The sequence below is a fragment of the Clytia hemisphaerica genome, unplaced genomic scaffold, assembly GCF_902728285.1.
Source record: "Clytia hemisphaerica strain Z4C2 unplaced genomic scaffold, Clytia hemisphaerica genome assembly, whole genome shotgun sequence".
NCBI classification, from domain to species: Eukaryota; Metazoa; Cnidaria; class Hydrozoa; order Leptothecata; family Clytiidae; genus Clytia; species Clytia hemisphaerica.
The window spans coordinates 838544-891468 of NW_027104472.1; the positions used below are offsets into that span (position 1 = coordinate 838544).

Genomic DNA, 52925 nt, shown 5'->3' on the forward strand with positions numbered 1-52925 from the left:
TGAAAAAATTTGTCAGATACGTGGATCCGTAAGCTCGCCAATTTTTAACCATTTGATGTAAACTCAAATACAATTTGGCTTCATATAAATTTTGGCATAAGAGTTGATGGTTTAATAGATAAACACTTTCGATAATAACTTACGATTTTTCAGCAGGTGAAACTGTGGATAGAACTTTTTCGTTGTGTTCAAAATCTGATCAATATTAGCCAAAGGTCTTTCAATAAACTCTTTAAAGTTTTCAATATCTGAATTATGAATCGATTTCATATGCTTACTCATGTCAATTTTTTCATAAATATCTCGAAAATGTTCCACAGGGTCCCGTAACATCGTCAAAAATAAAGTTTTCGAGGACAACATTCCGCGCAGCTTTCCTTGGCTATTACGAGCAGAATTGACTATAAAATTTGGTTTCGATTGATGCATCAAAAGCTTATCAACGAATGACGGATTGAATCTAAGCGGCCAATAATATTCGAATGTAGGTGCTTTTGGCAATGCGAAATATAGATTGTTAAAGTCTCCGTATCTATAAAAAATGTTATTGAGTATTTGATCGTCATCTGTGTGGTGAAGTGCTGACAATGCAATTCTTTGAGCTGGCCTTTCTTCCGAACATTCTGGAAGTCTGAAAGTATTTAACAAAGGAATAATATTTAACCATAAATACAATATAGTATAAAAAGGCTAAATTATCTTTGATAGATTCGTATTTTATAATAGCGCACCGCGCTGGTAGATTTTATTTTTGACATAATCATTACTCTCGATGTGTTTGTATGAGTTCCAATCCCATCAACCTTTGCGCTAATCTCTTCTGCACGTTAATTGCATCGTTTGGCAAAAGATATATAACAGCTTGCACGTATCTTTAATTGAGCCGCGTCGAATTGTGGGATTGCAACTCGTACAAATGCCAAAAAAAGTGAAAAGTAATAATTATGACGTATGTGTTGCGGAGCGCAGTTTCGTTTGTTTACTAATGACGCAGCTTTAGGATTACGTGATATTTTCTATAGATTCTCAACAAGAACATGTTTTGAGAATAAATTATTATAGAATAAACGGCATTAGGAATTAGAGTCTAAAACATGCAATTTCTTAGAAAAGAAGAAAACATTTTAGGTTCAAAAATAGATTGCTAAGAACACTATCGGAAGTCTTTTAACATTTTCGATTTCCTTATTTAATAAAAAACACTTTAGGAAGAACAAGAACATATACCTTCGTCTTGAGTTATCATAATACTTGAAGGACAATGGAAGAGCATTTTCATCAATGGTTGGATCATGTTCAATGATAGACGACAAAATCAGAGCTGGATTCACCACCGTCGTTGAAGAAGTTGTATTATTCCTTTGTTTCTTTAAAGTGTCAATATCAACGTCTTTATAAAGTGTGTTAATTTCTTGTAAATCTGGCTGCTCTTCTGCTATCACTATACCAATGTCATTAACCAACCGTTGTCTGACATTTATTCTCTTAATCGTGGACCGTTTGGATGTTAGATACTGTATTTTATGTTCAAACGCCAGATTAATGATATTCGATGCTTTATGACTCACGTTAGATCCACCGATGGTGTAGTAGTTTAATATTAGAATTACTAGTGTCAAAAAACTGAACAAAAAAATCAGCTGTAAAATGGCAGATTTCATTTTGTGCAAAATAAAATGAAATCACACGCAACTTAACCGACAAAAATCATTGTTAAAATGCTTTCCAACCTCTTGAAAATCGTTACATAGAATCTCTATGTATAATATACTCGATAATATAGTATAATAATATACTCGACCAATAACACACCTCATACTTTTAAGACGCGAACAACGAAACAAAACAAACAAAACTTTGTTTACAATTACACGCATGCTCACCTTCGACCTTTCAGATTTTAGAGAATGCCAACGTTTGGGCATATTACAGCTTTTTATATAAGAACAATAAATACAAGATTATAGGCCTCCACGGCAGTAAAGTGAAGGTGTCGAATTAACTATCGGGTTTTTTAGCAAAATAAATGAGGTTTCAAGCGTCAAATAGATAAGAAAGGAACAGCAAGGCTCTGAATCTCTTAGAAATTAGCCTCGATTGATTACATGGAGGAGCTCAGATGAGACCATAAGTTGGCCAATCAAATCAGCTTCCAATTACTCCAGCTTAAATTTTGGTCTATTTCTAATGGCGTAGTTGTGTGGTGGTCATCACTCTTGACTCCCGTCTGGGAGGTTTGAGTTCGATTCCTACTGTAGTACTACGATTCACTTGAACACACCTTCGCCCGGGTCAACGCTTGCCATTTGAGGGGAATTGGGTACCACTACTCTGATACGAGAGTGTGGGTGATATGCAAGACATTGTGGTGTGTGGTGTCACTCGTCCTGTTTCGCGCCTGCAATGAGCTATATGCTCTCCCGCGTGGTTCGAGTTTCATCTCTATGCATCATGGTATCTGTGTCTCGCGTGCACAGAACCAGCGGTGTCTGGACAGCGCTAAGCATTCCAAATCGAAAGAGGAGGAATTCCTACTTCGCAAGGAGTAGGACCCATTCCCCAGTGGGGAGGGCTCATATCATATTTCTAATTCCCTAATAAATAGTACACGTTTTTTTAAGAAAATATGATTAAATTGGCCAAGAAATTAAGAATAATGCTAAGAATACCACCATCATGGAATTTGGCGACTGAACCTAAGAATGCCATTTTTTACCATTAAATTGCCAATTATTACCCAATAATGCTAAAGAAGTTCAACAAAAATGCCAAATTTTTGCTTGATGTATGTATTACATGATAGATTTTGGCTGGAATCGGATCCAAACCTAAGAATACCATAAGAATATAACAGGATGATCTTTCCCAAATAATTAAGAATGTTCATGATGAATTGAAAAAACTCCATTCTTATAAAAAAGTAGTACAGATAATTGTGTCAACCGATTCTTACCAGCTTATGTAAGTTTCAAACAAAAATCAGGGGGGCAAAATATTAAATAAATCCATTATATTGACGCAAGATTTGTCATGTACTTAGAGAATTGCAAAAGTTGGGCCATTAAATTGACGGATGTAGAGCTGACTTAAATAGTAAAATTGTCAGTGCCATAGCTACTGGGGGAGAAGAGGGGCTTTCCTCTGTCAATAGTTTTTTGATTTATGCTGTTTCTCTGAAATAAAATTGTTCTTTTCAGTACATTTTTCGGTCATCTTAAACCCCCCCCCCCTCCAGCAGACCTTCAATTCACGCAATCACGCAATTTATTTAAAGTAATTCATGCATTTCCCGCAGCTTTTCTTAAATTTTCTCGCATTCATGCAATTGAAAAAGCCCATTCACACATTCATCCAAAGATACTACCACTCAGTTTAAACATTATTTGCCAGGGATGATTAGGGTGCAAAAATTCACAGTCGTTTGAAAGAAAACTTAAATCAATTAAAACAATCCTTACCGTTTCAGCGAACAATTATTCTGCTTTGGTGAATCAATCTTTTATCTGTCTGCACCCAGGGTTACAACACTGAAAATAAAATGGAAGGTTTAACTTGTTAAGTGAGTGTGCACTGATTCATTTCACAAAAATAATTGACAGTACTTTTAGAAAGAAATTGAGAATAATAATCCAAGAACTTTTTTTAAAAAAAAGATGAAAAATGAAAAAGAAAAATATGTTACAATTCAATTTTTTAATAAAAAAGTGTAGCAAACATTCAAAGAGTGCACAATACAGTTGTAGTGGTTCAGAAAATATGTATTTCCTAAAAATTCAAATGTTAAAACCATGTTTTTATAACCCCTCTAGAACATAGTTGTGGTATAGTGGACATCAACTTTGATTCCTGTACAGGCGATCAAGGTTCGATTCCCACACACAACGGTTCACTTGGCAAGTGAACAAACCTTCGCCCGGGTCAACCCATGCCATGTGAGGGGAATTGGGTAGTCAGTTCAAGGTGCTGACGGGATGCTTACTCAAAGCATCTATAGTTGCGAGAATGGGCTCCCAGAGCCTCCTGTAACTCAACCATAATAGATAGATAGATAGATAGCTGCTCTTTGGAATCGAGAAATCATTTTCGCTGTTTTCTCACTCAATGGGCCATCTTCTAATTGCTGTATCTTTTAAAAGGGCTAAATTGTCCAAATTTGAAAAGATGTTAAAAATTTCAAGTATTTAAACAGTATGAAGTATACAATATTTATTCAATTTTGGGCGACTGTAGTTCAGTGGTAGAGCATCCAGCTATGGTCACAAGGTTGCTGGTTCAACCCCCTGGTCATACCAAAGATTACCGAAATTGTACTTGATGCCTCTTTGCTTGATGCTCAGCAATTAAGAGAAGAATCAAGGATAATTAGAGCAATCCAGGGAGAAAGAGTGGCGCCCTTTCCTACCTCCTGGTAGATGGCTATCGAATCAAAAGAGAACTCTTTGGGTTGCCTCTGATCTGCACCCCTTCGCTTTTTACATCCTAGAATTGTAAATATCCCAAAGATTTTGTATTAGCTTTGCTCACGTAAGTTTTACCAAGATATTTTACTTTTAGTAGAGGTGCCAAAATCCCAAGTTTCCAAAAATGCCTCCCCAGTTTGCCCCACCCACCACCCGATCCGCAATCCTGTCAAATTCCACCACTCTGTTTTGATAACAAAGGGTCGATTCTGGTGTTCCTGTGCCAACTGGGTGTGAAACCCCTATAAGATTTATAAAAACTTATGCCAGGCCTAATCTGCAAGCCCGCTCTCAAAAAAGTCTAAAAATCCTATCTTATTTTGAACCAGTCACATGCCGTTGAGTCCCATACGGGCATAGCCATAAGATGACTATGGTCAACTAAGTCAGACGGTATTATAGTCGCGCGGCTGAGGTCGAAAAAAGTGGCTAGAAAATGATTTTCGTGATACACCTCTTAGATTCCACTTTTTTCGATGGAAACTCTCGAATTAGTATATGTAGATTCCAAAATCAAAAAGTTTCCACGATATTATCGTGCAAGTAACGAGTAAATGGCGATTTTTTGCGTTTCCAGGCAAAATTGCAAGGCCTGGAAATTCATGATTTTTGGGGGGTCTTCAAATTAAAAAAAGACCTATATCACATGATAGAGCTCTTCAAACTGAGCAAAAAAGTGTATTACACCAAAGTCCCAACTTCTCTAGATCAAAAGTTATGGGCCTATTTGTGGTCAAAAAGGTGTTTAATTTTGCATAAATTAATGCAGATTGTGGGGAAATTCCCTGTTTTCCATCAGTTTTTTACCACAAATAGGCCCATAACTTTTGATCTAGAGAAGTTGGGACTTTGGTGTAATACATTTTTTTGCTCAGTTTGAAGAGCTCTATCATGTGGTATAGGTCTTTTTTTAATTTGAAGACCCCTCAAAAATCATGAAAAAAAATGAATTTCCAGGCCTTGCAATTTTGCCTGGAAACGCAAAAAATCGCCAATTACTCGTTACTTGCACGATAATATCGTGGAAACTTTTTGATTTTGTAATCTACACATACTAATTCGCGAGTTTCCGTTGTTTTTTTTGGAATCTAAAATATGTATCACGAAATGAAACGTTTTTCGACCTCAGCCGCGCGACTATTAAGCGAACGTTTGATTGGGGAATTGTTTTTACTTTAGTGTATAAACAAGGTCATAAAAATCGAAGTGCTGTCTCGGGAATTGAATGACAAATTTTTGTTGGTTGTTTTTGGCTGGCTGTTTTATTTTGTTTCAAACTTTCAGGTTTTAATTGTCTTGCAAACTTGATTCAGGTAACTCTCATCCTTTTTGTTGCAAATACATCCTGTAGATGACTGAAATTGTTATTTGTGAAAGCTTGATTTCCTAGTGTGACTAACTGAAATGTACCGTCTGGACTATGGGTTTGCCCCTTTGCCTTCTTAGGCAAAATTAATCTTAAACACATAAGAAAGAAGAGAAACAGCATACCTAAGCAGCATCAAAAGGATATTTTTCTATGTTATGCAGACAGGTAAATAAAGAGTGAGTAGATGTAGATGCACTAAAAGCCTGAAGATGTCAAGAGTTCTGGACTTGCCGTCTGTGATGGAGAATTGAGAAAACGTGGTATAAATTTTCAACGCTGCTTTGGTACCATTTTATCAAAATTTTTATTAAAAATGCGCGCAAGTGGTCTTGCGCCACAACAGCTTTGATTTTTTGACATTGGCTCAGGTAAGCCAGATTTTGTCTCGGGCCAAAGTGAAGTGTCGTTCACACGGGATTGTGTTTTTGTTTACAGTGAATTCAAGATGGCGGCAGTGGAAGCAAAAAAAGCTTTCGTTTTCGCCTCATTTCTTTTTTTCGAGATAAATTTGGTTTTTGGAGCAACAAGAGAAAAAAAAGATCTTCAAATCATCATAGAGGTATACTCATTTTCAGATTTGAAAATATTCACTTGTGCTTCGGATCAGTCTCTGCCTAAGACGACTGCAAAAATAAAATACATTTTGTTGAAATTTTGCTGCTTTGTTTTGATATGATTGTGATTGACAGTCTGGGAAATCCTCTCAATTGCACGCTTATGTTCCGAGGGCGTAAGCGGGCAATTGCATGGTTATAATTTACGCCCGCTCCTGCCTGGTTGAAATTGCTTAGGGATTTCAAGGGGTTCAGAATTCTCTAATTCGGGCGAAGGCATGGTTTTATATAACGGGCAATCCATTTTTACGGAATCTTCTTCTACGATAAATTTTGAGTAAAACTGCCCTAGGCTTTTGAAATTCAACAGAGCTTTCGGAAGGAATTGCGTGTCAAAAATATAGGAAAAGCAAAAGCCGTCACCCGTCAATCTTGCTTAACGCTTACCGCCCGTTTCAGAACAATTTCGATAAGCGTGTATAAAAATTCTGCCATTTTGATAAACCGTGCAATTGCGCGCTTACGGCGCGCTTTGTTTTGATAAGCGTGCAATTGAGAGGATTTCCCAGACTGATTGATCAGGCATTTGATGGTTATGCAAGATTCCCTCCACTGTTGCAAGTTACCCAAGTTTACTTTAAACTAGAAATACTAGATTACTAGAACTAGAAAAACCACGACTTCAGTTTCTTTATCAGCCCTTGCATTTAACAGCCGTGCATAATTTTTTAAATATGCACGATACAGTAATTATGCATGCTGTATCATTGTTTTTATGCTGGAGTACATAATTATTCAACACGGCTGCCTCTTTAAAAAAAGGTCTATAATAACATGATTGAATCACAAAAATATGAAACGATACCGTGAAGTTGGGTAACTTGCATCAGTGCACAGTGGAGGGAAACTTGAATAGCCATCAAATGAATGACCAATCAAAGCAGAAAAATTTCAAAACAAATGAATGCAGCTCCGCTCGCAGCTCTACTTTACCATTAACGTAGTCGTCTAAAAAAACGGCTATTCTTTTTTAGAATTAACCTTACAATCTAGTTTTTATATTTATAAAAACTAGATTGCTGACGTGTGGAAAGGAATGTCAGCGTGACTGATCCCTTTGTTTCGATAATAACATCAAAGCGGGAACTAATTTTCTTCTCGTTTCTTTCTTTCCTTTTTCTTTCTCATAAATTCAAGCTTTCCCTCGCACTCTCCAAGCGTGGTTAGCTCAAGCGGTTAGAGCGTCTGTCTCATAAGCATGGGTTTCCGAGTTCGATCCCACTGGGTGTCAAATTTTTCAATTCTTCAAATTTCTTTTTTTAATTCTCTTTCTATTATAATGAAGGTCAATCAAACAAGTAACTAGCATATATTACCTCCGCTCTCTGTGTAAGGTTTAGATAAGCTATTATAGCATCACTTAATAAGAACTTTTTTAAGTTTTTTTTTCTTATCTTTTTTTTACCACAAGTGATTATTCAAGGCTGAGATATAGAAGAACAGGTATAGGCGTTTGCGCCTGTGTTTGGTGACTGACAGTTTCAGTTTCAGTTTCACTACTTTCACTTTCACTTTCAGCCAGCGAGTGAGCGAGCGATTCTTTGTAAGAGAATCATCAAATAACTTCTTTCAGAATCATTCTTGTTTTATACTTTAAAGACAGAATGATAATTGATTTCCGGGTCAAAATGTTTGACACTTGATCCAATCGTTTGCTTATCTTTCTTGCGTTGTCGTCATTTGAATTTCAGTATTCAATGCTTATAAAATACGGTTGTTATAAGGGTATTAAACTCCTGACTAAGAGGGAACAGATCATAGATTCGAATTGAACACGGTGTCAGCCCCCCCCCCCCAGAAATCTGAAGGGCACCTAGGCCAGGTTAGTAGAGGGGGGCTAATGCCTTGCAATTCTTTGGGGTTACCTATTCATTAAGGGTACCTAGCTGTCTTGATGGAGGCTCTGGGGGCTGGTTATATTTTCCAAATCGAATATTTCAAAATATTTCAAATTATTGAATTTTTTTACCCCAGCACCTAGTTTCCCATCCAATTTCTCTTTCGTTTCCCATCACGCCATCTTTTGCTATATTTTTCTAATGTGGTTGTTTTGATTTACAGCCGCCATCTTTATACCATAACAACAAAGCTTATTAGCAGGTGTTCATGCGTGAGCGCTTTACACGCTATCATTAAGATTTTAGGAATAACAAAAGAACAAAAAGTGTCAATTCAAAAATTTTTTTTTGGCTGAATGGGGGTACCTAACTCAAAGCAATTTCTCAAGGGGACCTAAATTGCTAGGGGCACCATGCTCAATGGGGGCACCTGAAAAGTGGGCTGAAACCATGACACGTAATTACTAATAGCAATTAACATTACATAACGCGTCGATATCTCTTCACTTTCATGAAATGTTATTCAAAATTAAAGTGATGAGCACAAAAACAAAATCAAGAATTGGAAAATTTGTCTCCCAGCGGGATCGAACTCGGAAACCCATGCTTATGAGACAGGCGCTCTAACCGCTTGAGCTAACCACGCTTGGAGAGTGTGAGGGAAAGCTTGAATTTATGAGAAAGAAAAAGGAAAGAAAGAAACTTAGTTCTTGATGTTATTATCGAAACAAAAGGATCAGTCACAATATAAAAACTAGATTGTAAGGTTGATTCTAAAAAAGAATAGCCGTTTTTTTAGACGACTACGTTCGTTTTTGTTTTGATTTAACTTTGTATTTTAATGACCAGGCCAGGCCCAATTGATAGTTTGGTTCATGTCCTCCGACCAACTCTACCACTAAGTATTTGGGAAAAAATACTTCATTTTGAGTTGGAAAAATCAAATCCTTCTTTCCTTCTTTTCATGTGAGCGTCAATTTCAGCGTTTTTTTCTTTATAAACAACAACCACTTCGCGCTCAAAAAGGAAAAAAATAAGGCACAGCTTACACCATTGTGAGCGAGCGGCAAAAATATCCCAGTGTAATCTATACTTAAAAACAAAAATTAAGCACCTAAAAGCAGAGAGTTGTGGCTGTATTCCTTATAAGAACACGCAGCGAATGCCTCAATCTGGATGCGTAGAAGTGATTTTGTGATCGTGGTGCGTACCTTTGTGGATCCAGGGTTCAGGCTTTTTCTTTACATTCGCGGTTGGAATCCAGGATTGTGCGATTGCTTGAAGAATGAAGGATTTCAAAAATTGAGGTTTTGGTGGGAAAAATTAAAAAAAGGTTCAAATTTTAGCTACAGTACCGACCGACCATTTTTTTAAAGCTTCTAGGACACAAACCAAACAATCAATTGGGCCTGGCCCCAGCTAGGTCATTCATTTGAGGGCAAGGCATGTACTAGCCTCCCCCTGATGCAAGTTACCCGATCTCACGGTACTGTTTTAAAAAGAACTTAGGATAGGTAAGGCTTAAAAACCCAAAGTAGGACTTTCCTAACCAAACAGGCAAGTACTGAGGGAGCGATATGAAACAGAAGGAAAAAGAAACAATTTTACTGTTAACTACAATTTTTTGAATTGATTGAAAGTTACCGGGCTTTCAAAGTGTGTGAATATGGATGATGACTACCATGGGCTAAATCTTTGTGCTAATTTTGGTTTTCCCCCGTCTTCTCCCCTCCTCGAAAATGAAGAAAAAGAAATCTGTGGCATGGAATTATTATTTGTAATACATATATCTCAACACTTGAGCTATTTTATTGGATTATCACACAATACATTTTAAGTACATCTTCGTGATTTTATCTTTATTTTACTTTAAGGAGAAACCAAGTGAATGTGAAGACTTTGCAAGACCTGGTGATGTCGTTCATGTCCATTATACTGTAAGAGTTAAGAAAACCTTAAGAGCCAGTTTTTTTAAGAATGGGGCAGTTTGGGGCAGTTCCAATAGTTTGAAACTTAGATTTTTTTCATTTTTGGATATGTTGTTAAGTACAATGAACTGAGTAAAATCCCAAAATATTTTGGTCTGAAAATCCATAATGGCGGATTTATGCCAATTTGAAGTTTTTGACATTTTTGGGCATTGCACTTAAAAAGTTTTTTGATATAGAACCATGCTTTCTCAAATCAAAATGAGGAATTGATTTTGGGTGATTCTGAAACTATGGCCAGTAAACTATACAATTTTCCAAAAAAATCAAAATTTTCAAAATGGTAGCTGGGGTTATGACGTCACAAAAACACTACAAATTTGATTTTAGGGGTATTTTAGAGCCATCTGACCTGTCCCAGGGGAGTTTCTTACTGCTCAAAATAATATTTTCTGGTAGTTTAGTCCCTGGTCTATTCATTTGAAGTGATTGCAATAAAAAATTCCGGCCCTACTGGCCCCTAGAGGCCCGAAAAGCCAATAAGGTCTCAAAAAAGTACCAACTTTAGCCCAATTTTCCTAGAAATCCCAACATTGTCTGACCTCCAACTCTTCTGTTTCTGAAAGACAACCACCTGGTCTCTTAGGATCAAAAGAGAAACCTATGTGACCTCCTACCATTAATTTTTTATCTTGATTTAACAATTTTCTTAACATCGCTTGAAAAATGACTAAAATTTGGGATATTTTGGCCCATTGGCAAACTTCAAAGGGGTCTAGGTCACTGAATTTGTTATAATATAAGGGCTTTGATGAATCTTTTATATAAAAACAATGAAACTAGGTGAAAAAAGTTGTCAAATGTGCTTTTTTGGGCCAAAAAGGCTTTTTTTTCAATTTTTTGACTAGAGCTGAGGTCATTCTATTGCAGCCAGTAATTGGCAGTTAGAAAGTAAATTTTATCTGAAAATCATGATTCCTCATCACATTCCAGAAAGGTTTCTAGGAAAATCAAATATGGTACTCTTCGAAAGCTTATAGAGGCTGAATTTTCACTCAAAGGCGGCTTCAAACTCCCCTGACCCCCTTAATTTTGTAAAATTGACTTAAAAGTACATTTTTGGCTGAAATTTTTGCCCAAAATGAGTACCCATTGCTACTTGATTCTTGATTTTGTGAAAGCATCCTATAGATAGTTCAAGAATTTATCAGAAGTTGGAACCTTTTCTTTTCTTTTAAAGATTAGGGCTAGCTCAAAGTCAGTTTTAACTCTACAATCCTAAAAATCTTGACAATGTTGCTCAAAACAACAATTTTTGCTCAAGATTGAACAGAAAATGAGCCCACTCAGATAATAAAATCTTGGTTTTTGGAAAGTTTCATGGGGATAGTACAAACATTCATCAAGATCTTTACCTCCTGATCTACCATTTAAGGATCAAGTCTGTCAAAATGTGTTTCTAAACTCTCAAATCTTCAAAGGTGAACTTTACCAACCCCATAAAACAATTTTGCCATCAACCTTTCTGCCCTTAAATACTTAGAGATAAGTCCAAAAGTACAAAATATTCTTAAACCTTTTCTTCTCTTTGGATAATTTGAACTTTGAGCTCATTAACTGCATTTAAGAGCAAATAGGCTGATAGCAAAATTGTTTTATGGGGTTGGTAAAGTTCAGCTTTGAAGATTTGAGAGTTTAGAAGCACATTTTGACAGACTTGATCCTTAAATGGTAGATCAGGAGGTAAAGATCTTGATGAATGTTTGTACTATCCCCATGAAACTTTCCAAAAACCAAGATTTTATTATCTGAGTGGGCTCATTTTCTGTTCAATCTTGAGCAAAAATTGTTGTTTTGAGCAACATTGTCAAGATTTTTAGGATTGTAGAGTTAAAACTGACTTTGAGCTAGCCCTCTTCTTTAAAAGAAAAGAAAAGGTTCCAACTTCTGATAAATTCTTGAACTATCTATAGGATGCTTTCACAAAATCAAGAATCAAGTAGCAATGGGTACTCATTTTGGGCAAAAATTTCAGCCAAAAATGTACTTTTAAGTCAATTTTACAAAATTAAGGGGGTCAGGGGAGTTTGAAGCCGCCTTTGAGTGAAAATTCAGCCTCTATAAGCTTTCGAAGAGTACCATATTTGATTTTCCTAGAAACCTTTCTGGAATGTGATGAGGAATCATGATTTTCAGATAAAATTTACTTTCTAACTGCCAATTACTGGCTGCAATAGAATGACCTCAGCTCTAGTCAAAAAATTGAAAAAAAAGCCTTTTTGGCCCAAAAAAGCACATTTGACAACTTTTTTCACCTAGTTTCATTGTTTTTATATAAAAGATTCATCAAAGCCCTTATATTATAACAAATTCAGTGACCTAGACCCCTTTGAAGTTTGCCAATGGGCCAAAATATCCCAAATTTTAGTCATTTTTCAAGCGATGTTAAGAAAATTGTTAAATCAAGATAAAAAATTAATGGTAGGAGGTCACATAGGTTTCTCTTTTGATCCTAAGAGACCAGGCGGTTGTCTTTCAGGAACAGAAGAGTTGGAGGTCAGACAATGTTGGGATTTCTAGGAAAATTGGGCTAAAGTTGGTACTTTTTTGAGACCTTATTGGCTTTTCGGGCCTCTAGGGGCCAGTAGGGCCGGAATTTTTTATTGCAATCACTTCAAATGAATAGACCAGGGACTAAACTACCAGAAAATATTATTTTGAGCAGTAAGAAACTCCCCTGGGACAGGTCAGATGGCTCTAAAATACCCCTAAAATCAAATTTGTAGTGTTTTTTTGACGTCATAACCCCAGCTACCATTTTGAAAATTTTGATTTTTTTGGAAAATTGTATAGTTTACTGGCCATAGTTTCAGAATCACCCAAAATCAATTCCTCATTTTGATTTGAGAAAGCATGGTTCTATATCAAAAAACTTTTTAAGTGCAATGCCCAAAAATGTCAAATACTTCAAATTGGCATAAATCCGCCATTATGGATTTTCAGACCAAAATATTTTGGGATTTTACTCAGTTCATTGTACTTAACAACATATCCAAAAATGAAAAAAATCTAAGTTTCAAACTATTGGACCTGCCCCGCTCTTAAAAAAACTGGCTCTTAAAGACGCATAAACATCTGAGATTTTTCTTAAATCACCCCCCCCTCTTCTTAACAGAAAAAAAACCTTGCCTCGAAGGTCCTCCAGTAAACCCAGGTTTCATTTTCGCAATTCATGCAATCACAAATCAGCTAGACTTATTAAGATTCGCGGTATTTATGCAAACCTTTGAGCGTTCTTTAGGTTTTATATTTCTCACAATTTAAAATTGCATTATCTATCTAACAGCATACAACTATTCTTTCAGAGTTTTATTGAGCTTAATTATCATCTTGAGTTTAATATTTCTTCTGTAGGGTATGCTTACAGATGGTCATATTTTTGACACCTCCATGAGAGAAAATCGGTTACCATTTAAATTTCAAATGGGGTCTGGAATGGTTATCAAAGGATGGGAACGTGGTTTGCATGGAATGTGCCCTGGGTAAGTGACGTCATTTTTGATTTTCTACGTGCAGTACCGTAAGTTGGTCTAATATCGACATCCCTCGTCTAAATCCGACACCCTTCTATAGAGACAGGAATAACATTAAAGTCTGAATCAATGATTGAAAAAGGATTATTCCTCCCTGACCACTAAGCAAAGAAAAATAGTTTTGACCTTTCTATCAATTTCAGCTGAAGGGTGTCGAAATTAGCTGAGGGATGTCGAAATTAGACCAAGATACGGTATCGGATTGGAGGAGGTTTCCAAATTAGCGATAGAGAGTCTTTATTTCCCCATAAGGATTATGGCTAAGATAAAAACTCTCTATCATAAATTTTGAAACTCTTTTTTAAATCCGCCACTGCCCAGTCTTTTTTAATTGTAGAAACTATACTGATATGGAGTTAATGGGCTCTTCCAGAAAAAATCGGTTCATGGAGGTGGAGGAGATGTTGTTCACGGGTATTGAAAGAGGTGTGAAAACCGTCATGTCCAAACTCGCAGTGTCCAGGCGGGGGTCAATTTAATGAGACGTTGCCAGGGGATAAAAAATCGAAATTTACAGGGGTAGATCATTAAAAAACAACATATATCCTCCATCCTCCACTCTACCATGAATGGATATTACCTTAAGTGGATTAGTTCTGGCGTGAATTTAATTTGGCGATTGGCCAAAATAGAATTTTGGCGGGGATTAAATTTGGCGATATATCAATTTTGTAAAATTTAGCGGGGATTTAATTTGACGAATTGGAAATTTTGAGAAATTTAAAATATACTTTTCTTAAAATTTGTCAAATTCGCCAAATTTAATATCCGCCAAAATTAATCCACTTAAGGTAATTACGAGAACCTAATCTTATCATCATTTCGTTTCTGTAGAGAGAAAAGGAAGTTGGTTATTCCACCTCATTTGGGATATGGAAAAGATGGCATCATGGGAGTTGTTCCTCGTAAGTTATTTTGCATTTGCATTTGAGCAAAAGATGATTTGATTTGCACTTTTACTTTTGTATTCAGTTTAGGCTCTCTAATTCGATGATTAGACTATTTGATCTGTTCTATTATTCGATAATAGTGAAAGTCAACGTCAACAAGAAACTCTCGTAATTGATACGTTTTCTTATTCGATTAAAATGCTATTCACCTTAAAAAATTGAATTAGAGAACGTTAACATTATCTATTAACCCTTAAAGCGTAAGGAGACTAGCCAAGAGTTTACCAGGTAGAAATGCTGTCAAAATTCTTTGTCTATGCCTACGAGAAAAGTCAATGTAACCAATTCTGACATTTGACATTCATTTCTACTCGGTAAAATCGATATAACATCTTTAGACATTGGCTTAATTCTTGCTGGTTAATCTCTAACCCAGCCTCCTAACGCTTTAATAAAGATTGTTAGGTGTGCTCTTATTAGGTTTACGATACTATTTTGATGATTAAGCTACTATAAACATGAAAGTTAATTATAAATTATCAGGTTTTGGAAAAAATTGGAATTTTGGGTAGTGTACTTTGTAAAAGAAATTAATTTGCAAAATTGATTTGGCGAACCAGTATTATTCAACCTAATTATCCGTCCATGTTTTATTTTGTGTTTGTTTTGGTGAAAATCGTTGTTGATTTTTGAAAGTTCTGGCACGCCATTCATTTTGGCAGTGATAATGTTTTATGTGCTGAATCATTAATTGAATTCGAAATTATGTTTTTGTTTGTTTTTCATCGGTTGACACGCGACCACTTGGCTGATTCACTTCTTTATAAGTACCCACTTTAGAGAGGCTTTAATAAGCTGGCAACAAACTTTGAAATATAAATGTATCTCTGTAATAAAGCAAAAATGATTAAACTTTCTTGAAATATCTGTATAATTTCATTGGGAATTACGATTCATATAAACCATACTCAAATTATTGCCTTATTTTTGAGTACCTACTTTAGAGAGGTCCTAATAAGCTGGCAACAAAATTTGAAATAATGTATCTCTTTAATAAAGTAAAAACGATTAAACTTTCTAAAATTTCTCCTGTAATTTCATTGGGAATTACGATTCATATAAACCATACTCCAATTATTGCCTTATTCTTGAGTACCCACTTTAGAGAGGTCCTAATAAGCTGGCAACAAAATTTGAAATAATGTATCTCTGTAATAAAGCAAAAATGATTAAACATTCTTGAAATATCTGTGTAATATCATTGGGAATTACGATTCATATAAACCATACTCCAATTATTCCATTATTTTTGAGACTTTTAGAGGTATTCTAATTATTAAAATATAAATTTTGAAATACCGTATCTCTGTAATAAAGCAAAAACGATTAAACTTTCTAAAATTTCTCCTGTAATTTCATTGTGAATTACAATTCATATAAACCGTACTCCAATTATTGCCTTATTTTTGAGTACCTACTTTAGAGAGGTCCTAATAAGCTGGCAACAAAATTTGAAATAATTTATCTCTGTAATAAAGCAAAAACGATTAAACTTTCTAAAATATCTCCTGTAATTTCATTGGGAATTACGATTCATATAAACCATACTCCAATTATTGCATTATTTTTGAGACTTTTAAAGGTATTCTAATTATTAAAACATAAATTTTGAGATACTGTATCTTTGTATTAAAAAGATGTGCTAATCCAATTTAAACCCAAAATAAATGTAATGTACATTTTTTTCAAAAGAATATGACTAAAAAAGATCGTTTTCATACTTTTAAGATATAGGGGAAGCACGTAGGCTCAAACAAAACTATATTATGTAAATTAACCATTACTTTAACACACTTATGTTAACCCTTCTTAATTTTAAAAGTCTACGTAAACGCAACGGCCAGAACTAAGGTTAAGTAATTTTTTTTTGACTGGGTACTTCCAGTACAGAAGTGAGTTCGGTCGCCGCATTATTGGATGGCACCGATAGATGTTTTTTTGTTAAATTATCTAATTTCCGCCATTATGGAAGCAAACGTTCAATTTGCGCAAGAGTACAGATTCGAACGTTTTGCTTCCATAATGGTGGAAATTAAATAACTTAAACTTAACAGAAGTAACTTGACAAAACAGAAGAATGAAATTACTATAGAGTTATTTCGTTCTACCATCGTGGTTGACGTTTCCCTGGAATGGGCCTTAAAGTTTTTTTAAACTTATATACATAATATGAATATTTTCTTTAACAATAGCTGAAGCAACATTACTTTTCCAAGTTCAATTGGTTGGCTTAGAACGCGAAACAATTGGCAGTCAAATGGAAAAATTCTTAATGTTTGCGATTTGGCCGGTTAGTTTTCTTATGGTTTTGTACTATTTGTATCGTAAAATCACCACAAGTGAATCTGAACTTGATCGTAAAGCTGATAAACGAATGAACAAAAAGAAACGATAATTTTCTTTAATTCTTAAAGTCTTAATTTTGTTCAAGAATTAGTTTTTAGAAAGCATTAACTCACGTTAAATTTGTAAGATTTTTAACCATCTAATCAATCTAGTAGTGTAACAGGGTGTTGATAATTTTTTTTCTCGTGTTTGTGATCTATTCTAATATGCGTAAGTCATTTTTCTAGCGGAAACACCCTAAAAAAGCCGGGATTTGACCTCTCTCTGTTACTAAAAATGGAAACACAGGGGTTAAAAACGGGCTTTTTTGGGTGCTTCCGTTAAAAAATATGACGTCATCTTGACTTACGCATATCATAAGAATATAACCGCCTAAAAATTAAACTCCCCTTTTTCAATTTTGCACTCCCCGGGCACTCGATTTAAAAACGATATTATTTGTTACCCGAGATGAATTTTTGTCCGTTTAAAGGCAAAAAATGGTTTAATTGGCCAAAATTTTGCCCGAAAAAAACGTCATTTTTCTTATTTTAACACCCTTAAGGCACACTTTTACTCATTTCAACCCTTACAGTGGACTTTTTTGTCTGCACAAAAATAAGAAATATTATGCACAAAATTTAAAGCTTTTTTTAACAATTTTTTTTGTATAAGATTTCATGTTGTAAAATATGTACAATTTAAGAATTTTTAAACGTGATAATATTTACAAATTTTAAATACTTTAATATCCAAATATAAAGCTATAGAATAAAGACATTAAAAAAGTTTTTCTTTATCTGTCAATAATTTTTACCGCAATTACTAACTAAACCAATAAACATTGATACAATGAATCTTAAAAACGCGAATAAATGAGAACAATTTAAGAACAAAATATGAGTCTGGAACAGCCGAAAGAACACAAATTGCAGAACAGACTTTGAACAATTTAAGGCTCAAAGTGCTAAAAAACTAAGAACAAACATGCCTCAAAATATGAGATGGAGATCCTAAAAAAATCTACCTTATTACACGAATATTACTAGTCATTTTATTAACACAAATTGAAAAATTTCGTGTTATAAAACCCCCTTAGATTATTTAAAACAGCCGCTGTTTCCTGGAAAAAGTAGAAAAATTCTTGTTAATTTCAGATCGTGCAAATTTCAAGGCCGTTGAATATTTACTTAGTAATATTCGTGTAATAAGGTATATCATACTTGAAAGTTTTTTACTTTAAATTTCCATGAAGGTGTTTGTTGTGTATACGCCTGAATTCCATTAAGTGGACTAAAGGATTTTTTGGTGGGGAGGGGGGGTAGGATGAATCATGCATATACCATCATAAAATCACCAGACTAATAACATTTTTTTAATGTTCCTCTTATTCAAATGTCTTTTTCGGTCATTGTTCGGAAATATTTGAACGCAGGTTCTTGATCCAAGCCACAATAAATTTAACTGCCAGCTAATGAAATAATAAAGTTCCATAAATTTTTTAATATCGACATCCATTATTTTGATGTTGGAACTTATTTACACATGATGCAAATCTGATTCTCCTTTCTGCCATAACTCCGACTGCCATTTTGCCACGTGTTGCGCTACCATTATGTGTGATGACGTCATCATTGATTCGTCGAACGCATTCGAAATATTTAATCTCAGCGGTGTGAAGACATTCGTCTTCTTGCTTTGATTGGCCTCCCAAGGGATTCGAACTAAAATGATGTTTCTCATTCATAGGCATCGAATGCGCTAGATTGCCAAAAAGACAAATAATCAAAAATACCATTGATGTAGTGTCCAAACAGTTAGCCATTACGATTTTTTAATATAATGATATATCTTTCTCCTGAAATACTTTACTCTTTGGGGCTTGCCAAAAGTAATGAAAATTACTACTTAGCGATCGCCTTTTTATTTAGAAACTTAAAAACCTCTGAGAAGGAGAATAAACAAAAACAAACAAACAAATAAATCGATAGACAGTCTGATACTTACCACTACTTTATAATAGACTCATCTACAGACTGTTGAGGTTCAAGCTGGCATGCAACGTTATTTCAACGTCCATTAAACGCCTATTCCATGTTCATAGGTACACGTTAATAAGATGTTGCGTGTCAGTTGAGAAAATAACACAGTCTCTGTGAAGAAGAACAAACACATTTACAACATACTGTACAGTATTAACAAATAAACAAAGAGAGTTAAAGCGGTGCCTGATCTGCAGACTGTTGAGGTTCAAGCTGGCATGTAACGTTATTTCAACGTCCATTAAACGTCTATTTCACGTTCATAGGTGCACGTTAATAAGACGTTGCGTGCAAGTTGAGGGAATAACACATCCTCGGTGAAGGAGAACAAACAAATTTACAACATACTGTACAGTATTAACAAATAAACAAAGAGAGTTAAAGCGGTGCCTGATCTACAGACTGTTGAGGTTCAAGCTGGCATGTAACGTTATTTCAACGTCCATTAAACGTCTATTCCACGTTCATAGGTACACGTTAGTAAGATGTTGCGTGTCAGTTGAGAAAATAACACAGTCTCTGTGAAGAAGAACAAACACATTTACAACATACTGTACAGTATTAACAAATAAACAAAGAGAGTTTAAGTGGTGCACCCCTTTCTTTGAGTCATCCTTATTTCTGCCATTTAATGATTCATTCCATTGGGTTCAATGGTTCGTCATTAAAGTCATCATGTAGTGTTGTTTAGTACTAGTCACCTTATTCCTGTCAAAACAATACAAAATTGCACACAAGAGAACCGTGTAAGAACAACGAGGCAACCTAAACCAAAACCTTTAGCACTGTAACTACCTAAGAGTTGATTAATTTTCATTCAATGGGCTATTCCTGAAATAGTCTGTACCCCCTATGTTGAGAAGTTGTGGCATCCAGGGGGTCCGGTTTTTAGAATGTAAAATAAGGTAAAAATAAGAGGGTGACCTTTCCCGGGCCTTTCCCAAAAAAGACCTCCTCAACATAGGGAGTAAAAAGATTTTCTGGAATAGCCCATGATCCGCCAAATCGTCATATGAACCAACATACCGTATGATGGCTTTCTCATTCCCGGAAACACTTTCCTATAGTCACTATATAACGGGAAAAGATGAACACTCCAAAAGCTTCATTTGTCAGTTTCAAGGCCGTTGGATGTTGCCTATGCATATTCGTGCCCCCTACTATTCGGGACCTTAGAGTAATAATCATAGACGGGGTTTTCATATAAGGTACAGAGAACATAAGTCCTCCAAATAAAAAATCTTATTAACAATATAAGATCATCTTAAGGCTTTGCAGACTGAATACTGTAAACAAGAATAATTCAAGAACAAATTTATGCTTTAAACCCAAAAAAAGTGGAAAAAATCTGAAGGCTTCAGAAATTTTTGACGCTCTTATAAAATAGCGCGTAGTATTCATGATATTCATGACGTAATGTTTTCTACGGAAAGACCGGATTTTTGCCAGTAGTGGCAAGTTTTATACAACTTGTGTCTAGTTTAAATTTGCCACTACTGGCTAAAAACGGGGTATTTCTGCCCTAACGGATGAGTTCATCCATCTTGTGATATGTGACGTGTTCCAGACAACGTAAATAATCACAACATTTTGAAGTACTTTATCCGGAAATACTTAATATTTTGAGAGATTATCACCTATGCTTACTTCAAGACTGACATTGGCACCATTACTTAGAGATATCTTATATAAAACACTAGATATAGACGATTTAAAAGCTCTGACCATAGTGAATTTTTCATAATTGCCGTGTTTAAAATGTGTTTTCTGAATGATGTAACCAACAAAACTATGGCATGTTATACATTTTCTGTTAGACAAACTATTCCTGTATCTGAAAATTCAAAAATTGCATTGAAAAAATTTGATGAAGAAGAAAATGAAGACTTTTGCGAGGAAGAGTATTTCAACTTTGAAGAGCTTAGTTTCGGCGAAGAAAAAACATTTTGAAAAAATTTTCGCAGTAGATGGTGTATCTTCTACCGAACAATAAAAACTTTTGCGAAAAATTTTTGTAAATGCTTCTTTGTCTCGAAATCTTCAAAATAGTGGTTTCTCCTCAATTTTTCATCTGGATTTTGCTTAAAAAAACAATCATAACTTTTGACACATCTTTTTAGAAAAATTTTCCGCAAAATCTAAAATAGTTCAATTCTTTGCGGACAGTGTAAAGAAATTTTGAAACAAAAAAGTTAATTACCCATTAAAACTAAGCACTTTTTGTAAAAGAGGGTGATGCAACATATTATTAACATCTTTTTAAAGTTCAAAACGTCATTTTTGCAATTAAATTCTTAATTACTCTTAAGGGATTCGATTAAAAAGCAATGGGTGGTTTTTCACTGAGACTGTCTGGCGAAAATCGATTAGCTGAAACAAAGAAAATTGATAGGAAAGCATTACTGACTTCCAAAACAGTTGTCAAAGGGTGCTTTTTCACTACGCTAGATAGATAAGTGGTTCTCATCAACGGTCCTTTTCATTAATTTCTAAGGGTTGTAAAAAATATACAATGAAGATTCGTGCTTAACATCAGATTTTGATCGCTTCATATCAGCATTCCAGATTTAACGTCGAAAATTGGTCATTAAACCTTTTGTTCTCCAAGAGAGGGGTAGACCCTCTCTTGGCTTAATGACCAATTAAGCGAAAAAGACAGCATAAATAAATTGTTTGCCATAAAAGTAGCAGAATGTTCAGTGGGACTCTTTTGTAAAAAATTGGTCATATGGGAAAAGTGTTTTCTTTCCCGATAGAGTTGAAGAGCAAACTTTCATATGTAATGATTTGATACAAAAGACGAGGAATCTTGTCACATAAAATGTTCATTAGAAGGCTGTAATTTTAAATCCCTTGATATGCGAGTTGATGATTTTTAATAAAATTTTCTTCAAATTCAAAGGGTTGTAAACTGTTTTGGGAGTCAGTAATGCTTTCCTATCAATTTTCTTTGTTTCAGCTAATCGATTTTCGCCAGACAGTCTCAGTGAAAAACCACCCAAAGCGTTTACAACCCTTTGAATTTGAAGAAAATTTTATTAAAAATCATCAACTCGCATATCAAGGGATTTAGAATTACAGCCTTCTAATGAACATTTACTGTGACAAGATTCCTCGTCTTTTGTATCAAATCCATACATATGAAAGTTTGCTCTTCAACTCTATCGGGAAAGAAAACACTTTTCCCATATGACCAATCTTTTACAAAAGAATCCCACTGCACATTCTGCTACTTTTATGGCAACCAATTTATTTATGCTGTCTTTTTCGCCTAATTGGTCATTAAGCCAAGAGAGCCCCTCTCTTGGAGGACAAAAGGTTTAATAACCAATTTTCGACGTTAAATCTGGAATGCTGATATGAAGCGATCAAAATCTGATGTTAAGCACGAATCTTCATTGTATATTTTTTACAACCCTTAGAAATTTATGAAAAGGACCGTTGATGAGAACCACTTATCTATCTAGCGTAGTGAAAAAGCACCCAATGTATAAAGGCAATTCTTTGTTAAAAGTGTTAAGGAACCTGAAATGTAACTTTTATGTTCAAATACCAAAATCAATTTTTGGACTACAGATGGTCAGAGCCCTTAATCGTTAAATCGTCTACAGGGATAGCAAAGGCGGGAAAATAGAATATGGGCAGTGTTTACAGCCGTAATGGCGGTATATACGGGGGAAAAACGGCAAACTCTGTAAACTATTTTCGGCAAAAAAACCCGTTTGCGAACATTCTTTGGCTTTCGGCTTTTTTCTTATAGGTATTGATTTATCTTAAGGGCTCCATACACTACACAATATACTGTCAAGCAATATATTGATAATATATTGCCGAATACCGGCAATGTATTGAAAAGGTGTCCGCAATATATTGGTAGCTCAATTTGTAACATTTCAACAATACAGGGGGATTATTTAAAGAAAAAAAATTCCTTTTTATAATAGAGCACCTGTTGCTTATTCCGTACATTACGGTCCGCAAACTATATTGTCCAATAATGTTCGCCAATATATTGTGTAGTCTTTGTAGCCCTATAGACTATAGCATAGTCTACACTAGATACAAATATAGCTTTCTGTTTTTCCAAAGTCACTAAGCAAAATAATGCGCCATAGAGTGAGTTCATTCGATTTTTGATTTGTGACGTTGACATTACATACATGCAAAGTGAATAATAACAAACTTTTAAAAGTGTTCATCCGGAAGTACTTACAAGAGAGCGATTATCTCTTAAAATATATATTTTAGCGTCTAAAAGGCTGGCACCAACCGAAATCTGATAACTAGACTGGACTAGACTGGCGACTAACCAGTGACTGGTAATACGCGAAGGAATGGGGCTCATCCAATTAGTATTTGGTACTTCGTGGACCGGTCTTTAAAATACATCCCTCCCAAAGTTTTTGACCTGAAATTTCCACCATTGATATTGATCATCTAGGGAAATGTCCAAAATTAAGATTAGACACGATCATGTTTTACAGATCGGTCCGCATGCTTATTTTCACCATAACCACTGGTCCAATTCAGCTGAAATTTTGGCTGTAAGCCTGTATTTATCAATGTCCGACATTTGTCAAAATTTCAAGTCAGATACAAAAAATTGACCCTACGCCCCAAAAGTATATATTTTACGCGGAGCTGCACAATTTTTAAGAAAAAATAGTGAAAGATTTTAATGGAGTTGTGTTTTCGTCTATTTTAAAGAATGATTAAATCTTTGTACACTATCGTTCTCGATGCACAAAGGGTTAATGGTGCTTTTAGTACTTTAGTACTTTGATTTTGGTATTTTAGTACTAAAGTTTTACAGTCTGATCAGATCTGATGGTCTCATGATGATCGGGTGGCAATGACCTTAATGAAAAAATACTAAGTCTATAAGATTTTTCTCTAACATGATTCGTTTGAAACATGAAAGGTTTATATAGAAGCGTAAATACAATAGCTTCAGACTTTTGGTGTCACTTTCTGCTCCTGGCTAACGCATTTCCCTTGCCCTTTTGTGCATCGTTTGGTGATAAGCTTCATATTATTTTTACTCAACTTATTTTTACAATATCCAATTCTTTTCAACAAATACCGTGAAGTCTTCTTAACTCGAACCTCTATAACTCGAATGTCTCCTTAAATGAAGTGTTATTCCCTTTAGTTACCAATACAACTATCTTGCCAATACCTTTTAAACTATACTCCATATATCGAAGAAAGCGTTACCCGTCCGTGTGCGTGTTTGAATTATAGAGACTCCATTGAATATCAATGAGGTCTGAATGCATGACCTCAGTAAACTAGCGCAAAGGTAGAATTTCTAAAAGGAATTTTTTCGTAGAGTTATAAGTTTGGTGTGAAATGTCTTTTCCTAATACATAGTTTTTCCTACATAGTAACTAGATTGCGTAATGGAAAGGGGTAATTTTCTTCCTGTATTTTCATTTGTGGTTTTTATAAACTTTTTTTTACTTTCCCTTGTCAACCCTTTGGCGTCTTTCGTGTACGACCTATTTTAGTGATACGGTTGTTTTTTATAAGAACAATTACCTGAGAGAGAGATGATAGGGAAGTCACTGCACTTACCTGACTACAAACTCGTACTCGCGACACACAGAGTTGATAGTGCATAGTAACTATACTCGAACGATTATAGAGGACAGTATGTCCTCGCATTGTCGAACCTGACAAGTATAAGCAGTATAAGAGTTTTGCATATCTAACCACACTCTTGTATCAGAGCGTTTTACCCAAATCCCCTCACATGGCTTTGGTTGACCCGGGTGAAAGTACATTCACATGCCAAGTGAATCACAGCACAGAGTGGGAATCGTCAAGACCAATAACAACTACACTACTGCGCACAATTACCTTAATTGAACAAATTTTTGTGGGAATTTATTTTAGCGGTCTTTCTCCTTTTTGGCAAATTTCTTTCATTTACTTATCGTAGGGATATATTTGAAAATTTATGATAAAAGTGGCGAAAATTGTATTTTGCGGGAACTAATTTCACGAAAAAACCGCGAAAATTAGTTCAATTGGACTATGCTATCCCAGTTGACACACAACGTTGTTTCAACGTTTATCTAACGTTATATGGACGTTGTGAACGTTATTTAAACATTGAAACAACGTTGTGTGCCAGCTGGGATGCTATAGTCTTAAACCCTCTTAAATTAAACTAGTCATAGCTTTCACTAAATGCCCCCACATAAAGATCATGTCATGCACTTATAAAGCTTTAATGCTTTAAATATTAAACATTAAAAAATAATCAGCAATAATTGATTGATTTAATTATTGATTGGTTGATTGATTGATTGATTGATTGATTGATTGATTGATTGATTGATTGATTGATTGATTGATTGATTGATTGATTGATTGATTGATTGATTGATTGATTGATTGATTGATTGATTGATTGATTGATTGATTGATTGATTTATTGATTGATTGAGGCGTTTGCTTGAAAAAAAAATTATATTCATTATAAAAAAATACATACTTGAAGAATTCATGCAGCTTGATAAAATTTAAGGAAAAGCTGGAAAAGCCTCTCAAAAATATATTTAAAAAGTTATGGTATCATTATCTTACTGATTTTCACATCTCCTGTTTGTTTGTTTTTTCTCCTAGTTTCTTTCTTATAACGATATATGTCATGATTATTATTCACTAAATAGACCTTTTCTAATAATGTCGCAGACATCTTAGATTGTAGGCAAAATATATGGACATACGCAGTGAATAAATCCACAAGGTAACCAATCAGAAATAGCTTGTTTTTTTTTTCATTGGCTGCTATATTGGGCTCTTCCAGAAAAAATCCATTCATGGGGGATGGAGGATGAATTGTCCAGGGGTATTGAAAAAATACCAAAAAAATGCAATGTCCAGGGGGTAAATTCCAATATCCAGGGGTAATTTTTTGTGTCCACGGGGTTGATTTGATGTTTGTCCAGGGGTATAACCCGTGTCCAGGGGGTTAAAAATCAAAATGTCCAGGGGTAATTCATGAAAAAAATAATATATCCTCTATAGCCCATTTTAACATTTCTCTATTGCTACTTTGCCTAATAAACAATAGTCAAGAAGATACTGCGTATAAAATTTATCAAAAAGTTCTGCGCCATCTTAAGTTGGGTGAAATAGAAACTCACTTATCCTAGTTAAGGCCCGGGCTCCACTAGCGTACGCTGTGATTGCACTTCTCAAGCAAAATCTTCTATGCTGTTGGTCAAAAGAAAAGTAAAGGAATGCCATTGTGGTTCATTCAGACGTACAGTCGAGAAAAGTTAAAATGCGCCTAAATTTCTTTTCAAGTGCATAGTCCTTTTTCATGATGCAATCTTTTCTCCAAGCTGATCACAGCGCAGACAATGAAGAGACGTGCCTTCAGGAAGCTAGACTTTTTGAGTTTATAGCTAGCGATATACTTTCCCTTTATGGTGTTTCTGTATGAATATCTGTGTACCTAGTCTAACCACCGTTAAATGCCTTCGGGAAGGTCTCTCCTAACTTAGAAAGCCAGAATTTGGAGCTATTTCACCAAACCACTGGAGCATAAGTTATTTAGGCTATCACAACTACATAAAAAAGTTTAACGTGCGCATGTGAAGTTTAACGAGTAAACAAACTTTTTTCAGGTTTTTGAAAAAGATTTACCACACTGAAAAGACGTAAAAACACTCTAAGTGAGGTAAATTATTTTGAAGACCAAAAGAAAAATTCAACCACGTTTGGATTCAACTTTACATATGCGTACATTCATCTTTTTTGTACTTTGCCGGTTGTTTTACTAAGTTAAGTTAAGAAGGACTTTCTCGAGTTACGACCATATGATGGTATTTAAAGCTCAAGAAGCCCTATAAACAATACAGGTAGTTATCAATAAAAAATGACAGACAAAAATAAATTAGAGTTAGAACAAAAATATCAAATGTACATTTGAAAACTTAAGCAAATTTCTTTAAGATTCTGGAAAAGAATTGAAATCTTTGCTGAAGTGAACTTCTGACTAAATTACAGTAGTTAGTATTCAGTTTCAAAGACAAGAAACAAAATTTGACATACAAAACACTTTTTCCAGTCAATGAATCAGCTCATCATCATCATAACCAGTCTGCCATTTTGTTTGTTTTGATTTGCACAAGTAATATTGTAATTCGTGTTATATCATACGCTGTTTTGATTTGCATTTATAACACTCGCTTCAGCTTTTCAAAGCTAAATCAAAACTAAAATTGTAATATGTAATAATGATAATACCATATAACGTAATATGAAAATATGAATACTACCGTCCCGGAAAAAAACCGAGCATTTACGGAAGAGACTAACTACGGATTTGTAAACGCGACAAAACAATTCGCAAAATTTTGAGATTCCAGTCCAATATCTATGCGTGAAACTATGAGAGCCTCCTCGTCGCTACGCTCCTGCGGGGGCAAATACTTTCAATATATTGAAACTCTCCGTGATTCGAGCAAATGAAATTCTCCTTTCGAATTAGCGAGAGTCGAGTGTATCACTTTATTCAACGGACGATAGCATGTATAGCACTTGCACGTCATTCTATTTTCATTGTCAAGTATGTTACGACTTCCCCTTTACGTAATACTCATTTTAAAACCTCGTAAAATACTATTTTGATAGAAATTAAAATTTCCTTTCCCGAATCTTTAGACGTAATATCCGGTATGACATTAGTTTTAAATGTATACAGTTGACTCTCGCTAATTCGAATAACTCGAATGGGGAATCAAATTAGTTCGAATTACAGAGAAAGCATTTTAGAAAGGTTTCTCCTCTCTGACAGGAACTGAGAATTAGTTCGAATTATAGAAAAACTCAAATTATGGAAATTCGAATCAACGAGAGATCACTGTAGTATAATGAGTACGAGTTTAGCAATGGATGTCAATAGCCTAGTAAAGCTTTGACCTCTATTCTAGGCGTTCTCTGTTTTTTTTTCCTCTGAACATCGCAAACGTTTGTAACTATAGTTGCAGTTAGGAAAGTACAAGACTTAAACCTCCTTATCAAAAGCGTAATTTGTGTGAAGGTAACAGCAGTCCCATAGCAGAAAAAATAGTAGCTCTGTCGATACACAATTCCCTATTAGTAAAGCTGGTGGGAGAACATATCAATAGAATTGATAAGCGGGTGAGGAGGGGGTGGCTTTCAAATTTTCGCGATTATCAACAAAACGACGTTTGCTCCTGGGTGGACGTCGCTGCAGCAAACGCTCGCCTTACGCTCGCTACGTTCACTTAGCATAGCTATTTCAAAACTAAAATCACGACTTTTTTCTCGATTATAATTTTTATCATTATTATAGATTTATTTCTCCGATTTGTGAAGTACGAACAAATAACTGTTCCTATAGTCTAGGTTGGTACAATAATTTATTGCTTCATGAATACCATCGGATAAGGAAATAGTCCAAACCTGCGATAACTATTTATGGTCTAAAACCTCAAATATCATCTTTGATGAAGAAAGAAAAAACTTTTTTTGTATCTTTTTTAAACGATTTGATAACGGTTTATGAGCATCTTCTCTTTTTACTAAACGAGCAAGTTTTTCCTCCTTTTGGGCGGTACTTTTTTCAAGTACTTAATCGAGTGCTGTTGAAAATACACTGAAGTCTAAGGTCAACTACACATTGATAATGACAAAAAATAGAAAGGATTGAATTTCAGATGTATTTAGTATTGTCCTCGGACGGAATATATGTTAGCGTTTGACATCTGTTTGGGAAAACGTACGTTCCAATATTTCCTTAGTCTAAGATGAATCACTATCTAAGAAAAAAACCCAAAGCCGCGGTAGAGTTTGCCAGTCTTCGAAACTATAGCGCCGATTTTTTTTACCGCTTACCGCCATAACGGCTGTAAGCACCGCACCTTTATTATCTTTGTTACGGACGATAACATCGCCTAATATATTTCTTTCCCCGAGAAATTTCTCCTCTAAGCATAACAGTGCTTATAAAATGTGGATTTTATTATTAAAACCTCCACTCTACGAAAATAAGTTCTTCTGAAATTGAAAGCTTGGGAAATGTAAGAATTCTGTAACCTTTCTTCGGCCGGCGAAATGCCAATCAACAATCTGTAAGACCCATGTCACAAAGACATGTGCAAAAAAACTATAGATTCTTATCAACATTATGTATCGGTAAAAATTTGCCGGTAAAAATTTATCGTAAGCAAAAAATTTCGTCACTTGCCAATGACATCGTCACTATTTTAACGAAGAATTTTTTACCAAAGTGATGTCAGCTTTTTAGAGGGATTAATGCTGGAAAACACTAACAATTTGAGTAAATTTTTGCATTGAGGTAAATTTTTGTATTCCTTTGCGTGGTAAAGATTTAAGTCCACTCGGAATAATCTACCATGGGCCGTAACTGCTGTAGGTCACTAACTTATGGGTGTGTACCCCTGTAAATGTATATTATACAAAGAATTAACAGATTGTAAGAGGTCACTCGTCGACACATCATCTGAAAGTGTTAAGTAGTTAGTACACGTTTGTTATAAGAACAAACTATATTAAAATGTAAGACTTCGATGGCCGGAATATTAAGAACAAGTTAAGAACATTTTAAGGCTTTGCATACTCGAAAACGGCCAAATTTCTTAAGAAAATGGACAAAATTACTAACAAAATGATGAAAATAAGAACATGTTAAGAATATTTTTAGACTCAAAAAGTTAAGAACATTCAAAGACAATTTTGGATGTTCTTGTAAAGAAATACGTGTACACTATATAAAAGAAAAAGTTTTCGATGAAATAACATATCGTTTGTACCAACTAAAAGTTTAGGAGGGCGGTCCTATCGTGGTTTTAAACATTTCAAACAATTTTATCGTCAACTTACCCATCTCTTAACACTTCAAGTTGATTGTATATCACTCTCAACTCAAGTATTTTTCAAATTTGTTGGAATCTTTAATCTGAAATGTCTGTTTGAAATTAACCAATATATACGTGGGCTGCTACTTTCCCTCGCCCCCAGTTCAAGAAAAAAGGTATTTGGATCATTCCGATAGAAATTGTCAAGCACGATTGGAGAATCTATTCCCGATTTAACCGCCTCTATGGGTGCTTTGCTCGACGTAACGTACCCCCAGTGGTACCCACTGGCACTTGGACAGAGAGAAAAGGCACAAAGAAAAAGGGGTTTTTAACAAAAAAGGAAAAGATAATATTCATTAGGAAAACCATTAAGAGACTTATTTAAATTATATTTTAAGAGCAGAAATTTTTACAAGACCAAAAATTCGTTCACAAATTTTACTTTTTAAACAAAATTTACTAAAAAAACTTTCGCAAACTAAAAAAGTTTTAGGGTATACCCGAGAGGGGGGGGTACTTAAGCAAGTGAAGGGTACGGGTATGTGCCGCAATGAAGGGTGCCTTTGAAAAAATCAGAAAATTTTATTTCAGTCTCAAGGGTCGGAATATAGGAAATATTCAACTTTTTACCCCTGGAAAGATCGAAATTTGGTCAAATTAGTCCCAATAAGGGTCGTAAAATTGAATCTCTCCGTGATTCGAGCAAATGAGATTTCCCTTTCGAATTAGCGAGAGTCGAGTGTATCACTTTATTTTAAACAAAATTTACTAAAAAAACTTTCGCAAACTAAAAAAGTTTTAGGGTATACCCGAGAGGGGGGGGGGTACTTAAGCAAGTGAAGGGTACGGGTATGTGCCGCAATGAAGGGTGCCTTTGAAAAAATCAGAAAATTTTATTTCAGTCTCAAGGGTCGGAATATAGGAAATATTCAACTTTTTACCCCCGGAAAGATCGAAATTTGGTCAAATTAGTCCCAATAAGGGTCGTAAAGTTCACAAAATTTTCCTTTTTTCCTCCTTGTTAGTCCCGCTAAGAGTCCGAGAGTCAAAACTTGGGCGCTCCCCCCCCCCGGGAGTATATAGTTGCCTGTAAAACAGCCCCTTAACGAGGATGTTCTTTCTTCACATAAATCAGCCCAAAGGGGTTGGAATCTAGTAACTTATATTTCAACCACCAGAATAGACCAAAAACGAAACTTCAAATACTGACACACTTAACACTCTTGACATGTTGAAGGATAAGGCGTTGTTTAATACATTTTATCGATATCAAAGTTTAAAGAATTTATTTCAACACTTTAGGTGTTATTTGATAATAATTATCTAATACCCTTTTTGGGGGGAATTAAAAACTAATAAATATTAGGATTTGGTTTTATAAAGTTTATAATATCATGGTCTGGGAATGTCCTCCGAAATATATATAAAAATTCCATCTACAGGCCCGGTGGAAGCGGGGAGACAGCCTCCCCACTTTTGAGCAAATGAGATTTTTTTCTCAAATTCCTAACGAGTTTATTTTTAATTTTTTGAGCTTTCAGCCTCCCCACTTTTACGGTTGTTCCGTCGGTCCTGTTTACTGAGAGAGTAACTGCAGACGAGGATAGGTAAAACTGAATTACCGACAGATTTCTATCGAAATTATCAATATCACCGACACTAAAGCTCCCCAAAATATTCTATACTATTACGTCCTCAAAGCCTTACGCCCCAAATTTTTGCAGGGAACTATGGGAGGTCGAAACCGGAGATGCTATCCTTATCCGGACCACATTGTTTGTTAGGAAATGATCCCATGAGATGACCCAGAAAGTAATATTTCCAAAATATTAATATAAATGTCGTAAACTTCGCGATTCTTCGACCTTACGAATGTTTCTATTCGCGAAAGCCAAAGTAGTCCGGGTAATGATATCATACCTTTTTTTTCTCTACAACAGTAGCCTGTAAACTAGGCTTTGCGTTTCTTCAAAACAACAGAGATTCTGGAGTTTTTATACACCCCTGTATCAGTGACCCGGTGTCATCCAACCCCTGTGGATAACCCGGTGAAAAATATTGTCAAAAATCGTCTCATTTTAAGCTCCCCAGCTGGCACACAACGTTGTTTCAACGTTTATTTAACGGTCACAACGTCCATATAACGTTAGATGAACGTTGGAACAACGTTTTGTGCCAGCTGGGTCCAGAGAATCCGGTCAAAATTTATTGAAAATCTGTACATCGGCAAAAACTTGGCAACTTATTATCCTACCCCGGTCAAAAATCGCATTAATTAGGACAGCCTAGTCAAATTTGAAAAAAATACATTGATAAAAACACACCCCCGGTGGATCTTAGAACAGGGTTGTATTTATCAGGGCCAATAGTCTAAAAACCAATGAATGACCTAAAAGGGAATATTGTAAAAATGAAAGATGAAATTGATATTATTTCAAATCCGTTGAAAACACTTCAACCCATTTTTTTAATCGGCGCAAATTGAGACCACTTGAACATTTTGGTTTTAAACAAACAAAAGTTAAAATGAAAAAAATGGTACCTTCACACTTTATCAAATTCATATCAATCAGCGCTACTATATTTTTTTGTAACTGACAACATTTACCCCCGGAAATCATTGGTAAAAATTAAATTCTAGCAAACAAATTTACTATTAAACAGGGGGTTATTCATAATTTATCTCTAAACATGATTGTTAAAAAGCCGCGCCCCTTATTCGCTAAACGTTTTCGATTTCCAGTTTATACTTTTTACGGAAATCACTCAAAAGCACTCAAATTAACACACAAATTTTAAATTAAAACAATTTGCTAAAAGCACTCTTCTCATTGGATGATTTGAATGCAAAGAATTTTAACAACCAATCCCTGATGCCCTTGTTAAAAAAATACATAGATGCCTTAACCAATCACATTAAAACTTCAACGAGTAAACACCCAATCAGATTAAATGTTATAAAACTCTAGATTACAAACATTTCACATAAACTACAATGCACTCGACCTTACTAAGAAAATCTCTTTAAACTTATACTTTGGCTGATTTGGGACACATATCAAATTTGATAGGATAAATTAAAGAAACAAATTTTGAAAATAGGCATGAATTTAGGTCACTGACAAAGTTTCTCTATCCCGGCGAAACAAAATCTTTGATCTGAGTTTTATGAAAGTAATACCTTTTAATGGTAGCACTAACTCAATATTAGTGAATTATAAATTGACTCACATCGAGCAGTGCTACCATTTTCAAAAAACTCCGATCAAAGATGACGCATATAGTTTGGTTCAGGGTATAATCTCAGTCAAAATATATTGGGCATTTTGGTTAATTCCTCGTTTTCAGCAATTTAAAGTTCGGGTGAGAAAGTCGCTTTTGGGCAAATTGATAAATTTATTCGAATATTTCAATTCGAAAAACGAAATTTTCAAGATTGGAATTTTGGCTAGAAATACCCTCTAAATTTGCTATTTGACAAATATTGGCGTTTTCAGAGCATTTTTCAACTGATTTTTGGATTAAATCCATGTGAAATTTTTAAACGCTGGTTCGCGAAATTGAATCAAGGAAATTGATCCGATTAAAATAGCTTTTCACCTTGGTTCGTCTAAAAATTACGGGTTTTTTTATTTATTGTCTTCGTCAAGCAACCGCTTCTGTAAAAGCATCTGAAGAAGCAAGGAACTTGTACGATGGAGAGTCTTGGTTTCCTTTTTAAGGATTATGTATGAAAAAAACTCTCCATCGCATGTTTTGAGCTCTCCTCAGATCTGAATGCATACCAGCTGGCACACAACCTTTTTTTGACGTTTATCAACTTTCACAACGTCCATATAACGTTAGATAAACGTTGAAACAACGTTGTGTGTCAGCTGGGTAGGCGTTTCCATTAAGGAATAAATTATTCTGTATTGTTAATATTGTTCTCAAACTCTTCCTCAGTCTCCCAGTTGTTTCTTTTGTTCGCCGAATCGAACTCTAAAATAAAGACTGGACTTCTAGACATCTAAAAACATGCCATAAAAGTGGAATCGGTCTGTGTCTCAAAATGGTTTTAACATCTTTAACTCTCTGAAGTGATTCTTGGTTTTATAGTATTTGATAGTAGCCAAAACTATGGAAAGCTGTGGAGTAAGCTGCTAATTTTAAACATTTTAAAAAACTGATGTCCATTCAAATCTTTATTTTAGAGTTCAATGTCTTTTTTGTCATGGGACACATATAGAATACAAGTGGCTTGTTTAATCTCTTTATTTGGAACATTTCTTTATGGACAGGCTGTCAAGTACGTTCTAATACTTAAGGAGTCACGTAGCTTGTGTACTCGATGATAGAAATGTACTTCAAGTATTATTCTTAATTTCTTTCGTCGGTGATTGTTCTCGGAGTCATGTTCAAAAATTCTGTAATCAGATAGAATTTACTGGACTTTATAAACCCTGGATAAAGCTATACCCGACGTTTTTTTTTTTTGGATTTGGATTTTTGGCGACGTCGTCAAGTAAAAACTTCCCACATCAAAGAGTTTTTTTTTTAATGGGAATGTTTTCTAGCTCTTGGAAATATCTCAAAACGCTCAATTTTGCTGCGTCAGTATTTTTTCTGATTTTAAATTGCTATATTTTGATAAATACGTGACCTAATTTTACCTGATAACTAGAATATTTCGCTTTATCATGTAGATGGGAGACCCGTCTACTCTGTGCGTGTGATTTCGAAGTATAGCATTTAGTCAAACAAATAATAATATGGAAATAACAGAGTAGCCGGGTATTTTTGCAGATGCCAAATCTGGTCGCAGAATTCTATTGGCTGTTAAACAATCGTTGAAATCACGTGCTATTATTGTTTTGATTGGAAGTACGCGAACCTGATTGGCTAACCTTATCAACGGCTTTTTTGGCACCAAATTCAAACCAAATGTAAACAAATTCAAACTGGGTCAAAAATACCATACTCTCAATGAGTAGCTTCTGATGGGGTTTTTACTTATGTGGTCTAAGTTTGAATAGAGAGTATGGATCTCCAGACTATTTTTAATGTGAAAGACAGTTTTTTTTTTTTTTTTGAGTGACTTGTTCTCGGGTAATCATTTGGGTTATTATACTTATTTTCATGCAACTTTACTTCTGGACAGGTTAAATTTCTGTATTATCTTAATTCACATAATGCAGGAAGACCAAAAGATTTTTTTTCATTCACAATTCATCAGTGGAATTAGAATTTAAACAATTGGTTAGAAATTTATAGGAGACAAATGTTTCTTTACGATTCAAAGTAAAAAAAAATCGATTCCATAGCCTGCGAAGATTCAATATATTATCTAGATAGTCTACACAATAGACAGATCCAGGCTTTTATACTCTTGGTCTATAGGCACTGCTATAGGCGGTCGCTAGTGACCCCCACCGGGAATTGCTTATTAATAGGTTTAAACATAATAGACAACATTCACAAAAGATGTTTATCAATAGAGATTTTAAATAAAAGAATGTTTAAAACACAGCTGATTGGCTTAGGTTTCGAAACGCTCTATTGTTTCATTAAAACCTCAGTGCGCATGCGATTTATCTGGAGAATTTCAATATTCAAAACAAGAGCAGTGCTCATAGCCCGAAGAGTAGGAGTTTTACGCTCGAAACGAAGGAGGATATGACGTAGCCTATTATCTAGACCAAGCAGAGACCAATTCGATTAGTTGTTTTCATCGACCCTGAAAGTCTGAAAATTGAAAAAAATAATCCATTTTAGTAGTACATTTTTACTTTCATTGCTTTACAGACTCCCAAATTTTCAAAATTTTGGTAGTTTTTCCAAGGTTTTGAGAATTTTATGTTCAATTTTTCATTGTATCTATCAATTCGACCTTTTTGTGCCTTTTTATTTTCTATTTTGCATTATTGCCAAGATGTAGTAGTTTTTGCTGCTTTTTTAAAAGATTATATAGTCGAAATTCTACTTTTACTTTTATTTTGTAACTTTTTTTGGGTAGCTTGGCCCGCAAAACAACAAATTAAATTGGCTTCCCTTACCTTTTTTATTCTAGGAAAATTCCAATCTACAAACAGTAACCTATAAGGGTAACTAAACAATACTGTCGGTCTTTTATTTCTAGATAAAAATTCTATTGCCAATTATGACTGGATTCATGATCGAAGATGTTTTACAGAGAAACCCTGTCCAAGTCCAACCAACTAAACAACAATTTTATGATGTTGACAATTCGATGGAAATTTTATCCAAGACAAGAGGATCATTTTCTCCTGGTAAGTTTCAAGATTGTCTAGTCAAACATTTGTGCTTATAACATAACTGCCCACTTTAATCGAACAGTTCGATGATATAATTAATCGAAAGACTTAAATTTGATAAAATTGATTAACCGAATTTCTAATTGTAAAAATTTGACTAAAGGGATTTCCTTTTTAAGGATATAGAAAAAAGTATGCTGACATAGCAGTCAATCGAATTTACTCAAATCTTGTGCTCGTGCGCCATGGGAGAAAATTGTACTTTCTTTTGTATAAAAATGCTGTGTAACCAAATGATAGGGGATACGTTTAATGATGTCCTATAAGATTTTGCCGAAACTCCGATTTAAAAATCGAACCCAAAAGCCCGATTTTCACCTTTGTTCATGTCCCTCCTTATCAACGTTTTTTTAACATTGTCTAATTTTAAATAATCTCTGAGTAGATTCTCAGTACTCTGTGGGTGACACGTATTCCCTCTAAAGACCATGGCTCCGTAAGAGAATATGTTCAGGTTGGCGCACCGCTTTGATCTTTTTCATTCAGATTCGGGATGAATATTAAATGAACTTTTGAGCACGGTGATTGGCTAAAGCAAATCAATCACACCAAAATTAAACGCCAATCGCGTACATAAATATTATAACCCAGTGGCTTTCGCTCTCGCTTTATTAAAGCAAAAATCATAAAGAATAAAATTTCTTTTTTCAACTTTTTATAACAACATCCAAAATTTCTGAAGCAAGCCTTCCGTTTTAACTTTTTTGAGTTTTAAACCTAAAGATATTCTCAAAATGTTCTTAATTTCACGACTTTGTGAGTATTTTTGTTCAATTTCTTAAGAAATTTAGTCCAAAAAGCGGGTTTTTAACTTAGCCATATGTTCTAATAAAGTTTGCTATTATAAAAAACGTGTATACTGAACTAAAATATATTGTTTTATAGAGATTGGCACAAGAGCACTTGCAAAAAGCTTGCAAGAATCTCAATTCAAATTGCATGCCAATTACCATCGCCTGACATCACCAGATTATCTTCGACATCTAAACCCTAAATTTGTTACGCCCCTCCACCCTGAATCTGCTCTTCAATGTTATTGCTGTACATTCAAATCTTATACAAATGCGTCAAATTTCTACGGTTGTACCACAAGTAAATATTACCAATTTAGTCAGAGATTTGGTGGAGGTCAAAAGAAAAGACGGAATTTATTCACACGATATCAAACACTTCAGCTGGAAAGTCGTTTTCATAAGCAACGTTATTTATCAGCCGTCGAAAGAGAACATTTGGCATCCATTTTGAATCTTACAGCGACTCAGGTTTGTAAGCCTTTTTCTTTGAGATTTTAATCCTAAAAATGTTCTTAATTTCACGATATTTTGTGAGTATATTTGCGCAATTTCCTAAGAAATTGCGAGAATCCAGTGTTTAGAGAGTCCAAAAAGCCATATAATTGTGCATCATACAATGGAAAGTTTGTAAATTGGTCTTGACTTTGACACATCTATAAAAAATTTTAAATAAAGAAGGATTTTCTTAAACTATGTTGTCATGAGTATAACAAACACATTTCTTTTTCAAACTTTTCTTTTCATTTCAAGGTCAAAATCTGGTTCCAGAATCATCGTTATAAACATAAACGATTCGAACAAAGCGCCAAATACATCGAAAACGAAAATGAAAGGCTCCAACAGCAACAACAATGGGGTGCGGAATTCGATGAAATCGACATTGAACATCATGAAATTGACGAAGCGCCAGATGTAGAAAAATATTCATGTGAGGATGAGGAGCTAAATGTTGAAAAATTGCCAAAATTATCACCAAATTTTGATCTAGACTTATTGAATTTAGAGCAGAATGATAAAGAAACTGGACCGAGGCTGTATAAAAACGAAAGAGACACAAAAACGTTTCAAAGCATTGAAAAACGATCTCGCAACAAAAGCCTTGTCGACCAATCAGATTTAGTAAATGAAAGAGAAATTCTATCACAAAAAGAAACAGATGCCAAGAACACTATAATTTGGAGACCCTTTTAACAGCTAAAGTATTATTGTCACTAATTCTTTAAGTTGGTGCTTACAGAATATCGAAATACAGATAAAATTTCAAGCATACCTTTAAATACTGGAGTACCATCCAATTTTCGTGAAAATATTAGCTCTGTATGTATTTTAGGCGTTGAAGGGCAAGGGTATGTTCTGTTTATCACCAAAATACTGGGAGGATAAAACAAATATTTATTGAGCAACGGTTAACCACCTGGGGGGAGGCACTGAACTTAAAAACGACCGTACATGCAGCCCAAAATTAGGCCTTTGAAATCGGACACTTACAGTGCAGAGAAAATTTAGCCATATTAGAATAAATTTGAGTAAATTTGGACAAAAAATTTACCCTTACGGTGCATTTATTTAAAATTTTTTGACCATTTTTAGACAAAATATTGTCAGATTTTTCTAATTTTACACCCATAGAGTGCAACTTTTCTCATCTTTGACCATTCGACCCTTACAGTACACTTTGCGAATCTTGGAAAAGGGACCCTTAAGGGCCACACGTACGTTCGGTCGGCCGTTTACCCTGAGCCTCCCCTCCCCTTCTCTGGGTTAATACCAAAAATAACTTATAAAAAATTAGATAGAACTAGCCTGAAGCACAATAATGCACCACCATATCGAAAAGTAGACCACATTTCAGTACCGGTAATTTGATCGATCAAGATCAGATATATCAAATTCTATCACCTCGTTACCTGTCAAGTCAGTTGTTTATTTGGGTCGAAAAAATGGCCGGTAGCAAAATAGTTTTCTACTGCGGTCCTCTCACGGGGCATTATCAACTGCCGAAGCTTGAGAAAGACAAAGTAGCTCCATCTATCTTGTATAAGTAATCCGAGGAGAAAGAGTCGCCTCCGACTGCGGTCACAGACTTTTTTTACTATAAGTATCTGCGGTTAACATCAGTTTCTCCTCTAGCTAAAGAAGTGGGTTCTTAGATAGTTCTTCCTTTTTAAAGGCTTCATAACATAACTTTACCAGTCAGACTTTAATCCGTAATCCTGGATGATTGCCAAGGTTAATTTTGTTTTGACTGAATGCACACTATATCTAGTTCTCAACTTCAGTTGTATTGAGCTACAATCTGACAATGTCTGTGTGTCTGTCTGTCTGTCACAAAAACTTTAGGGCAGCCTGGAGACTTCAAAAATACTTGGATTTGGCTGAAATTTGGCACACTTGTTCCTTGGGTGAATATCTGGGGGCGTTTTCTTTATTTTTTGAAAATTTTGATTTTTGGGGCTTGGGGACGAGTTTTTCGCCAAAACGAGGCTAAAGCTTTGGGGCAGCCTGGAGACGTTAAAAATTGTTGGATTTGGCTGAAATTTGACACACTTGTTCCTTGGGTGAATATCTGGGGGATTTTTTTCAATTTTCAAAAATTTTGTTTTTTGGGGCCTGGGGACGAGTTTTTCGCCAAAACGAGGCTAAAGCTTTGGGGCAGCCTGGAGACTTCAAAAATTGTTGGATTTGGCTGAAATTTGGCACACTTGTACCTTGGGTGAATATCTGGGGGTGGTCTACAATTGGGCCTATGAATAATTTGAAGCCACTGAAGTTGAGCCCAGTGCGTTGCGCACGTTCGACTATAGAATATCAATCTGACATCACAAGGGTGATGTTCCTAGTCTTCAAAACTTATCTGAGAATGTCTGTATGTATCGTATGCCTGTATGTATGTCAATTCAAAACTTTGGGGCAAAGGCTTTAGACTTCAAAAATGGTCCGATTTGATTGAAATTTTGCACACTTTTTCCTTGGGTGAATATGTGGGGGTGTTTTTTCACTTTTTGAAAATTTTTGATTTTTGGGTCGACTTAGAGAAAAGTTGTATAAAAAATTTTCAGCTGATGTTTACGATTGGGCAAACGAGTAATGTAAAAGATACTGAAGTTGAGCCCGTGCGGTTAGCACGTTCGACAGTGTTATAAGTTCCAATTTTGATTATCAAGTTTAGCTTGGTGAAAGAAGATACTCAATTCCTTTCCGTAAAACGACGAATAAACTTTCTCATTCCCAGGAAAACTTTCCTATTGCCTGCCGTTGTCTTTAACAACGGGAAAAGACCAACACTCTGATTAGGCATAAAAATAAACTTCACTTATTTTATTGGGTAAAAAGTAAAAAAATGCTATAAATATCACTAACATGGAGTTTGGCAACAGAAACTAAGATTACCATTTCTAGAGGATTTTTAACTGTAAACTGCCAACTGTCCCCGATTCTCAAAACATGCCATTTAATGCTTCATGTCGAATTTAAGTTGAATTTGAGTCCTAAAAAGAGGCTCCTCCAGCGGTTTTCGTGATGGCGTGATTGACGTTTTTTCACGTTCGTGATTTCCTGATTGAAGATATTAAAGTGCGTGATTGCGTGATCGGAGGAACCAGCGTGATCAACGTGATCGTGATAGAAAGAAAATTTTAACTCGTGATAACGTGACTTAGAATTTTTTTGCGTGATTGCGTGCAATTTGAAAGGTGACTGGAGGCGGGGCTCTAAGAATACCGTAAGGTAAGGAATATCTATGATGAAATGAAAAACTTCATGCTCATAAAAAAGCGTGTAAAAGTATAGTAAATAGTAAACAGGTACAGTCTAATATTTCAACGTCCATGAATAAATGCAGAAGAAATCACATTGTAGTAAAGTGAACAAAACCAATAGACATGAAACGTTTCACGTCTATTGACTTTGAAGTGAATAACCATAGAGTTTCTGAAACTACAGTTGACGCTCTCTAATTCGATCTTCCTTGGGAATTGAATTTTCATCGAATAAGGGAGCTTATCGAATAATAGAGCGTTGTTTATGAGAAATTCTTGATGACTGGGACTTCAAAATTTATCGAATAAGGGAGCGTATCGAGTAGTAGAACGTCGAATTAGAGAGCGTTAACTGTATTCAAACTTTGATTTTTTTTCAGGAGCGGAGGACTTCCAAAATTTAAACTTTTGAAGTCATTTGAAAAACAACTGAGAAAACTGAGAAGTGATTTAAAGCACATACGTCACTGAACACCCCTGTCGTTACAGCCCCGGTTGAACTTTTTCCAAAAAATTTCCCAAATCGAAACCCCATTGGGATAGTTTTTCTACACGAAATTCTGGCCAAATTTTCCAGTGGGGTGCGTGAGGGTCCAACCTTCGCTTCAACACTACGGTAGGCAAAGTTTCAAAAACTACAATGGCTTCTTCTCGGGTACCAATTCTAAAAAAACTCCGATCAAAGATATGGCTGATATAGCTTGGTCAGGGATATATAAAGGTCAGTGGTCCAACCGGTGTGACAGGTTCTGTGTACTTGACTAAAATCCGACGGCGACTAAAAAAAGCCGCCGTTTGTATGTAATATGTATGTAATAGTTTATTTCATGTTGACGAAAAGGTAGCAACAAAGGCTAATAAAAGTCAACGCTACTTTACAATAAAAAAAAGCTAATATTTTGTTGGCAGCTCATCGTCGCTGCTACTGGTTGGCAAAGTTTTTGTTTGTTTTTATCAAGCAAAGGTTATCTGTTCTGGGACTTCCTCTCACACGCCCATGAAATCACCATCACATTCGGAGTTCTAGCCACTTTTTTAGGTTGCTCATGATTCTTTCTTTTTCTTCTTCACTTTGCAAGGTCACCTTTATTGGACGCTTTTTCCTCGGCCCATTTTCATGTTCGAACCCAATACGATGTTGATACATTGGTTTGATGTCGCGAATGCCGATATCTTTGAGCAGATCCTCAATTTCCTTTCTGTCCTCTTCTTGATTTTCCTCTTTCGTTTCATCAATTTGTTCAGGAAGTCCATGAATTATGATGTTTCTTTTCCTTGATTCGATATCTCAATTTTCTCTTCTGTCCTCTTCTTTTTGTTCCGCAACAACAGATTTAAGAATCCTTGTGTGCTTTGGTTATATCAGCGTAGGTTTACATGATGACCCTTTCATTAGACTGGCACGCCAGTCGGGCTGGAACGGTATCACGCGGGAAAAGTGAGCGTAGGAGTTAGGTAAGCGTAGGAAGAAATTTTGTCGGCGGCGAGGGCTGAAAGCTAAGTTAATCAGCAGCCTCTCACCAACTTTTGCTCGCTCTCCTACGCAGCTCCTATTCTAGCAAACGCCCGCCGCCTTTATGTTCCCGCCCTCTGACATGATTAATTTACAGACTAGTTTGCTAGTCTACCCTTTCATAAAATCTTTTGTCTGTTGTATCTCTTCTTTTATCAGTGTTTGCGAAGATTTGCAGTTGGTAAAGAGGCAATTGTGTGCACTCGTAATGCACCATACGTTCGTACGTTCGTACGTACCATACGTTCGTACCGTACGTTGACAGCTACGGCATTTGAGTCGATTTTGATCTTCGTCATCAATACGCGTAACAAGGGTGAATGTTGCAGTTGTGTTTGCTGCTTCAATTGGTGGATCTTGGGTGTTTTTCTCGCGCGATTTTTGTTAATTTTAAGCGAATTTTGATGCTTCTTTGAGTTTCCACCATTTTTTGAAGTGTGCTGCAAAACACGTCTTAACAGTAGTATAGCAGCCGTAGGTACCACTTACTCTATTCTTATAAATGTTATAAAGATTGTTTTTATCATAAAAACTTCTCCCCCGATTTTCGATTCATTTTGCGGCATTATTGAGTGACGTCATAATTTGTACTTTTATGACGTCATAACTTAGCTAACTCGAAAATCCCTAACTCGAAAATTGCTTACTCGAAATGTTCTAACTCGAAGATTCCGGGCCTCTTTTCGGATTAATGGCCGGAATAACGGTATGTAAACAAAACTATATCTACCAGTCGGGTTCAGCCTGAAAATTGTCTTTTCCCGTCGATTTTTGGATAGTCGTACTGGCTGAAGCCGACTATTTTCACTTCGGTCAAATTTGGTAGCCAGTAGCAGACTGGAAGACAACAGATGACAAAGCAAAGACCCTAAAACAACACCATCGATCAGCAATGATCAATCTTTTTTAATATTATTTTAGATCACGACATGTTTAAAATTTAGATTGGATTTTCTATGAGCTTAAACCCTCTTGAATAACATGTTTGGCCCGGGATGTTTTTGGGCCGCCACAGGCCAGCGGGCCAGCCAAAAGGTTTTCAGGGATAAAACTTTTGGTGTAGATATGTTTGCTCTTACTAGCTATATATCCAGGGGATGTCAATTGAAAATTTCGATTGTTGAACCATGGATTTATTATAGAGACTCTGGATAAACATCGAATGAAACGGTGGAGAGCGCAGTATTGTATTTTCATTGTTTCAGAAAACAATCAATGTATATACAGTACAGGCTTTGTCAGCAAAGGACAACTGTAATGGTGGCTCGAAGGACTCTGATTTTGGAAAATGATTAATACTCTTAATCCTAAAAAGTTCTCTAACTTTTTCTATTCGTACTTTTGCTGGCCAAAAGTTTGAAAATAAATGCTGGAATACCAAACGAATACATTTATGAAATCTGGTGTGAGAACAAAATCATAAGAGGAGTAAAATCAAACAAAATGCTTATAATGACACGAAATTTTGAATTGGGAATATCTTTCCAATATTTCTCCGAGAGGAGCTGAGATTGACATATGTTAGACGTGAGTCTAATAGCTCCACTGTGGTATGAAAATATTTTGGTGGCACGTGGTGGCACGGTGGTTTTTTTAAGGTTGAAGTTTGAAAATTTCTGGTGTCAATAGACCTTTTTTCAAAGAGGCCACCCTGTTGAATAATTATGTAGTCCAGCAGAAAAACAATGATAAAACCATGCATAATTATTACAATATGCATGATACAGTAATTATGCATGGCTCTATCATTGTTCTTATGGCTGGACTACATAATCAGTGCGTCACAAACAGCAATATTTAGATCGCACAGAAGCGCTTCAAAACACCCAGCTTTTTTGGAGTTTTGTCACGTTTACCCAAACGCTTCAATCTCGCGTAGGCTTAGGGGTCAAGACTAGAACCCCCAATACGAGACAATTGCCTGACCAAAAAAAAAATCATCATCATCAATTTTGTTAATTGTCAGAATCGTTTACTCACTGGAAATACGCAACTTTCTGAAGTTTCGTTTTTTTTCGGTTGTGCTTCATTTTAAAAATAACGAAGATGAAAAGTTACAATCAATCCTGCGAGTAAAAGAAAGTATTCCGACTAGTCTACGAAAATAGTGCTCGCGCGGCGAATAGAATACCTTGCAAATTAATATATGCATAAAACTGACGAAATCCTTTCTTTTTTATGCTTAGGTGACGTCACCATCGATCCTGACTTGACAATGGAGAACCAAATTTGGCAATGCATAATTATTACGAGCGGCCAAGAAAGTTTGTGTGACGCAAAAATTGCGCGATAAATGAAGCCCTAAAAAACGCCCACTGAAAATTGAAACTAGGAATTTATTGAATAATTCACTAACTAATGAAGTATCAAACTTTTTATTTTTTGTAATTATTATAAATTCATAATTTTAAAAGTCAGTATTTTTTGAAAGTCAAAGGACAATTAAAGTGAATTTAAGCTGATTGGGTGGATATTGGGCGGACGGGCGTTTTGCACGTTCCGAGATTGGAAATTAAACGAGAGTAAAAGACGGGGGCGTCTTAATTCATTATTTTTTATTTTTTATTTTTTGCGAATGAAAAATGAATTTTTCATTTTTGAATTAAGGAAATATAATATATAATATATATATATTACCTGATGAAGTTCTGAAAATAGAACGAAATATCGTAAACAAACTGTGTTGATTTTACTTTTTTGTTCACTTATTCTGCAACACGTTTTAGTTGGTTTTCTAATATAATATATTATATTTGATTGTCAATGCCAAAAGATATTTCTTTACTTTACAAATAATCTGCTGTGTTGCTACGCCACTTGCCCCCGGATTGTTTTAGTAGGCACTTCGGTCACATAAATAAAAACACGTGTATATGTTGAACGCTTTAGACGAATGTTTGGGAAATCAAAAAGACAGCTTTTGTGAGAATGTTGAGTTTTGTTTATATGGCTGTTTGTGACGCACTGATAATTATTCAACAGGACGTCCTCTTTGAAAAAAGGTCTATAATCAATTTCTTATACATAGCATGTTTTTGCATTATTCTCGTAATATAAAACGTCATAATGACATATCATTAGCAATTAACTAGCTGAGTTTGAATCTCGGAGGAAAGCTTAAAGTCTCTTTTGGGAACTGGATAAGTGCTCTTTGATGAGGAACTGCAAAAAAATACTACAAAAAATCATTTAAACAGTGGAAGGAGGGTGAACAATAATGTCATTACTGCGGACAAGGCTTGTACATGAGAAATTGGCAAAAATCAGCTAGTTGTTTTTCCAGTGTCTATAATAATTCCTTGGTTGAACCAATCAAATATAATCTAAACTAATCAAAGTGATTTACTGAATCAATCGAAGCCAATCAAAGTGATTGATCAATCAATCAAAACCGATCGAAGTAATTGATCGAATCGATCGAATCTAGCAATCATCAAAGCTGATCGAAGATTTACTTCTTTTTTCCACTTTGATTGAATTCAATAGTTCGATCAATTCAAACAATCACTTCAATTTACTTCCATAGGGCCAGTCTTATGATTCAACATGACATTATATTATGATTATCAAAAGGTAAACCCTGTATAACTAGGGAGGTCGAGGCTCGCTCCTGCGGCAGTAACAAAATCAGGATTTTTGAAAAAAAATCTTCAAACTTACATAATTCCAGGAAGGAAAAGTTTTGTAGCACAAATTCTTTTTCCAACTTCTTTTCCCAACATTTATTCAGCTTTCTTTTGCAAAAAAAATTATCAAGATATGTCTTTTCGTTCATTCAAAATTTGAAAATGAGTACTCGCTGGTGTGCTTTTTCAAACTTCACACGGCACATGAAATTCTTTTACCGGGGATTACCGTAACTTGGTCTAATGTCGACACCCCTCCTCTAATTCCGACACCCATTTTATCATCTCAAATTTATAGAAAGGTTCAAACCGTTTTTCTTTGTTTAGTGGTCAGAGAGGAATAATCCTTTTTCAATCAGTGATTCAAGCTTTCATATTATTCCTTTCTCTAAAGAAGGGTGTTGGAATTAGACGAGGGATGTCGATATTAGACCAAATTACGGTACTAAGATCAAAAGTGCTAGCCACCCGAGACAGCTATTGGCGTGAATTTTTTTGCATCTTTCCCCGTAATAGTTTAGCTTTCGAAACGTACCACGTTGGCTGACTAGAGCGTTCTACGTTTTTCAGGAAGTTAAAATACGCAGTTAAAATGCAAATATTTCCTTTAAATTTACAATATTTTTTAACCAACGTTAATATTTTAATAAGATAAATGTTTATTCTTTCCATATCCGAAAAAATCTTTAATCAAATAGATTCGCGTGGAAAGCGCTAAGGGAAAGTTAATGGTATGGTGACCCCCATCTGTAGCTCGCGCTACGAAAAAACCCACTCACCCCAAACTTCTCGCAAAGATTTTTTTTGTGAAACACTTTCGATTTCAGTGCCATGAAGAGGTTACAGGATGGCGGGAGAATTTTGCACAGAAATCTTCAAAAAATGGAACTTCAAAATGGAATATCTGGAAAACTACTAAAGGTTTAAAGATGAGTGACCCCTTAATTTTTTTCTGAAGATAAGGGCTTTTCATTAAGCTTTGTTTGACATTTTACAAATGAGTTTGAAATTTCGACTGACCACCCTAGTATAACCAATAATTTTGTCCTATACCTATACCTGTACTTTTTATGAAAATTGTTACCGTGAGTGGTCCTAAATCCAACAGCCCTGCCTAAATCAGACGGGGTCTTTCAAAGATACAAACTAAAATAAAAATAAACCTTTCACTGTGACGCAATGAAGATACCAAAGTGTCAACTAAACTAAGAGATTTGATACACAACCAATTGAACTAAATATTTCAATAATTGCTTCTTATACAAAACATAATTTTTTATTACAAAATTGTTAATGTTTTAAACACAAGCAACAGATTCAGAATAATAGAGGTAATTATTTTTACAACTCGCACTTTTTTGATCACATTAATTGACATCTGAACATTATAGTATAATCTTGTTAGATGTTTGTTTCGAGAGTTCTTGCAATAGTTTATTGTTCAACTTGGAGAGGGAATGTTTGTAAACATAGAATTTTTTTTCAAAGCAGTTATTTGGGGGGGTTGGATTAAGGCAGGGCTGTCGGATTTAGGACCACTCATGGTACCATCTCTGGAACATTTTGGCAAAATAGACATGCCTAGGATTTGCAATATTTTGTTGATAATTTTGTGGATCACATAATGCTGGCAATTCTTTGGTGTTGTTTCGTTGGCATCCATTCAAAGGTTTTTTATCATACTTACTTGGAATACTTGGAAATGCTTTCGATGGTCTGACGATCCCTTCTGTCTAGTTGAGAACTCTAATGTCCGCCTGCTTATTATTGATTTGATGTAGGGTTGGATTTGTAAGACTAATTGTTATTCACAAGAAAGCAAGCAACTTTTTATTAAAGCTTCTCTCAGAGACCTGAAACAAGGCTCGAAATAACGATTTCAAGTTAGTCGGACAAAATGTCTGATCAGGGTTGCTTTAGCTTGAAAATTATGATTTTTGGGTTGGACCATAGTTTGTTCCCCCTTTCTTTAGGGGGGGGGGGGGTGACATCCTTCCGAAAAATTGAAGAAAAGGGGGTGTCAGAAATTTTCATGAAAAAAGAGGTTGGGTAGCAAGGATGGGGGGTAGTTTAAGAAGGGGGGCTTACCATATAATATTGTAGATTATTTTCAAGCACTGTCATGAAATTTGGTCTTTATGAAAGAAAGTTTTCTGTTAGAGTAGTCTGAGTCAAAAAAAAAGAAAGAAGTTTATTATTTCGCTTTCTCTCTCTAAAGATATTTCACATATATTTGTTAGCTATTTTTGTCCAAAATCATTGGGGATAGGCATTTTTAAAGGTTAGGGCGGATGCCAAGAAGGGGGGGATCAGACTCCTTTCCTCACTATGCGGACATATGAAGCTATTTGGGTTGGACAATGTCCAATGTCCGACCGTTATTTCGAACCCTGCTGAAACTGGATGGGTTTTTAGGATACAATTAGAGGTAGTAACTGTAGGAGAACTCGTATGGGTTTATGTAGATTAGAAAAAAGAAGGGCCCCAAGAACAGTTATTTCCTTGTGATACGCTAGCTGGTTGGGAAAATGATCCATTTAGGACAACTTTGTGGTACTTGTTGTGTTCTTATCTTTAAGGAATGAAGCTATCCATTTCAAACATTCCCTATAGCTATAATAATGTTTCTTTGTATGTGGACCTTTTTGTTTTGGAGCTGATGAAATAAAGTAATATACATTTAGAAAGTGTAGATTAGCTATTTAATAAAAATGGTTTAAATATGGTTTTCAACAAAAAAGATGTTGTACTGTAAGATAAAGAAGATAAGCTTAATTTCTTTTACAAAAATTACAATCTGTGTTGAGGTGATTTTTGTCATGCAATATTGATTTTAAAAAGAACATCATGAGGGTAGCAGGGATTTTTGTAAGAACTTTTTTATGTTCGTATACCAGCCAAAATACTCGATCCAATATTCTCAATCCAATATGTGCATGACATTTTTAGGATTGGTTTTTAACTGTCTCATATGTTTGGTCTTTAAACCATAATTCTCTGAGAACCAGACAAGATGGTGTTAGTGTAAAACTTTGTTCCCCTCCTTGCCTTTTTTGCCAGGTAAAAAAAGCCTGAATTTGAGAGAAAGTATTTCAAGTCGCAACCTTTAAGGTCACGTAGGCTTATTTTGATTTTTTATAGAGGCACCTTATGGTGAAGTGTAATATTATCCTTAACAACCCAGGTGATAGCTAAGCTATCAGGTTCCAAGTTAACTACAAAGAAAAATGAACTAGATGGCTATCCTGTTTTATTTCTGTTCTAATAACCAGGCTGGTCTTTTGAGTTTTATCCTTTTGAAATTAAGAAAAGGCGGAGATCTAAATAGAAGATTTGTATAAAAACAGACAAAAATTAAATTTTCAAAAACATACATTCTCTTCTGTTATTTTCATTGTATGAATCCTTTTAAAACTCATAATTTATGGATGATTTGAAGAAGCTCTCTCTTTTTGCTGTTATTTCCCATGTTAATTTTATCTTGTTGTTTATCTAAAAATTTCTCTACATAGAGGATCATGTTTTTTATGATTTTAAAAGAATAATTTTTGCACTCTTTTTTATTAAGGGTATCAGTACGAGTAGCATATCATTTCAGAATAATGAACAAGGTACTTTTTGTCATTTACTGATAATATAAGTGTGCAAAGTTCAGAAGCAGCCACCGACCTAAAATTTGCAAATAACTGTTCTGATTTGCCAGCTGGAAGGATTTCCCCGAAATTAAGAACAGTTCCTCGTTTTCCAGGGTAGAAATTTTTACTTCAGAACAGTTATACTTTTCCAGCTAGGAGGTAAAAAAACAGGTGATTGATTTTATGCGACCGAGTTAACTGTTCTTATCTCAAAAGTTCCTCCATTATAGATGATATTTTCGTCTCTGTGAGGTACAAAAGGAGACTCTTCCGTCTTCAATTTCAACAAAAAATTGCAAAATTTGAAGATTCTTAATTGTTATTTTTTTATAGTCCATTTCCATCTGAGACAAAAAGCTTTACAAATTTACCTCCAAATTGGCTTTTTGGACCTACCTTTTAAGGGGGCCCTATAAATTAACCTGTGTATGTCCGTCTGTTCGTCTGTTATTAGGTTTTCTCGAGATTGGCTCCTTTAAATTTTCTGATTTTTTGCTCAATGATGCAAAATGGTAATTCCCAAAATGTGGTTTCGATTTCTGAAAAAAAAATTTGGGTGAATTTCAGCCAAAAAACGGCTAAAAAAGGGTTTTTTTAGACTTTGTGTGAAATATTTGATTAATTTTTCTGATTTTTCGCATGAAAGTAGGGTATTATCATAGGTAAAAGATGGCTAAATTACTCACTCTATTTATAATAATAAATAATAATAATCACTTTTTTTAATGAGATAGATGTTTTTTTGCTCACAAAGGCTTTAATTTTGAAGAATGTTTGTGTTTAGACATGAAATTTTGGTTGCTAGACGTGTTTTTATAGAAAAATGGGTCAAATTCGATATTTTTTTATAAGCATATTACCGATTACTTAGTTATATTAGCTTTCCTCCTGATTGGCTCATTCATTCTTTATGATTTTTTGCACAAAGGTGCATAACTATAAACCCTCAAGTGTGACGAAGCCTGATTTTCAAAAATTTGGGGGCAAATTCCAGCTAAAAATTAGGGTTTTTTGGACTTTGTTAAAAACCTGATCATCAATTTTTCCAGATTTTTTGCATGAAAATCGAGTACTATCATTGAGTACAATCATTGGTAAAAGATAGCTGAAGCAGATTTTCACAAAAAAAAATTTCACCTTAAAAAATGGAATCTTTATCCATAAGAATTGCTATTTAAGCTTAGATCAATGTTTCTAACCAAATTTCTCAAATTTTAGATGAGATAGATGGTCTCTTTCTCCAAACCCCTCCCTTAATACCATTCAATGACCCAAAGAGATTTGATAAAAATAGAAAATATCTTTTAGACAAGTAAAGGAAAGTGACCTAACTCTGATAGAATTTGTTTGTTTTTGTTGTGGGGTCTGTATTCATGATTCATAGTTAGGTCTTAACATTTTTTCATGGTCTTTATCAAAAGCTTGTTTGATTCAACTTTTTTTTTTCTATGTGGAAGTACTGTAATCTGTTACAAACATTTTTGAAACTGTCTTTCTTATTAAAATTTTTAATGTATTTTTAAATTGATTGGAGCCAAAGATTTCGAAACAATTTCAAAAACCTATCAAAAAAAAAGATCCCTATTATAAGTTATCTCTTTTGATCTGAATTTTAATCAATATAGCAAAAGAATCAAATAGTCTAGACTAAATAAAGGAAACAGTTTCAAATATATTGTATTATGAGTAGAAATCGATTGGTGTGGAGTTTTTCAACAAAAGGCTGAAGCTGGGAAGAAAAAAAACAGTTATATTTTTGAATAGCTCTCAGTTTGAATATAAAAATACAATCCTTTATTTGATGTAAACATCTGCTGATTTTTAAATGGTTTGATCCTCTTTGGATTGAAATTGTTCCGAGATAAACTTGAAGTTTACTAGATTCCCATTTGGTTATGGAATTTACATTTGGGAACTTTTTAAGAACCTTCGGTTGTAGTTTGCAAGGGTCAGGTTGTTTGCCATTTTACATTGACCTGGTTCCAATCCAATACTGAAATTTGAAAATAAAAATGATATTCAATATTTAAAAACTGAAACTTTAGCCCTTTTCAGAGTTAGAGTTTATAACAGGCCTGGTTCCTGGGGACCATAAATAGGTTTGCAAGGGATGGAAAATTTAACAATAAAACTTAGAGACAGGAAAGCTTGATGAATTTTGGTCCAAATTTTCTGAACTGGCAACCCTTTGGTTTGGGAAATTTTGAAACCCTTTCACAGTTTCAGGAATTAAATTAATCTATATCAGAGATTTCTGAGGTGTTATTTTTCAAACCAGCTCACATTACAGGTTTGGTGCTTTTTTTTTTCTCGGTATTTTTACATCCCATCTCTACCAATTGCCATAGCTGCAGGACATTAACATTGGTAAATTTCTTTTAGTAAATCCGACAGCACATCACGTGCAAAATAATTTACAACAACTTAAGTTCAATGAAAATAGTTGAGTTTTATAAAGAGCTTTATATTTTTTCTTTATGTATTTTAAGTAAAAGCTTCTTGACATTTTACTTAAAATAAAACGATAATACTGTGTTAAACTGTTTTAAACTTCTTTAGCTCACTTTATTTAAGTTCTTGTCCTAAATAAAAACTTGTACTAGTGTCTTATCGTTATCCTACGGCTTACAAAATATCAAAATTATTGTTTGATCTAATGTGGTTGGTGTAACTTTTTTATTCAAATCTTTGAATCTTCAGTCTTTTCACTTTGTTGGTTGAGTTACATCAACAAGCATCCTATTCTGCTACAGGAAATAATTAGGTGCGATACATTTTTTCCTCTTGTTTTTGTTTTGTAATGTTTTTTGTGGCTCGACTGTTCTTTTTCTGTTGGTATCATGATATCACGCTTTTGTCTTTATAAGAACCAGTAAGTATTGGTTCAGGCTGGGCTGCTCTTACTTATTTGAAATTTTAAGGCTTTTAAAATAAAATGTTCTTACAATGTTCTGAATATGCTCAGTTTCTTTACTAAAAAACTAAAAAGGCTAAAAATAGGTTTATAAAATCTGTTAAAATTAGTACTTTCTTGAAATCTTCTGAAATCGAAGGCTGAGATTGTCTTTGATAATTTGTTCTAGGTTTTGGCCAATTTTAGAAATAGGTATCTTTTTGCAATTATATGGAGTAATTGCTAAAACTGAAACACATAGTATAGTAACTCGAAGGCGTTGTGTGTCTTTTGCCGGTGCTCGGCTGTTAAAGTTATTGCTTTTAATTTTTTGGCCGTATTCTGTGGTAAGTGGTAATAATAACGAGAGAAATGATTTTATTTTGGACTTGCTATACAAATTCCTAT

General features: G+C 34.9%; 1 protein-coding gene across 2 annotated transcripts; it reads left to right on the forward strand.

The window, feature by feature from the left end:
- Positions 1 to 6228: 6228 nt before the first annotated feature.
- On the forward strand, positions 6229 to 38369 carry LOC136821329 (peptidyl-prolyl cis-trans isomerase FKBP2-like). Of its 2 annotated transcripts, none has more exons than XM_067077565.1 (5): positions 6229 to 6388; positions 10156 to 10218; positions 13624 to 13751; positions 14637 to 14707; positions 16945 to 17284. In XM_067077565.1, exons 1-5 carry the CDS (start codon positions 6275 to 6277, stop codon positions 17145 to 17147), a joined length of 579 nt encoding a protein of 192 aa, XP_066933666.1. In that variant the 5' UTR covers positions 6229 to 6274; the 3' UTR covers positions 17148 to 17284. The 2 variants fall into 2 exon arrangements, with proteins under 2 accessions (XP_066933666.1, XP_066933665.1); XM_067077564.1 differs by lacking the exons at positions 6229 to 6388; positions 10156 to 10218; positions 16945 to 17284 and adding exons at positions 36103 to 36253; positions 37184 to 37560; positions 37843 to 38369 and having other exon boundaries at positions 13652 to 13751.
- Positions 38370 to 52925: the final 14556 nt, after the last annotated feature.

What these genes read in the sequence shown, in the direction of transcription:
- LOC136821329 (XM_067077564.1), top strand. An exon ending in CATCATGGGAGTTGTTCCTC is followed by an intron (nt 14,708 to 36,102) that starts GTAAGTTATTTT and finishes TTTTATTTCTAG; the next exon opens with ATAAAAATTCTATTGCCAAT. An exon ending in TGAATCTTACAGCGACTCAG is followed by an intron (nt 37,561 to 37,842) that starts GTTTGTAAGCCT and finishes TTTCATTTCAAG; the next exon opens with GTCAAAATCTGGTTCCAGAA.